The sequence below is a fragment of the Arachis hypogaea genome, chromosome 17 (genome assembly GCF_003086295.3).
Source record: "Arachis hypogaea cultivar Tifrunner chromosome 17, arahy.Tifrunner.gnm2.J5K5, whole genome shotgun sequence".
Classification (NCBI taxonomy): domain Eukaryota; kingdom Viridiplantae; phylum Streptophyta; class Magnoliopsida; order Fabales; family Fabaceae; genus Arachis; species Arachis hypogaea.
Genome location: NC_092052.1, coordinates 80900373 through 80972461, shown reverse-complemented (window position 1 = coordinate 80972461; position 72089 = coordinate 80900373). Strand labels below are relative to the sequence as shown.

Here is a 72089-nt window from a genome sequence, read left to right as displayed (position 1 = left end):
GAATGCATAAGAGAATAGAATCAGACATATTGAAAAAGAAACAGCAATATTATTAATCTATGAGAGTCAGTAGAGCTCCTAACCCTAACTTAGGAGCTTTAGTTGCTCATAGCTTACAAAAAATAGTACCGTAATTCGAAAATAGTATGGAATATATTCTAACATTTGTGATCTTCTCCTTTAAATACTAATCTAATAACTAGAGATTACATAAATAAGATAGATTGGACTCTTAGTATGAAAACCACTTCTTGGGCCCACTTGAGGAGTGTTTGGGCTAAACTTTGGGTGAATCCACGTGCTTAGACTCCTCTTGGGGCATTGGATGCCAGGCTTGCTTCCTTTTGGGCGTCCAAACACCATCTTGGTCCTTCTGGGGCGTCCAAACGCCAGGCAAGGGGTCAGTAGGGCATTCAACACCCGTTTTGGGCCATCATTTCGAAAGATAAGTATGGACTACTATACATTTCTGCAAAGCCCTGGAAGTTAGCTTTCTAATGCCGTGTTGAGCACATCATTTAGACCTCTATAGCTCCAAATAGGTTTGTTTGAATGCATGCGGGTCAGAATCAGACAGCATCTGCAGTCCTTTCTTTGTCTCTAAATCAGGCTTTTCCAAAACATGCCAGAATCACCCAAAAATTACCTAAAAATGTATGAAAAACACAAAAACTCAAAGTGGCATCCAAAAAGTGATTTTTGCACTAAAACCTACTAAAACTTGATAAAACTTAACAAAACATAACCAAAAACACTAAGAAAACAATACTAAATAGTGTATAAAATATCCACTCATCAGTGGAGTTGGCAACGCCCACTTATAGTGGCGTTATCCTCAAACAACGCCCAAGAACAATAAGAAGAGTAAAGGGGCGTTGGCAATGCCAAGTTCAAGGGGCATTATTCTGGAACAACGCCAAGCGAACCCTGGAGAGTGTTCTTAGCATTGGCGACACCAAGATTCAAAGGAGTTATCTCCTAACAATACCAAGCAGCCCCTGGCATTTGCAATGCCCAACTCAACTGGTGTTACCTTCAAATAACACCTGCGATGATTTTTTAGGTTGCAATCTTCAGTGGTCATGCGTACGTGTGACCCACGTGTACGCGTGAGGAGGAAATTTGCTCCTGAAAGAATGACTTTAGGCGTTGGCAACGCCAGGATATAACTGGCGCCCCCCAGGATATAATTGGCGCCCCCTCAAATTCAAACCTAACTACCCATTATTCACTTTTTCACACACTAATGCATTCTCTTCAATTCGGATTCCATATGCATTATTCTTATTAGTTTACTTTGGGGTTAACATTTGTTCCCTTTTTATTGCTTTCAATATCTCTTTTTCTTTTCCTTCTTTTTAATTTTTCTTTTTCTTTCCTTTTTTTCTTCTTCTTTTTCTTATCAAAATAAAATATATACAAAAGTATCAATGTATATGGCTTAAACTTTTAATGCCTGAGTAAGTACCCAATTCCCAAGATCTTCAACAAAAAATACAAAGAAATACTTTTGTCTCTACCAATGTTTCTAAACTTTCCCATACTTGAACGATACACACTCTCACTAGCCTAAGCTAATCAAAGATTCAAATGAAGGACATTTATTATTTTTCACTTAGAGGTAGTGATGTACTAAAATAAGGAATAAAAGGGGATTAAAATAGGCTCAAATTTGGTTAACAAAGGAAGATAAAAGGGTAGGCTATTTTGGTAAGTGAGCTATTTGAAATAAAGGCCTCAATCATATAAATGCATATATACATCAAACAATAGACATAAAGAATCAAACAAATCAAAGATTGTAATCATAGAAAGAGAATAAAAGTGGTTAATATGATACAACCACACAATTAGGCTCAAAACTCACATGCTTGTGTATTCTTAGCTCAAAAAAAGCATGTTCCACAATATATTTCAAGCAAGTTTCAATGAAACAAATATCAACTCAAATCAATTACGGTATCAATGCCCTATTAAGAATGTTTTTCTTGGAAAATTTCACTATTTTAACTAAGCTTATTATATATGTAAAAGGAGATGCAATAAACTAAAAAAATGTAATTAAAGCTCTAAGATATATACAAACTAAAAAAAATAAAATGTGAAAGTGTTTGGAATTAGAATGATTCCTCCAAGATTGTCGATCAGTGGTGACCTTCCCACACTTAAAGGTTTGCACCATCCTCGATGCAATCAGAGATGAGCAAGGGGGTATGGCGACTTCTCGAATTGCCACCATCAGCTGGTGGATCAATCAGCTGCTGCATGTTCTTCTCCTGCTTCCCTTGTTGCTTATGGTGAATCATCCATGAAGAATAGAAAATAGCACCATAAGATGAGAAAATGCAAAAGCAAGGAAGTATAGATTGTTGGAATGAGGTATGAATCACTAAAATGAGTGAGTGAATTAGTTTGTGACATGAAGGAAACAAGTGTGTCAATTCTAAGTCGCGCGGTTTAGAACACACAGACTAGTAAAGAAAACTATGTCACAATTACAAAAAAGAAGTATGCACTTCACCCATTCTAGTGTGCTTGAGATACTTTTAAAGAAACTTGTAGGTTAAGATAAACTAACAAGTAATAAAAGAGCATAAAAGTATTGAAGCAAGAATCAAGCAATTGTGAAAGGATAATGAACCATCTAATTGACAAGAAGTGAAAAACATGGTTGCTATGCAACGCAGGAAAAGAGAGATATGAGATCAATCACATAGCAAGCATAGTCCACAAAGCTTAAAAAGCTAAAAAAAATTCATTAGATAAGCTTATGATCCAATTTCAGAATTCCTCAATTTTAATGCATCAACTAGGTGACGTAAATAAAAATCAATCATAAACAAGCATCACCTAAGAAAAAATGCATCAACCACATACAATTGCCTAATAATAGATAATGAATTAAAATTACATTGTGGCTAGCTACAACATGCAATTTAGAAATCCAACAATATTCATGAAGGCAATGGCATAAGTACTTGGTATGCGCAAAATTAAGCATAAAAAGTTCAATACCAGGTAACAAATTATGACCTCAATAAAGATATCCAACAATATTCAGCAAAAACAATATCAATAATCCAATACTTATCACAAAAATCAAACCTATATTAACAACATAATATATTAAAACAAAAAATTAGACTCACTACTAATAAATAGAGATGGTGGTGGATGATGGTTGAAGGAAGGAAAGAAGAAAGGAGAAGATATGGAAAAACAAGAATAGAGAAGGAATAAGAAGAAAAGAAATGAGATTGTGGTAAAAAAAGCAATTATGCGTATGCACACAGTTCTCTGCATTCGCACAAAAGGTGTGAAATGGGGGTGTGCGCACGCACAAGTATGTGCGAGCGCTCCGGGCAGAAGGTGAAAATCAGTTTGTGCGTACACACATTAGGAGTTTTTTTTTTCAAAGAAACAAAGGATCATGTGTATGTGTGCACATCGGCGTGCGTACGCATAGAGAGGGTAAAAGTCTGGGGTGCGAATGCAAATGGATGTGCGAACACTCCCGGCAGAGGCTGTGCAAACGAGTGTGCGTATGCACAGCTGGGTGTGTCTGCACACACATGCTCTGTTCTTGCAAATATTTTTTAGAGCTCTAAAGCATCAAACATGACATCCAAAATAGCTTTTCAAACCCCAAAACTAATTTTTCCTAAAAACACAAGATCAACACAAAAATTCTTCCAATCTAAGCTAACCAAAAGAATAAAAAATTCAACAATCAAATGCAAAAAGAGGAGAAGAGTTAGAAAGATGTCACCATCGTGGGGTGTCTCCCACCTAGCACATTAGTTTAACGTCCTTAAGTAGGACAATTGGGAGAGCCCTTGCTATGGTGGCTGATGTGTATTTTCGGAAAACGACTTCCAAACACACAAAACTCACTGGCAAGTGCATCAGGTCGCATCAAGTAATAAAACTCACGGGAGTGAGGTCGATCCCACAGGGATTGAAGGATTGAGCAATTTTAGTTTAGTGGTTGATTTAGTCAAGCGAATCAAGATTTGGTTGAGTGATTTGTGATTAACAGAATTTAAATTGCATGGAAAGTAAAGGGAATGGGTAAATTGCATGAAATTAAAGAGAACAGAAAATAAAGTGCTGAATCTTAAAGAACAAGAAATTAAATGGCAGAAACTTAGAACGCAAGAAATGTAAATTGCAGAATCTTAAAGTGCAAGAAATGTAAATGGCTTGAATTGTAAAGGGAATTGGGAGTTGGATTTGTAGAAATTAAACAAGGAAAAGAAAAATTCACCAAACAGGAATGTAAAAGATGAATTCAATTAAACCAGATCTTAACTGAAAATGAGAATAAGCTTGGAGTGACAACGAAACAAGGAAATTGAAATTGAAAGCTAGAGATCTCAAGACTCAAGAGACTAGATAGCCAAGTCTAGATCTCACTGCTTTCCTAGATCCAGCAAGAACAATTGCAAAGGAAATAAAGAAATGTAAATTGCAGAAGAGTAGAAGCCGAAGCAGTTAACAGAAATGGAAATTCAATTATGCAGAAAATTAAACGAGATCTCAAGGTGAGATTGAAACAGAAGTTCTTCAATTCTCCACCCAAGATCCGAAACAAGAAAAGTAAAAAGTGCTCAAACAAGAACAAGGAAGAAGAGATATCAATTCTCCTCCCTAATTCTCTTGAATTCTAAAAACAACAATGCCAGAATGTCAAAGTGCTCTCCATTGTAAGTGTTCTGAAAATTCTCTCCCGAAAAAGCTCCTCTAAAACTTAAATCCTAAGCTATTTATACAATTTCTTCAAATGGTCTTCAAGCCTTGAATTGGGCCTTTGCTCTTGATGGAATTGGGTTGATAAAGGCCTTGGTTGATTGCTCTTGGAGTTGGAGAAAGATCCATTGTTGAACCGGGTTGAAATCATAAAAGTTTGAGTAAAAGTTTGAGGCAAACTTTTACTCAAACTTTTTATACCAGATGGCTTCACTTGCTGCTACCAACGTTTGGGCTAAAGTTTGAGGTCAAACTTTTACTCAAATGTTGGCCCCCTTGTGTATATGTGTGGCGCCAACGTTTGCCAAAAAGCTTGAGGCAAACGTTGGCGCAAGCTTTTCTCCTCCAGGGTGTGCAAATGTGGCGCCAACGTTTGCCAAAAAGTTTGAGGCAAACGTTGGCGCAAGCTTTTCTCCTCCAGGGTGTTGGTTTTGTGATGCCAACGTTTGCCAAAAAGTTTGAGGCAAACATTGGCTCAAACTTTTTGTTCTCTCTTGCTCCTAGCCATTCCTTCTTCCTTCAACCTTCTTCAAAACTCTTTCCACCTATCATCAATCAATCAAAACAGTCAAAGCTATGCCCCAAATCATGAGATTGTGTTTCTTTCATAATATATGACAATTATAGCATAAAATCTCATGAAAGTGCATGAATTCATACATGGTTGATTGAATCAAAGGGAACATGGAAATCTACCCAATTGGCTTGCTTATGGCTTAAGAAAGTGCATAAAATCAATTGAAAACAAAAGAAAAAGGCTAGTGAAACTAGGCTAAGATGACTTGTCATCACAAGACCAAACTTAAAGCTTGCTTGTCCCCAAGCAAGAAAAGAATTATTGAGAAGAAAGAATGAAATGGAAGAGGATGTTCATGCTAGCAGAGTATTATTGGTAGTTCATGGGGTTTTATGTGGATATGTAAACACTCACTTCTTATTGACTTTTAGGCCTAGAAAGTCTCCTTCAAGCATCAAGCAACACACTGCTATGACCTCTCATTATTCCTTTGTCCTTGACTATTGTTTTTCTCTATAAGCTTTAGTTCAGTGTCATGTGTAACAAGTTTTTTTCTTTCTTTATACTTGACACATTATTCACTATAGACACTTGGCTCACATTCCTTCTTAGAACATTGATGCCCAGCACCTCTTTGGGTAACTAAATGCCTTGTATTTAGGTTGCTCTTGATAGTGGACTTTCAGCTGATGATCCCGGGTTAGTTAACCCAAGTCACCGAGTGTTGATGCACTCCAAAGAACTTAATAATCCAAGCAGATCCTAGTACAGAGACACCACAAGCACTATTGCCAATTTTTGGCTTTTTCTTTTCTCTGTTTATTTTTCTTTTTGACCAAGGACTTTTATTTGATTGAGATTCATAGACAGTAGGCCACTTTCTACTTAGAAGGAGACATCCTAATTCTCTTATTCACTAAAAGTGAGCTATCATACAATCACACATACATACCACCACTTACTTTTATTGTACTTCTATCTAACAAAGAACTATCTCACTTCACATTCAAACATTTCTTTTATTGAATTAAAGATGCAGGGGACAAAGCATGCTTTTTGTTAAGTGAAAGTAAACACACAAGCACACACTTAGACTAGCTTTCTTATTTTAAGGGAAACAAACATAATGCAAAGACTATTTAAAACAGATAAGATGCATGCTCTCTCTTTTTTTTTTTTTTAGTGATGAACAAGGAGCAAGTCCACCTTTCATTTGTCATGCTTTTTCTTTCTTCTTTCATACACTTGGTTGTTGGTGTTCTCTGTGTCCATGTCTGTTGTTTGTTGACCCCGCCAGAACCCAGCTTTATTCATCGGCTCCTCTACTCTATCTTCAAGTTTCATAGCATTGCTCACTTCTATCTCACTTCTCCCTTTGAAGAATTCATCGAAAGTTGGAAATGCTGGATCCATGTTGTGCAGATGCTCTCCAATATAGTTCAGTTTGATTTGACTATTTATGTTGTAGTCGGCTTGGACTTCATATCTTGCATCTTGGAGGGTTGTGAACTCTTTGAGAGCCCTCAAATTTTCGGCTTGCATTTGTGCCATCTTTCCAAATGATTCGTGAGATTGAAAGGCATGCTCCTCTTGCATTGCGAAGAATTTTGACTCAAACTCACTTTGTCTGTTTGTCATTCTTAGCTGTCGTTCCTCTTGCTCTTGTTGGTTTTTCATGTACAGTGAATAGTATTCCTCTTGCCTTTCTTGAATTCTCATGTACTGTTGTGACAATCTTCCAATTGCTTCCTGCATCTGAGTCATATCCAGAGTGTTATGTGGTGGAATGTGTTGCTATTCCTCTTCCTCTTGTGGCTCTTCCCCCTCTTGTAATTCTTCTTCCTCCATTTGTTCTTCTCTTTGCCTTCTTCCGTGTGGTCTTCGGCTCTGCTGCCCTTCAGTAACCATCATCATTCTTTCAATGGTTATAGGCATGCCCGGGTTCAACCATGTTGGGTTATCTTCCTCCATTGGTACTTTAGCTCTTGCGCACAACCTCAAAATGGTGCTTGGGTAGTATAACCAAGACCCAGCCGAGTTCTTCTCTGCTAGTTTTTGAATATCCTTTGCAAGGATTTCATGCACCTTCACCTCTCCTCCTACCATGATGCAATGCAACATAACAGCTCTTTTCCTGTTGACTTCTGAGGTGTTTACCATGCCCAGAATTGATCTTTTCAATAGCTCATACCATCCCTTTGCTTCCGGGGAAAGGTTTCCTCTCCTCAGATACTTGTATTTGTTTTTGGTATCTCCTTCCCATTCTGAGTTCACCATGCAAATATCTCTCGAAATTCTATCATAATCCCAATCTCCATTTACCCTTTGGTGGTATCCCGGTTCACCAAAGCGGACTGATTTTAGTCCCAAGACTTTCTTGATGGCATCTGAACTAAAGTCTACTTCCATCTCCCGTACATAGCTCTTGTACGTTGGGGCTTCACCTGTGTTAAGTCTTGGGATATTGGCATAAAACTCTCTTATGATATTTGCATTGACCCGAGTGATAGGTGAGACGAGTTCTTCCCATTTTCTTTTTCTAATCTTGTCCTTCATTTCTTGGCACCCTTCATCTGGTAGCAAGAGTGGAACCTCTGGATATATCTTCTTCTCATTCATCCATTGAAGTTGTAATTGGTGGTACCAAGATCTAAATCTCCATCGGTCATATTCAGGTGTACTCTCCTCCACCATGGGATCTTTTCCTTTTCTTCGTTTGGTTCTTGAGGAAGAGGCCATGATTACTTGGTTGGTTGATCTCCTTGGGGTTAAAGGGAGTGTGAAGAAAGTTGGAGATTTTGATAAGAAAAGTAATTGAGGCTGAGCTTATATGATGAAGAATGATGATGGGAATGGAGTTTGAATGGTTAGAGTGTAGGGAGTGTGCAACTCTTCGGTTATGTGCATGGCTTGACGGTGGTGTGTTATTTAAATGAACAATGGAAGGCTAGGATGCAATTGAATACCACGTGAATCAAAGGTGTGCATGTGATGGTGAATGAAGACAAAACTTGCTTCTTCAATGGTCTTTAACGTGATCATTCCAAGGAGTGGCAGATTCACGTTTTGAGACATGTGATGGGATTTTGTCCTCATGCTATGCTCTCCCTTTGTCTTGTCTCTTTCATTGAGTGTTCTTTGACCACCTAGTCATCACAACAAGACATCAAAGATCAACATTATCAAACCGTGGCAAGAATGCTTCCTTTATTCACAACTATATGAACTCTCATTCCTTATATCCATTCTAACTGTGACTTTTCTTGGAGGACACCAAACTTAATGTTTGGTCATATAGTTTAAAAATGTTTCTTCCTCCAACTAGTGTTCTTGAAATCCCAATGTCACTCTTGGTTAATTGTTTATAAGAAATGTTTTCATCATAATTTTCCTTTTTCTTTTTTTTTTCATGAAGGATCAATTGTGTCCCTTAATCAGTGCATCAAGGTTTGATGAACACCAAACTTGTCTCTTGTTAAGGGGTAAATGTGAGATGCCAGTAGTTAATCACAATTGATGCCTTCATCACAGAATATGATTTCTTTTTAATTGAAAAGTCTCAGAAAGAGACAACGTATGATCATTGATGCATGATTTTTAATTTTCATGAGAAGAAAAACACCAAACTTAGTGTTTGGTCATATGCTTCATCAGGATAACTAAGCATATAGTATGAAAATATTTGTAACACTAGTTTGGTGTGCTTGAAGGCACACCAAACTTTAGAAGTCTTAGCATATGTTTCAAAAAAATTTGCATGCATTCATTAAGTACGTTCATGAAGAGGAAAAATCATGCTCAGGTGATCATAGCTTATTGAATTTAAAATGACATAAATCTTAAATCATGGGTTGCCTCCCATGGAGCGCTCTTTTTTTGTCACTAGCTTGACACTGGGGCTTTCTTTTATGGTGGTTGATGATTGTAGTGCCTCAACTTGTCTCCCCTGACTGTGATCCTCCTCTTTGTTCCTTGGTTTTCAATTTCAGCATGCTCTAATGAGAGTATATTGCTGACAGTGTAGTAATCCTCAGTCTGTTGGCTTGCTCCTAGTTGTTGATAAAACAATTGCACTTTATCACCTTTGGAAAGCCCTTCTGTTGGAATCTTTATGTTCTTCCAACCTCTTTTTGTTTTGTTTCTGTGTTTCTTCCTTTCTTTTGTTGATCTTTCTTCTCTGGCCGTAGGCTTACTTTGGAGATCTTTCTTCTTAGTGGCTAATATTCCAACATCCTCTTGAACATCTTCATCCTTCTGCACAATCTTTTGCCTTGGGATGTTGCTGTGAATCACCTTGTTGCTTTCTTCCTTGTCGAGTTCCATATAGTCTTTCTTCTCATCACTGAACTGCGCTTCTGGTAATACTTTCAGAGTGACACTCTTATCATGCATTCTGAGAGTTAATTCTCCTTGCTCTACGTCTATGATAGCCCTGGCAGTGGCCAAGAATGGTCTCCCAAGTATGATGGAGTCACTTTCATCCTCATCTGAATCTAGAACCACAAAATCTTCAGGGTATATGAATCTGTCCACCTTGACTAGAAAGTTTTCAATTACACCCCTGGGGTATACCATTGACTTATCTACCAGCTCTAGAGACATCTGTATCGGTTTAACTTCCTCTATACGCAGTTTTTTCACCAAAGAGGAGGGGATTAAGTTAATACTTGCTCCTAGATCGCACATTGCCTTAGTGATGGTTAATTCCCCAATGGTGCAAGGCAGCAAAAAGCTCCCAGGGTCTTCAAGCTTAGGAGGAAGCCCTTTTTGAATCAAAGCTCTGCATTCCTCAGTAAGTAGTATGGTCTCTTTCTCATCCCAACTTCTTTTCTTGTTGATAAGCTCCTTCAAAAACTTGGCATACAGAGGCATTTGCTCAAGTGCTTCAGCCAAGGGAATATTGATTTCCAGATTTTTGAAAGTCTCAAGGAACTTATGAAAATGTTGGTCCTTAGTCGCTTTGCTGAATCTCTGGGGATATGGCAGTGGAGGTGTGATGCTCTTTCCTACTTGCTGCTGTCCCTAAATCACTTCTTTTGAACTGTGTGGTTGGTTGTTCTTCTCTTTGAGTTTCTCAGTTCTCTTGTTTGGCATCACAACTTGATCCTTGGCTTCATTTGCCTTTGTTTGTTTTTCATCTTCTATTGGCCTTCTGCTGCTCTCTGCTTGCTTCTTTGTAGTGTCATTGTTGCTCATCAATGTTCTCCCACTCCTTAATTGTATCGCCTTGCATTCTTCCGTAGGAGTTGGGATTGTTTCACTCGGCAGTGAGCTTGAAGGTCTCTCAACAGAAATCTGCTTGGAGATTTGCCCAATTTGCCTCTCTAGGCTCTTCATGGAGGCTTCATGGTTCTTGGTTGTCATTTTCTGGTGTTTCCACATTTTGTCTATCAAGGTTTCTAAGTTGGTGAGTCTTTGAGATTCAGGTGATGCTTGTGGTGGGTTGTGAGATGTGGATGGTGGATGGTGGGCATTTTGGTTGGTGGGTTGGTTATTGGATTGGTAATGGTTGGGATTGGGGTAGTTATTTTGAGGTTTTCTGTAAGGGTTTTGGTTAGTTTGCTGCTGGTTGTGGTTTTGATTGTTTCTTGAAGTGTTTTGGTTTGAGTTCCTCTGCCATGGTCGATGGTTCTGGTTGTGATTATCTCCCCATCTGAGGTTTGGGTGGTTCTTCCACTATGGATTGTATGTGTCACCATACACTTCATTCTGTCCAGAATTTTGGTTGTGCATGTACTGGACTTGTTCTTGCTGTTGCTCCTCTTGAGTTTCTTCATTTTGCCCCCATGTGGATGATGGTTGGCCTGTGTTAACTGCTGCAACTTGGAGGCTATCAATCCTCTTGGCCATTTGCTCAAATTGTTGTTGAATTTGCTGCTGCATCATCTTGTTTTGAGCCAAGATTGAGTCTACTCCTTCTAGCTCCATTACTCCTCTCCTTTGTGATGGTTGGCGGTTTCTTTGATGAGCAAAGAAATATTGATTGTTGGCCACCATGTCCACAAGATTCTGGGCTTCCTCAGCAGTTTTCATCAGTTGTAGTGAACCTCCAACAGAATGATCTAATGCCTCTTGAGATTTCAATGTCAGGCCTTCATAGAAATTTTGCAGCACGTCCCATTCATTGAACATCTCTGGAGGACACTTTCTGATTAAGGCTTTGTACCTCTCCCATGCTTCATACAAGGATTCGGCATCTAATTATGTGAATGTCTGCACCTCAGTTTTCAGCCTGATGACTCTTTGGGGTGGATAGAATTTGGCTAGAAATTTAGTCACCAAGTCATCCCAACTAGTGATACTTCCTTGGGGAAAAGTTTCAAGCCATTGTGCGGCCTTGTCCCTTAATGAGAACGGGAACAGCAGAAGCTTGTAGGTTTCAGGATTCACGCCATTGGATTTGACAGTGTCACAAATCCTTAAGAAGGTAGATAGATGTTGATTTGGATCCTCCAATGGTCCTCCCCCAAACGAGCAGTTGTTTTGGACCAATGTGATGAGTTGTGGCTTCAGTTCAAAGTTATTTGCATTGACATTAGGGGTGAGAATGCTGCTTCCATAATGTCTAGCATTTGCAAAGGTATAGGAGGCCAGTACTCTCCTCTGTTGTGGGTTGTTGTTAACCCCTCCTCCTGGATTAGATGGATCTCCTTCCATCTCGTGATATTCTTCCTCAGATTCTTCCTCACCAACAATGTTTTTCCCTCTCTCAGCTCTTCTTAACCTTCTAAGAGTTCTCTGGTCAGTTTCAGATAAAACAGGAATGGATCTCCCTGTACCTGACATACAAACAAAACAAAAGAAACACCACCAGTAACACTTCAATCTATTGCTAGAACGAAGTTTAGTCTAAGCAAAATTTCAAACAGTTAGTGTGTCAGTCAAAAATTAGAGAAACAGAAAAGAAAAAGTGCTTGATCTAGATCTCCACTTCACGTAATCATTGTCAATCTATTTCAATCCCCGGCAACGGCACCAAAAACTTGATGTGTATTTTCGGAAAACGACTTCCAAACACACAAAACTCACCAGCAAGTGCACCGGGTCGCATCAAGTAATAAAACTCACGGGAGTGAGGTCGATCCCACAGGGATTGAAGGATTGAGCAATTTTAGTTTAGTGGTTGATTTAGTCAAGCGAATCAAGATTTGGTTGAGTGATTTGTGATTAACAGAATTTAAATTGCATGGAAAGTAAAGGGAATGGGTAAATTGCATGAAATTAAAGAGAACAGAAAATAAAGTGATGAATCTTAAAGAACAAGAAATTAAATGGCAGAAACTTAGAACGCAAGAAATGTAAATTGCAGAATCTTAAAGTGCAAGAAATGTAAATGGCTTGAATTGTAAAGGGAATTGGGAATTGGATTTGCAGAAATTAAACAAGCAAAAGAAAAATTCACCAAACAGGAATGTAAAAGATGAATTCAATTAAACCAGATCTTAACTGAAAGTGAGAATAAGCTTGGAGTGACAACAAAACAAGAAAATTGAAATTGAAAGCTAGAGATTTCAGGACTCAAGAGACTAGATAGCCAAGTCTAGATCTCACTGCCTTCCTAGATCCAGCAAGAACAATTGCAAAGGAAATAAAGAAATGTAAATTGCAGAAGAGTAGAAGCCGAAGCAGTTAACAGAAATGGAAATTCAATTATGCAGAAAATTAAACGAGATCTCAAGGTGAGATTGAAACAGAAGTTCTTCAATTCTCCACCCAAGATCCGAAACAAGAAAAGTAAAAAGTGCTCAAACAAGAACAAGGAAGAAGAGAGATCAATTTTCCTCTCTAATTCTCTTGAATTCTAAAAACAACAATGCCAAAATGTCAAAATGCTCTCCACTGTAAGTGTTCTGAAAATTCTCTCCCGAAAAAGCTCCTCTAAAACTTAAATCCTAAGCTATTTATACACTTTCTTCAAATGGTCTTCAAGCCTTGAATTGGGCCTTTGCTCTTGATGGAATTGGGTTGATAAAGGCCTTGGTTGATTGCTCTTGGAGTTGGAGAAAGATCCATTGTTGAACCGGGTTGAAATCATAAAAGTTTTGAGTAAAAGTTTGAGGCAAACTTTTACTCAAACTTTTTATACCAGATGGCTTCACTTGCTGCTACCAACGTTTGGGCTAAAGTTTGAGGTCAAACTTTTTCTCAAACGTTGGCCCCCTTGTGTATATGTGTGGCGCCAATGTTTGCCAAAAAGCTTGAGGCAAACATTGGCGCAAGCTTTTCTCCTCCAGGGTGTGCAAGTGTGGCGCCAACGTTTGCCAAAATGTTTGAGGCAAACGTTGGCGCAAGCTTTTCTCCTCCAGGGTGTTGGTTTTGTGATGCCAACGTTTGCCAAAAAGTTTGAGGCAAACGTTGGCTCAAGCTTTTCTCCCAAAAGTTTGAGCTAAAGTTTGAGGCAAACTTTGGCTCAAGCTTTTTTTCCTCTGGAGTGTTTTCAATTCTTCCAAAAGTTTGAGCTAAAGTTTGAGGCAAACTTTGGCTCAAGCTTTTTTCCTCTGGAATGTTTTCAACTCTTCTAAAAGTTTGAGCTAAAGTTTGAGGCAAACTTTGACTCAAACTTTTTGTTCTCTCTTGCTCCTAGCCATTCCTTCTTCCTTCAACCTTCTTCAAAACTCTTTCCACCTATCATCAATCAATCAAAACAGTCAAAGCTATGCCCCAAATCATGAGATTGTGTTTCTTTCATAATATATGACAATTATAGCATAAAATCTCATGAAAGTGCATGATTTCATACATGGTTGATTGAATCAAAGGGAACATGGAAATCTACCCAATTGGCTTGCTTATGGCTTAAGAAAGTGCATAAAATCAATTGAAAACAAAAGAAAAAGGCTAGTGAAACTAGGCTAAGATGACTTGTCATCAGTGGCTTGTGCTTGAATTCTTCCTCGAAGCCCCACCAATTCTTGCGTTTCCAATAGCATCTGGAATCCCAAATCTTGTGCACCCAATCTTCTTGTTGACTCATGTGATTCCATCTGGGCGGCAAGCAATTAGAAATCTCACTTAAACACCCAAACATCCTCCGAGATCCATCCAATTGAAAATTACACCAACCATTGAAATCCATCTTTAAAGGTTCAACCTCAATGAACCTAGGATCATGTTTCCAACCACTACCTAACTCCCTTTTACATTCCAATCCACAAAGATTCCTAAGTTGTCTATCATTTTCAATCAAACCATATTCAAGTGGGATAATGAAGCTTAAGGTTAAGGATTTTACTCACATAAACGATGGAGTGGATGGTACTTCTTGTATGATCTCCACCTCTTGGAAAGCTTCCTCAAGCTTGTTTCCTTGTTCAACTTCTTCAAACTCTTCAACCACTTCTTTTAATTCCTTGATCCCAACCTCCTCCACTTGCAACTCATGCTTCAACTCCTCTTCTTTCCCTTGAAATTCCAAGCTCTCTTCCACTCCACATGCTTCAATTGGAGTTGATTCTTCACTTTCATCCATGGAAGTGCTTGAATTATTGGAAGAGTGTAGTGAGGCTAGGTGAGATAGAGCTACGGCTAAGGTAGCCATGATGTTTTCTTGCCTTCTTTGGAACTCTTCTTGCTCTTGAAGGAAAACTTGGAGTGCTTCCTCCGTTGAAGGTTTTGGGGAAAACGAAGGTTCGTTGAAGGTCCGCATATGTTGAAAGTGGTTGGTATTGGTGAGAGTGTGGAGGTGGTGTGGAGTATTGGTGTTGAAATTGTGGTGGTTCTAAGTGTGGTTCATAAGGTTGTTCATGAGGCAGATAAGGTTGATGGTATGGTGGGTGTTCATACCTTGGGTCGAGCTATTCGACCCGGGCTGAGTCGACCGACCTCTTCATTTTAGAACTACCCAACCTCTTCTCAAAGAGTTCGGGCAATCACCAGGAAAGCCCAAAAAAAGGCCCAAACAGAGAAACATGACCCAAGTCCAAAGGCAGCTCAGGCCTAGAGAGATAAGGACGGTTCCCTTAAAGATAAAGATAACTCCACTCAAAGATAAGATAAGATAACTATCTTATCTCCAGGAAAGATCATTCTACAACATTATAAATACACTGGAGCACCCAGGTATAACTCATACTCTGATTCTACTAAAAACCTGCTTAATACCCTTGCTAACTTAAGCATCGGAGTCCTTTGCAGGTACCACCACCCTCCGGTGACAAAGGATCAGCACCACACCCCGTCCAACAAAGTCGGCCACGACAGCTACGGTCGCCACCCACAAATCGAACAAGTTAGCTTCGACTAGCACAGAAGATCTCGTCTAAGATCGATCCACAGTTTCAGGTAACCCTCGGAACATTGGCACCGTTGCCGGGGAACCTGGAAGTCATCCCATCACTATGGCAGACAACCTCGACAACGACCACGACTCTGGATTGGAGGAGAGAACCCCGCATAAGAACATGGATAACACACCAAAGGATGCATCTCAACCAAACAAACACAAAAATTCGCCAAACACGGAAATCATGGAGGCCCTACAAGCTCAACAAGATTGCCTCAAACAACCCGAAAAAGACGTCGAACATCAACGGGATGCTGAAAGGAACCTCCAGAGAGAAACTAGGCGATGCCGAGAGTTGGAGGATAAACTCCTAAAACTCGAAGCCTACCTAAAAACCAAGACTACACAATCCAGTCATAAAGATAACCCTCACAAAGATCAAGACCCATTCACTAAAGAGATTATGAAAGCCAAAGTCCCAAAGGACTTCAAAGCTCCCCACATGACTCCATATGACGGCACATCAGATCCAAGCCATGATCTCAATAATTTCAGAAGCAGAATGTACCTCACCGACGCATCGGATGCTATTCAATGCAAAGCCTTCCCAACAACCCTAACAAAAACAGCAATTAAGTGGTTCGACAGTCTGCCCCCGAGATCCATCACAAGTTTCGATGACTTAGCCAACAAATTTCTTGCTAGATTCTCCATCCAGAAGGACAAAACCAAGCACACCCCAAGCTTATTAGGGATCAAGCAAGGAGATTGGGAAAGTCTTTGCAACTATATGGAAAGATTCAACAAAGCATGTTTGGACATACAAAGTCTGCCAACAGAAGCAGCTATTATGGGCCTCATCAATGGCCTACAAGAGGGACCTTTTAGTCACTCCATATCAAAGAAACATCCCACATCTCTAAATGAAGTGCAAGAACGAGCAGAGAAGTACATCAACATGGAGGAAAACTCTCGAACAGAAGAGTCATCAAAATCCGGATTCTCCTACTCCTCTCGAGATAAGGATAAAGAGTCCAAGAAAAAAGAAGACCAGCATGGAGAGAAGGTTAAGAAATACCACAATTACACCCCCCCTTCGGGTGTCTCTCGTGGAGGTTTACCGAGAAGTATGCTACACCGAGAAGATTCCACCACCTCGAGCAATTAAAAGTAAAAAAGGAGGAGGAAATCAGACAGAATATTGCGAATACCATCGAATCTATGGACATCCCACCAACGAGTGCTTCGACTTGAAGAATGTCATAGAAAAATTGGTGAGAGAAGGAAGACTAGATCGGTACTTAGCCAGCAAAATAGTTGAGCCTAGAAAAAGAAGAAGAGACGAAGAGGTCGGACGAACTGAACAGCCACTTCGTACCACAGAGAGACATGTCCACATGATACACGGAGGATTTGCGGAAGGAGGAATCTCCAAATCTTCTCGTAAAAGACACCTTAAAGAAGTATATCACATTGAGGGAAGAGAAGAAGCACCCGACCTCCCTACTTTTACTTTCACTAAAGAGGATGCGGCTGGCATCATCTTGGGACATGACGATCCCATGGTCATCAGTATCATATTGGCCAACGCTAACCTCCACCGCACAGTGGTGGACTAAGGAAGCTTGGCTAATATCTTGTTTAAAACCACTTTCGACAAATTTGGCTTAGAGGAAAAAGAGCTCAGAGCATACCCGAACAACTTATTTGGACTAGGAGACACTCCAATCCAACCACTTGGATACGTCTCACTACACACAACCTTTGGAAAAGCAAACCGGTCAAGGACATTCAATATAGACTACATCGTGGTCGACATAAGTTCAGCCTACAATGCCCTAATAAGTCAGACAACGCTAAATCAGCTCGCCGTAGTAGTCACAACTCCGAATCTATGCAGAAAATTCCCAACTACAGAATGGATCGCTACGATAAAAGGAGACCAGAAAATAGCATGCCGCTGTTACAACGAAAGTCTGAACCTCAGAGGCAAAGGAGAAGAAATCCACACCATCGAACTTGGGGGAATTCAAGGTCAGGAAGAACTTCGTCCACAACCTAAAGGCGAGATAGAAAAAGTCCAGATCGAAGATGTCCCAGATAAAATAACCAATATTGGCACAATCCTAAAAAGAGATGTAAAGGAGTCCCTGATATAGTCCTTAAAAGATAATGTCGACCTCTTCGCATGGAAGGCTGCGGACATGCCGGGCATAGACCCCAAACTAATGTGCCACAAACTTGCAGTATATCCAGGAGCTTGGCCAGTACAGCAGAGGCATAGAAAGCTCGGACCAGAAAGATCCCAAGCTGTGGAAGAACAGGTACAAGCTCTACTAGAGGCAAGATTCATAAGAGAAGTCAAGTACCCACTATGGCTAGCCAACATCGTCCTGGTGAAAAAATCAAATGGGAAGTGGTGGATGTGCACCGACTACACCAATCTCAACAAAGCTTGCCCAAAAGATCCCTATCCACTCCCAAGTATCGACGCCCTGGTGGATGCCTCCTCAGGATATAAATACCTCTCGTTTATGGATGCTTATTCGGGATACAATCAAATCCCGGTGTATCCACCTGATCAAGAAAAAACCTCATTCTTAACCCCAAAAGCAAATTACTGCTATGTCGTCATGCAATTCGGACTCAAAAACGCAGGAGCCACGTATCAAAGATTAATGAATAAGGTCTTCGCAGACCATATCGGGAAACTTATGGAGGTATATGTGGACAACATGTTAGTAAAAACATGTAGCGAGGAGTCATTACTGTTCGACCTCGCCCAAGTATTCAATACCGTAAGAAAGTATGGCATGCGACTTAACCCTACAAAATGCACCTTCGCAGTAGAAGCTGGCAAATTCCTGGGTTTCATGCTCACACAAAGAGGAATCGAAGCAAACCCGGACAAGTGCTGGGCCATACTCGAAATGAAAAGCCCGAACTGTGTCAAAGTGGTGCAACAACTCAACGGACGACTGGCAGCCTTGTCCAGATTTCTAGCCGGATCAGCCATAAGATCTCTCCCCTTCTACGCCATACTAAGGAAGGGAAAGAAGTTTGAATGGACACCGGAGTACGAACAAGCCTTCCAGGAATTTAAAAAATTCCTGGGACAACCATCCATTCTCACCCGACCACGGGAAGGAGAAGCACTCATACTATACCTTACAGTAGGAAGTCAGGCAGTAGCTTCAGCACTAGTCAGGGAGGATGAAAGTGGACAACAACCTGTATACTTTATCAGCAAAGCACTACAGGGATCCGAGCTGAACTATCAAAAGATAGAGAAGTTCGCCTATGCTCTCACACTAACTTCTCGACGACTTCGTCCATACTTTTAAGCTCACACCATCAAGGTTCGGACCAACTAACCCATGAAAAGCATTCTACAGAAAATAGGTTCATCAAGAAGAATCCTACAATGGGCATTCAAGTTGTCTGAATTCGACCTTCAATATGAAGCTCGGACAGCCATCAAATCTCAATATCTGGCCAATTTCATCGCAGAGTATACTGACACCCTAGAAATCCTTACAAATTGGAATCTTTACATGGACGGCTCTTCAAATAAAACTGGGAGTGGAGCAGGTGTGATAATCGAAAGCAATCAGGGAACCCAAATCGAACTCTCCCTGAAATTTGAGTTCCCTGCTTCCAATAACCAGGCGGAGTACGAGGCGTTATTGGCTGGTTTGAAGCTGGCTAAAGAGGTGGGAGCCCAAAAACTTGTCATCTTCAATGATTCACAAGTCGTCACCTCGCAAATAGCAGGGACCTACCAAGCTAAAGACCCTGCCATGAAAAAGTACCTGAACAAAACCAAAGAACAACTCGGACAATTCAAGGAATATGAGATCCGACATATCCCTCGGGAACAGAATGCCCGAGCTGACGCTGGTGTGGGAAATTGTGATTCACACTTTTCACTACTCTGCACAACTAACCAGCAAGTGAAATGGGTCGTCCAAGTAATACCTTACGTGAGTAAGGGTTGATCCCACGGAGACTGTCGGCTTGAAGCAAGCTATGGACATCTTGTAAATCTCAGTCAGGCAGATTTAAATGGTTATAAGGTTTTGATAATTAAAAGATAAATAAAACATAAAATAAAATAAAGGTACTTATGTAATTCATTGGTGGGAATTTCAGATAAGCATTTGGAGATGCTTTGTTGCTTCTGAACTTCTGCTTTTCTATTGCCTTCTTCCAATCATGCATGCTCGCTTCCATGGCAAGCTGTATGAACCTCTCAGATGAAAAATACCAGGTACGATATCTGCACGGCTAATCAACTGTCGGATTTCTCGTCTCGGATGAAAAATACCAGGTACAGGTACCGCACGGCTAATCATCTGTCAATTCTCACTAGCATCATAATAGGATCTCTCTATCCTTTTGCACACTATCACTGCGCCCAACATTCGCAAGTTTGAAGCTCTTCACAGTCATCCCTTCCCAGATCCTACTTGGAATACCACAGACAAGGTTTAGACATTCCGGATCTCAAGAATGCTGCCAATGGTTCTAGCCTATACCACGAAGGTTCTAACCTCCGAACTCGGTACGTGGATTAGAGACCAAAGATAATATACTCCGGCTATCGTCCAATGACTACGTTGAACATCATGTAGACAGCATGTGGTTGTCAGGCATGCGGATCTTGGCTAAGCGAGTAATGAAGATAGTGGGTGATTGTCACGGGTCACCCTAAGTACAAGAGTATATCTTGGAGAAGAAGTAAGCATGAATTGAATGAAAAACAATAGTACATGCATTAATTCATGAAGAACAGCAGAGCTCCACACCTTAATCTATGGGGTGTAGAAACTTCATCGTAGAAAATACATAAGTTAAAAGAGGTCTAGGCATGGCCGAATGGCCAGCCTCTCCAAAGAGGTTCAAAGTATGATAGTCTATGATCGCCTCCCAAATACAATAGTAAAAAGTGCTATTTATATTAAACTAGTTACTAGGGTTTACATAAAGTAAGTAACTAAGTGCAGATAGTGCAGAAATCCACTTCCGGGGCCCACTTGGTGTGTGCTTGGGCTGAGCATTGAAGCTTTCACGTGCATAGGCTGTTATTGGAGTGAAACGCCAGCTTGGGTGCCAGTTTGGGCGTTTAACTCTAGTTTTGGTGCCCGTTCTGGGGTTTTACGCCATAAAGTTTTTGGCTGGCTTTTAGCGCCAGTTTGGGCCATCAAATCTCAGAAAACGTATAAACTATTATATATTGCTGGAAAGCCCAAGATGTCTACTTTCCAACGCAATTAAGAGCGCACAAATTGGGCTTCTCTAGCTCCAGAAAATCCACTTCGAGTGCAGGAGGGTCAAAATCCAACAGCATCTGCAGTCCTTTTTCAGCCTCTGAATCATATTTTTGCTCAGGTCCCTCAATTTCAGCCAGAAAATACCTGAAATTACAAAAAAATACACAAACTCATAGAAAAGTCCAGAAATGTGATTTTTAAATAAAAACTAATAAACATATAATAAAAAGTAACTAAATCATACTAAAAACTATGTAAAAATAATGCCAAAAAGGGTATAAATTATTCGCTCATCACAACCCCAAACTTAAATTGTTGCTTGTCCCCAAGAAACTAAAAACAAAATAGGATAAAAAGAAGAGAAAATACAATAAATTTCAAATATCAATGAAGCTCATTTCCAATTAGATGAGCGGGACTAGTGGCCTTTTTGCATCTGAATAGTTTTGGCATCTCACTTTATCCTTTTGAAGTTTAGAATGATTGGCATCCATAGGAACTCAGAATTCAGATAGTGTTATTGATTCTCCTAGTTCAGTATGTTGATTCTTGAACACAACTACTTTATGAGTCTTGGCCGTGACCTTAAGCATTTTGTTTTCCAGTATTACCACCGGATACATAAATGCCACAAACACATAACTGGGTGAACCTTTTCAGATTGTGACTCAGCTTTGCTAGAGTCCCCAGTTAGAGGTGCCCAGAGCTCTTAAGCACACTTTTTTTGCTTTGGACCACGACTTTAACCGCTCAGTCTCAAGCTTTTCACTTGACACCTTCACGCCACAAGCACATTCCAGCTTGGTTTAGTCGCTTAGGCCAGGATTTTATTCCTTTGGACCCTCCTATCCATTAATTCTCAAAGCCTTCGATCCTTTTTACCCTTGCTTTTTGGTTTAAAGGGTTATTGGCTTTTTCTGCTTGCTTTTTCTTTTTCTTTCTTTTTTTTTTTTTTGGCAAGCTTTGTGTTCTTCACTGCTTTTTCTTGCTTCAAGAATCAATTTTATGATTTTTCAGATTATCAGTAACATTTCTCCTTTTTCATTATTCTTTTAAGAGCCAACAATTTTAACATTCATAAACTTCACTATAAAAAATATGCACTGTTCAAGCATTCATTCAGAAAACAAAAAGTATTGCCACCACATCAAAATAATTAGATTATTTTCAAGATAGAATTCGAAATTCATGTACTTCTTTTTCTTCTTCAGAAAACATTTTTCATTTAAAAAAGGTGAAGGATTCATGGACATTCATAGCTTTAAGACATAGACACTAGACACTAATGATCATGTAATAAAGACATAAACATAGATAAAACATAAAGCATAAAAATTGAAAAACAGAAAAATATGAACAAGGAAATTAAAGAACGGGTCCACCTTAGTGAAGGCGGCTAGTTCTTCCTCTTGAAGATCTTATGGAGTGCTTTAGCTCCTCAATATCTCTTCCTTGCCTTTGTTGCTCCTCTCTTATGGCCTTTTGGTCCTCTCTGATTTCATGGAGGATGACGGAGTGCTCTTGGTGCTCCATTCTTAGTTGTTCCATGTTGGAACTCAATTCTCCTAAAGAGGTGTTAAGTTGCCCCTAATAGTGGTGTGGAGGAAAATGCATCCCCTGAGGCATCTCAAAGATTTCTTGATGAGGAACTTCCTCATGCTCTTGTTGAGGTCCATGAGTGGGCTCTCTTGTTTGCTCTATCCTTTTCTTAGTGATGGGTTTGTCCTCTTCAATAAGGATGTCTTCCTCTATGACAACTCCAGCTGAATTGCATAGGTGATAGATGAGATGAGGGAAGGTTAACCTTGCCAAAGTGGAGGGCTTGTCAGCCACCTTGTATAGTTCTAGAGATATGATCTCATGTACTTCTACTTCCTCTCCAATCATGATACTATGGATCATGATGACCCGGTCCATAGTAACTTCAGACCGGTTGCTAGTAGGAATGTAGAGCGTTGGATGAACTCCAACCATCCCCTAGCCACGGGTTTGAGGTCAGGCTTTCTCAATTGAACTGGCTTGCCTCTTGAGTCTCTCTTCCATTGAGCTCCTTCCACACAGATGTCCATGAGAACTTGGTCCAACCTCTGATCAAAGTTGACTCTTCTAGTGAAAGGATGAGAATCTCCTCTCATTATTGGCAAGTTTAATGCCAACCTTACAATTTTCGGACTAAAATCCAAGTTTTTCCCCCGAACCATTGTGAGCCAATTCTTTGGGTTCGGGTTCACACTTTGGTCATGGTTTCTAGTGATCTATGCATTAGCATAGAACTCTTGAACCATTAAGATTCTGACTTGTTGGATGGGGTTGGTGAGAGCTTTTCAACCACTTCTTCGAATCTCACGTCGGATCTCCAGATATTCACTCTTTTTGGGCATGAAGGGGACTTCGAGGATCACCCTTTTCTTGGCCACAACTTCATAGAAGGGGTCTTGATGGACTTTTGAGATGAATCTCTCCATCTCCCAGACTCGGAGGTGGAAGCAATTGCCTTCCCTTTCCTCTTTCTAGAGGTTTTTCCGACCTTGGGTGCCATTGATGGTTATAAAAAAACAAAAAGCAAAGCTTTTTCCACACCATACTTAAAATGTTTGCTCGTCCTCAAGTAAAAGAAGAAAGATAGGAGGAGAAGAAGAAGAAATGAAGGAGATGGAGGTGTGTGTTGGATTCTTGGTGCGCAGAAATTGTGATTACACTTTGATTATGTAAAATTCATCGTTCTTTCTTTCCCTGGTAATGGCGCCAAAAACATGATGCCAATACCCTGGTTCACAACTTCGCACAACTAACCAGCAAGTGCACTGGGTCGTCCAAGTAATACCTTACGTGAGTAAGGGTCGAATCCCACGGAGATTGTTGGTATGAAGCAAGCTATGGTCACCTTGCAAATCTCAGTCAGGCGGATATAAAATAGTAATGGTGTTTTCGAAAATAATTAATAAAATAAGGATAGAAATACTTATGTAAATCATTGGTGAGAATTTCAGATAAGAGAATAGAGATGCTTTCGTTCCTCTGAACCTCTGCTTTCCTGCTATCTTCATCCAATCAGTCTTACTCCTTTCCATGGCTGGCTTTATGTGATACATCACCATTGTCAATGGCTACTTTCGGTCTTCTCTCGGGAAAATGATCCAAATGCCCTGTCACGGCACGGCTAATCGTTTGGAGGCATCACCCTTGTCAATGGTTTCATCTTATCCTCTCAGTGAAAATGGTCAACGCACCCTGTCACGGCACGGCTATTCATCTGTCGGTTCTCGATCATGCTGGAATAGGATTTACTATCCTTTTGTGTCTGTCACTACGCCCAGCAATCGCGAGTTTGAAGCTCGTCACAGTCATTCAATCATTGAATCCTACTCGGAATACCATAGACAAGGTTTAGACCTTCCGGATTCTCTTGAATGCCGCCATCATTCTAGCTTACACCACGAAGATTCTGATTAAGAGATCTAAGAGATACTCATTCAATCGAAGGTAGAACGGAAGTGGTTGTCAGGCACACGTTCATAGGGAATGATGATGATTGTCATGTTCATCACATTCAGGTTGAAGTGCGAATGAATATCTTAGAAGCGAAATAAGATGAATTGAATAGAAAACAGTAGTACTTTGCATTGATCTTTGAGGAACAGCAGAGCTCCACACCTTAATCTATGGAGTGTAGAAACTCTACCGTTAAAAATACATAAGTGAAAATTCCAGGCATGGCCGAATGGCCAGCCCCTCTGAGCTAAGAACCAGGTGTCCAAAGATGATCAAAGGATCAAAAGATAATCCAAAGATGATCAAATACAATAGTAAAAGGTCCTATTTATAATAAACTAGTCACTAAGGTTTACAGAAATAAGTAATTGATGCATAAATCCACTTCCGGGGCCCACTTGGTGTGTGCTTGGGCTGAGCTTGAGTACTGCACATGTAGAGGTCTTTCTTGGAGTTGAATGCCAGTTTTTCTGCCAGTTTGGGCGTTCAACTCTGGTTTTGGATCCTTTTCTGGCGCTGGACGCCAGAATTGGGCAGAGATCTGGCGTTGAATGCCAATTTGCGTCATCTATTCTTGGCCAAAGTATGGACTATTATATATTGCTGGAAAGCCCTAGATGTCTACTTTCCAACGCAATTAGAAGCGCGCCATTTCAAGTTCTGTAGCTCCAGAAAATCCACTTTGAGTGCAGGGAGGTCAGAATCCAACAGCATCAGCAGTCCTTCTTCAACCTCTGAATCTGATTTTTGCTCAAGTCCCTCAATTTCAGCCAGAAAATACCTGAAATCACAGAAAAACACACAAACTCATAGTAAAGTCCAGAAATGTGAGTTTAACATAAAAACTAATGAAAACAACCCTAAAAGTAACTAGATCCTACTAAAAACATACTAAAAATAATGCCAAAAAGCGTATAAATTATCCGCTCATCACAACACCAAACTTAAATTGTTGCTTGTCCCCAAGCAACTAAAAATCAAATAGGATAAAAAGAAGAGAATATACTATAAATTCTAAACTATCAATGAAACATAGCTTCAATCATATGAGCGGGACTTATAGCTTTTTGCCTCTTGAATAGTTTTGGCATCTCACTTTATCCATGGAGGTTCATAATGATTGGCATCTATAGAAACTCAGAGTTCAGATAATGTTATTGACTCTCCTAGTTCAGTATGATGATTCTTGAACACAGCTATTTCATGAGTCTTGACCGTGGCCCTAAGCACTTTGTTTTCCAGTATTACCACCGGATACATAAATGCCACACACACATAATTGGGTGAACCTTTTCAGATTGTGACTCAGCTTTGCTAAAGTCCCCAATTAGAGGTGTCCAGGGTTCTTAAGCACACTCTTTTTTTTTTTTTTTTGCTTTGGACCTTGACTTTAACCGCTCAGTCTCGAGTTTTCACTTGACACCTACACGCCACAAGCACATGGTTAGGGACAGCTTGGTTTAGCTGCTTAGGCCAGGATTTTATTCCTTTAGGCCCTCCTATCCACTGATGCTCAAAGCCTTGGGATCCTTTTTATTTACCCTTGCCTTTTGGTTTTAAGGGTTACTGGCTTTTTGCTCTTGCCTCTTGGTTTTAAGAGCTTTTGGCTTTTTCTGTTTGCTTTTTCTTTCTATTTTTTTTTTGCCTATTTTATTATTTTTTTTTCTGCAAGCTTTGTTCTTTGCTGCTTTTTCTTGCTTCAAGAATCATTTTTTATGATTTTTCAGATTATCAAATAACATGTCTCCTAGTCATCATTCTTTCAAGAGCCAACATATTTAACATTCTTAAACAACAACTTCAAAAGACATATGCACTGTTCAAGCATACATTCAGAAAACAAGAAGCATTATCACCACATCAATATAATTAAACTAACTTCAAGGATAAATTCGAAACTCATGTACTTCTTGTTCTTTTGAATTAAAACATTTTTCATTTAAGAGAGGTGATGGATTCATAGGACATTCATAACTTTAAGACAGAGTTACTAACTACTAATGATCATGTAATGAAGACACAAACATAGATAAACACTTAACATAGAAAACAAAAAAACAGAAGAAATAAGAGCAAGGAATGAATCCACCTTAGTGATGGTGGCATTTCCTTCTTGAGGAACCAATGATGTCCTTGAGCTCTTCTATGTCTCTTCCTTGTCTTTGTTGCTCCTCCCTCATTGCTTTTTGATCTTCTCTTATTTCATGAAGGATGATAGAGTGCTCTTGATATTCCACCCTTAGTTGCTTCCAATAATTGTTTGGAAGAAAATGTAAACCCTGAGGTATCTCAGGGATCTCTTGATTTACCGTCAAATATTTTACCACTAAGTTATAGACCCTTGATGGAAGCTTTTGTCTTCTCTTTCCTCTTTCTAGAGGTTTCTCTGGCCTTAGGTGCCATCAATGGTTATGGAAAAAACAAAAAAGCTAGGCTTTTACCACACCAAACTTAGAATGTTGCTCACCCTCGAGCAAAAGAAGAAGGAATAGAAGAAGAAGAAGAAGATATGGATGAGATGGAGGGAGGTGTGTATTCAGCCATATGGGTGGGATTGGGTGGGAAAGAGATGTTGAAATTTGAAGGTAAGTGGGTGTATGGATGTGAGTGGTAAAGGGTTAATAGGGAAGAGTGTTTATTGGGAATAGAGGATGATTGAGAAGAGAGAAGAGAGTGAGTGGAGGTAGGTGGGGATCCTGTGGGGTCCACAGATCCTGAGGTGATCCTGTGGGGTCCACAGATCTTGAGGTGTCAAGGCATTTACATCCCTGCACCAATTTAGGCATGCAAAATGCCTTTGCACACAACTCTGGGCGTTCAGCGCCAGGTTGGTGCCCATTTTGGGCGTTCAATGCCCATTTGTTGCCATTTCTGGCGTTGAACGCCAGAACCATGCTTGCTCTGGGCGTTCAGCCCCAGGATGCTGCCCATTTTGGGCATTCAGCGCCAGAACCATGCTCTGTTCTGGCGTTGAACGCCAGACAGATGCTCCTCCAGGGTGTGATTTTTCTTCTGCTATTTTTGATTCCGTTTTTGATTTTTTTGTTTATTTTGTGACTCCACATGATCATGAACCTATAAAGACATATAACTAAGAAAAATATAGTTAGATAAATAAAAATTGGGTTGCCTCCCAACAAGCACTTCTTTAATGTCAATAGCTTGACAGTGGGCTCTCATGGAGCCTCACAGATGTTCAGAGCATTGTTTAGACTCTCCAACACCAAACTTAGAGTTTGGATATGGGAGTTCAACACCAAACTTAGAGTTTGGTTGTGGCCTCCCAACACCAAACTTAGAGTTTGACTGTGGGGGCTTTGGTTGACTCTGCTTTGAGAGAAGCTTTTTCTGCTTCCTCTCCATGGATGCAGAGAGAGATCCTTGAGTTGTAAACACAAGGTTGTCCTTATTTAATTGAAGGATCAATTCTCCTCTGTCCACATCAATCACAGCTCTTGCTGTGGCTAGGAAAGGTCTTCCTAGGATGATGGATTCATCCTCTTCCTTTCCAGTATCCAGGACTATGAAATCAGTAGGGATGTAAAGGCCTTCAACCTTTACTAACACATCCTCTACTTTACCATAAGCCTGTTTTCTTGAATTGTCTGCCATCTCTAATGAGATTTTAGCAGCTTGCACCCCATAGATTCCCAGTTTCTCTATTACAGAGAGGGGCATGAGGTTTATTCCTGAACCAAGGTCACACAGAGCCTTAAAGATCATGGTGCCTATGGTACAAGGTATTATGAACTTTCCAGGATCCTGTCTCTTCTGAGGCAGTGTCAGTTGATCCAGATCACTTAGTTCATTGGTGAACAAGGGAGGTTCATCTTCCCAAGTTTCAATGCCAAATAATTTGGCATTTAGCTTCATGATTGCACCAAGAAACTTGGCAGTTTGCTCTTCAGTAACATCCTTATTCTCTTCAGAAGAGGAATACTCATCAGAGCTCATGAATGGCATAAGGAGGTTTAATGGGATCTCTATGGTCTCTAGATGAGCATTAGAGTCCTTTGGTTCCTCTGAGGGAAGCTCCTTATTGATCACTGGACGTCCCAGGAGGTCTTCCTCCTTGGGATTCACGTCCTCCTCTCCCTCATTGGGTTTGGCCATTTTGGTTATGTCAATGGCCTTGCACTCTCCTTTTGGATTCTCTTCTGTATTGCTTGGGAGAGTACTAGGAGGGATTTCAGTGATCCTTTTACTCAGCTGGCCCACTTGTGCTTCCAAATTTCTAATGGAAGACCTTGTTTCTTTCATGAAACTTACAGTGGCCTTAGATAGATCAGAGACTAAGTTTGCTAAGCTAGATGAATTCTGCTCAGAATTCTCTGTCTGTTGCTGAGTGGATGATTGAAAAGGCTTGCTATTGCTAAACCTGTATCTTCCACCATTATTAAAGCCTTGTTGAGGCTTTTGTTGATCCTTCCATGAGAGATTTGGATGATTTCTCCATGATGGATTATAGGTGTTTCCATAAGGTTCACCTAAGTAATTCACCTCTGCTATTGCAGGGTTTTCAGGATCATAGGCCTCTTCTTCAGAAGGTGCCTCTTGAGTACTGTTGGATGCAGCTTGCATTCCATTCAGACTCTGAGAAATCATATTGACTTGCTGAGTCAATATTTTGTTCTGAGCCAATATGGCATTCAGAGTATCAACTTCAAGAACTCCTTTCTTTATAGGCGTCCCATTATTCACAGGATTCCTCTAAGAAGTGTACATAAACTGGTTATTAGCAACCATGTCAATGAGTTCTTGAGCTTCAGCAGGCGTTTTCTTTAGGTGAATGGATCCAACTGCAGAAGTATCCAATGACATCTTTGATAACTCAGACAGACCATCATAGAATATATCCAAGATGGTCCATTCTGAAAGCATGTTAGAAGGACACTTTTTGGTCAGTCCTTTGTATCTCTCCCAAGCTTCAAAGAGGGATTCACCTTCTTTCTGTCTGAAGGTTTGAACATCCACTCTAAGCTTGCTCAGCTTTTGAGGAGGAAAGAACTTGGCTAGGAAAGCCTTGACCAGCTTATCCCAAGAGTTCAGGCTATCCTTAGGTTGAGAGTCCAACCATACTCTAGCTCTGTCTCTTACAGCAAAAGGGAAAAGCATGAGCCTGTAGACTTCAGGATCTACTCCATTAATCTTAATAGTATCACATATCTGCAAGAATTCAGTTAAGAACTGAAAAGGATCTTCAGATGGAAGTCCATAAAACTTGCAGTTCTGCTGCATCAGAGAAACTAATTGAGGTTTCAGCTCAAAGTTGTTTGCTCCAATGGCAGGAATGGAGATGCTTCTTCCATGTAAATTGGAATTTGGTGCAGTAAATTCACCAAGCATCCTCCTTGCATTATTATTATTTTCGGCTGCCATCTCCTCTTCCTGTTCGAAAATTTCTGAAAGATTATCTCTGGATTGTTGTATTTTAGCTTCTCTTAGTTTTCTCTTCAAAGTCCTTTCAGGTTCTGGATCTGCTTCAACAAGAATATTCTTGTCCTTGCTCCTGCTCATATGAAAAAGAGAGAACAGAAAAATAATAATAATAGGGGTCCTTTTTACCACAGTATAGAGGTCCCAGTGTGAGTTAGAAGAAAAGAGGAAGAAGAAATTCAAACACAGATGGAAGAGGGGGTTCGAATTTGGGTGAGATGAAGTGTTAGTAGATGAATAAATAAATAGAGGGAGATGAGAGAGAAGGGGAATTTTCAAAAATAATTTTTGAAAAAGAGTTAGTGATTTTCGAAAATAGTTTTTGAAAAATGTTAGTAATTTTTTCGAAAATTTTAAAATCAAAAGTTAAAATAATTAGTTAATTAAAAAGAAATTTTTGAAAAAGGGGGAAGATATTTTCGAAAATTAGAGAGAGAGAGAGTTAGTTAGGTAGTTTTGAAAAAGATAAGAAACAAACAAAAAGTTAGTTAGTTAGTTGAAACAAATTTTGAAAAGATAAGAAGATAGGAAGTTAGAAAAGATATTTTGAAAATCAAATTTTTGAAAAAGGTAAGATAAGAAGATATTTTTGAAAACATATGATTGAAATTAGTTTTGAAAAAGATTTGATTTTTAAAATCACAATTAATGACTTGATTCACAAGGAATCACAAAATATGATTCTAAAACTCAAAGTTTAAATCTTTCTTAACAAGCAAGTAACAAACTTGAAATTTTTGAATCAAAACATTAATTGTTATTGTTATTTTCGAAAATTATGAGATAAAATAAAAAAAGATTTTTGAAAAATATTTTTGGAATTTTCGAAAATAACTAAGAAATTTGAAAAAGATTTGATTTTTCTGAAAAAGATTTTAAAAAAGATAAGATTTTCAAATTGAAAATTTGATGTTACTCATAAGAAACAACTTGATTTTAAAAATTTTTGAAAAAGTCAACTCAAATTTTCGAATTTGATGAGAGAAAAAGGGAAAGATATTTTTTTTTATTTTTGAATTTTTATGATGCAAGAGAAAAACAAGAAAAATGATGCAATGCATGAAATTTTTAGATCAAAACAATGAATGCATGCAAGAATGCTATGAATGTCGAGATGAACACCAAGAACACTATGAAGATCATGATGAACATCAAGAACACATTTTTGAAAAATTTTTAATGCAAAGAAAACATGCAAGACACCAAACTTAGAATTCTTTAATTCTTAGACACTAAGAATTCAAGAATGCATATGAAAAACAAGAAAAGACACAAAACATGCAAATTCAAAGATCAAACAAGAAGACTTACCAAGAACAACTTGAAGATCATGAAGAACACTATGAATGCATGATTTTTTTCGAAAAATGCAAGATGCACATGCAATTGACACCAAACTTATAACATGACACATGACTTAAACAAGAAACACAAAAAATATTTTTGATTTTTTATGATTTTCTAATTTTTTTGGATTTTTATTTTATATTTTTTGAAAATTATTTAGAAAAGAGAAAAATAAGGATTCAAAATTTTTAATATCAATTCCAGGAATCTTATGCTCTAAAGCTCCAATCAAAGGGTCAGGCATGGCTTAATAGCCAGCCAAGCTTTAGTATGTAACTCAGAGATGACACGTCTAACATGCCCTACAGTCGTATTAGACATGGCTTTACAGCCAGCCATGCTTCATGAAACACTAGAATTCATTCTTAAAAATTCTGAAGAAAAATTATATTTTTGAAAACATTTTTAAAAAATTTTTTTTTTTCGAAAACAAAGGAGAAAATTTTGAAAGATTTTTGAAAAAAATTTTGAAAATAAAAGGAAAAGAAAATTACCTGATCTGAGCAACAAGATGAACCGTCAGTTGTCCAAACTCGAACAATCCCCGGCAACGGCGCCAAAAACTTGGTGCGCAGAAATTGTGATTACACTTTGATTATGTAAAAATTCATCGCTCTTTCTTTCCCTGGTAATGGCGCCAAAAACATGATGCCAATACCCTGGTTCACAACTTCGCACAACTAACCAGCAAGTGCACTGGGTCATCCAAGTAATACCTTACGTGAGTAAGGGTCGAATCCCACGGAGATTGTTGGTATGAAGCAAGCTATGGTCACCTAGCAAATCTCAGTCAGGCGGATATAAAATAGTAATGGTGTTTTCGAAAATAATTAATAAAATAAGGATAGAAATACTTATGTAAATCATTGGTGAGAATTTCAGATAAGCAAATAGAGATGCTTTCGTTCCTCTGAACCTCTGCTTTCCTGCTATCTTCATCCAATCAGTCTTACTCCTTTCCATGGCTGGCTTTATGTGATACATCACCATTGTCAATGGCTACTTTCGGTCTTCTCTCGGGAAAATGATCCAAATGCCCTGTCACGGCACGGCTAATCGTCTGGAGGCATCACCCTTGTCAATGGTTTCATCTTATCCTCTCAGTGAAAATGGTCAACGCACCCTGTCACGGCACGACTATTCATCTGTCGGTTCTCGATCATGCTGGAATAGGATTTACTATCCTTTTGCGTCTGTCACTACGCCCAGCAATCGCGAGTTTGAAGCTCGTCACAGTCATTCAATCATTGAATCCTACTCGAAATACCACAGACAAGGTTTAGACCTTCCGGATTCTCTTGAATGCCGCCATCATTCTAGCTTACACCACGAAGATTCCGATTAAGAGATCTAAGAGATACTCATTCAATCGAAGGTAGAACGGAAGTAGTTGTCAGGCACACGATCATAGGGAATGATGATGATTGTCACGTTCATCACATTCAGGTTGAAGTGCGAATGAATATCTTAGAAGCGAAATAAGATGAATTGAATAGAAAACAGTAGTACTTTGCATTGATCTTTGAGGAACAGCAGAGCTCCACACCTTAATCTATGGAGTGTAGAAACTCTACCGTTAAAAATACATAAGTGAAAGGTCCAGGCATGGACGAATGGCCAGCCCCTCTGATCTAAGAACCAGGCGTCCAAAGATGATCAAAGGATCAAAAGATAATCCAAAGATGATCAAATACAATAGTAAAAGGTCCTATTTATAATAAACTAGTCACTAGGGTTTACAGAAATAAGTAATTGATGCATAAATCCACTTCCGGGGCTCACTTGGTGTGTGCTTGGGCTGAGCTTGAGTGCTGCACGTGTAGAGGTCTTTCTTGGAGTTGAACGCCAGTTTTTCTGCTAGTTTGGGCGTTCAACTCTGGTTTTGGATCCTTTTCTGGCGCTGGACGCCAGAATTGGGCAGAGAGCTGGTGTTGAATGCCAATTTGCGTCGTCTATTCTTGACCAAAGTATGGACTATTATATATTGCTGGAAAGCCCTGGATGTCTACTTTCCAACGCAATTAGAAGCGCGCCATTTCAAGTTCTGTAGCTCCAGAAAATCCACTTTGAGTGCAGGGAGGTCAGAATCCAACAGCATCAGCAGTCCTTCTTCAACCTCTGAATCTGATTTTTGCTCAAGTCCCTCAATTTCAGCCAGAAAATACCTGAAATCACAGAAAAACACACAAACTCATAGTAAAGTCCAGAAATGTGAATTTAACATAAAAACTAATGAAAACATCCCTAAAAGTAACTAGATCCTACTAAAAATATACTAAAAACAATGCCAAAAAGCATATAAATTATCCGCTCATCAATTCTGCCAAGGGGATAGGAGTGTGCATGATGTGTGAAGAGGTGTTGATGTGATTGGTCTAGGGTATTTGGGGAAGAGTATTATGGAGAGGTGTGAAGAGGTGAGAGAGTGAGTTAGGATAGGTGGGATCCTGTGGGGTCCACAGATCCTGAGGTGTCAAGGAATTCTACTCTCTGCACCTTTTTGGCGTTTAAACGCCCTATGTGTGCCATTTATGGTGTTTAACACCAACTCTGCTACCTTTTCTGGCATTAAACGCCAGGCTGATGCCCCTTTCTGGCATTTAACGCCCATCAGACACCCTTTTCTGGCGTTAAACGTAGTCTGTCTGCCAATTCTGGCGTTTAACACCAGCTAGATGCCAGACACCCTTTTCTGGTGTTAAACGCCAGTCTGGCTGTCAATTTTGGCGTTTAACACCCAGAATGCTGCCAGATTGGGCGTGAAACACCCATTCTACTATCCTTACTGGTGTTTAAACGCCAGTAAGCCTGTCCTCCAGGGTGCACTATTTTTAATGCTGTTTTTGATTCTGCTTTAATTCTGCAGTTGTTTTTATTACTTAATATGATCATCAACCTAAAAAAAACATAAAATAACAATGGAAAACAAATAAATATAATTAAATAACTTTGGGTTGCCTCCCAATAAGCACTTCTTTAATGTTAATAGCTTGACAGTGAACCTTTAGAGAGCTTCACAGAGACTCAAAGCTTAATGGTGGCCTCCCAACACCAAACTTAGAAGTTAAGTGTGGGGGCTCTGTTTGACTTTGTATTGAGAGAAGCTTTTCATTGCATCTCCACCATTGTTATTAGGTTCGGCCATGTCCTCTTCTTTTTCGAAAATTTTTGTAAGGTCCTCTATAGAGTGTTGTGATTTAGCTTCTCTTAGCTTCCTCTTCAGAGTCCTTTCAGGTTCAGGATCAGCTTCAACAAGATTGTCTTTATCCTTGTTCCTGCTCATATGAAAAAGGAAGAGAACAGAAAAGAAGAGGAATCCTCTATGTCACAGTATAGAGATTTCTTTATGTAAGTAGAAGAAATAGAAGAATGAGGTAGAAAGAGAATAAGAAGAATTCGAACACAGAGATTCGAATTATGAGTAGAAGAGAAGTGTTAGTAAATAAATAAAATAAATAGAAAGAGATGAGGGAGAGAGAGTATTCGAATATTAAAAAGAGGGAAAAGGAAATTTTTTTTTATTTAATTAATTAAGATAGAATTCGAAATTAAAAAAAATAAACTAAAATTAGAATTTAAAACAATTAGTTAATTAAAAATAATTTTGAAAAAGTGGTTAGTGATTTTCGAAATTAATGAGAGAGAGAAGTAGTTAGGTAGTTTTGAAAAAGATAAGAAATAGTAAACTATTTAAAATTAAAACAAACAAGTCATGTGGTTAATTGAAAAAGATTTGAAAATCAATTTTGAAAGGATAAGAAGTTAGAAAAAGATTTTTGAAATTAAATTTTGAAAAAGATATGATTGAAATTTATATTGAAAAAGATTTGAAAAGGAAATTAAAAAGATTTAATTTTTAAAATTAAAATTGATGACTTGACTAACAAGAAACTAAAAGATATGATTCTAAAAATTAAAGATTGAACCTTTCTTAATAGGCAAGTAACAACTTGAAATTTTTTTGAATAAAAATAATAAATGCTAGCAAAGATTTCGAAAATTATGAAATAAAATTGAGAAAAAGATTTTGAAATTTTGTTTAAAGATTTTTGAAAACATTAAAGGAAAAATGAAAAAGATTTTGAAAATTTTAAGCTATTCAAAAATATGAAAGAAAAATAAAAAAAGAAAGATTTCAAAAGATGGAATTTTTAAATTGAAATTTTGGCTTGATTAACAAGAAACAACTAAATTTTAAAAATTTTTGACCAAATCAAACCAAATTTTCGAAATTTATTAGTAAAATAAGGGAAAGATATTATTTTTGATTTTTTTGATTTAATGAAGGAAGAGAAAAACTATAGAATGACACAAAACATGAAAATTTAAGATCAAAACAAATAATGCATGCAAGAACACTTTGAATGTCAGGATGAACAACAAGAACACTTTGAAGATCATGATGAACATCAAGAACATATTTTTGAAAATTTTTTTAGAAAAGAAAGACATGCAAGACACCAAACTTAGAAATTTTTAATGTTTAGACACTATGAATTCGAAAATATACAAGAAAAACAAGAAAAGACACAAAACAAGAAAATTTAAAGATCAAACAAGGAAAATCATCAAGAACGAACAACTTGAAGATCATGAAAAACATATGATGAATTTTCGAAAACTTTAAGAAAATTTAAAAAGATGCAATTGACACCAAACTTAAAATTTGACATAAGACTCAAACAAGAAGCACAAATTTTTTGGTTTTTAAGGTTTTATTAATTTTTTGGTATTTTTTTCGAAATTATTTTGGGAAAAGAAAATAAAGAAATTCAAAATTTTTAATAAGAATTCCAGGATTCATGCAATGTTAGTCTAAAGCTTCAGTCCAAACATGTACAATCCCCGGCAACGGTGCCAAAAACTTGGTGTGGGAAATTGTGATTCACACTTTTCACTACTCCGCACAACTAACCAGCAAGTGCACTGGGTCGTTGAAGTAATACCTTACGTGAGTAAGGGTCGATCCCACGGAGACTGTCGGCTTGAAGCAGGCTATGGTCATCTTGTAAATCTCAGTCAGGCGGATTCAAATGGTTATAAGGTTTTGATAATTAAAAGATAAATAAAACATAAAATAAAATAAAGGTACTTATGTAATTCATTGGTGGGAATTTCAGATAAGCGTTTGGAGATGCTTTGTTACTTCTAAACTTCTGCTTTCCTATTGCCTTCTTCCAATCATGCGTGCTCCCTTCCATGGCAAGCTGTATGATCCTCTAGGATGAAAAATAATAGGTACGATATCTGCACGGCTAATCAATTGTCGAATTTATCGTCTCGAATGAAAAATACCAGGTACAGGTATCGCACGGCTAATCATCTGTCGGTTCTCACTAGCATCGGAATAGGATCTCTCTATCCCTTTGCACACTGTCACTGCGCCCAACATTCACAAGTTTGAAGCTCTTCACAGTCATCCCTTCCCAGATCCCACTCGGAATACCACAGACAAGGTTTAGACTTTCCAGATCTTAGGAATGCTGCCACTGGTTCTAGCCTATACCATGAAGGATCTAACCGCCAGACTCGGTTCATGGATTAGACACCCAAGAGAATATACCCCGGCTGTCGTCCAATGACTACATTGAACATCATGTAGACCGCTTGTAGTTGTCAGGCACGCGGATCTTGGCTAAGCAAGTAATGAAGATAGTGGGTGATTGTCATGGGTCACCCCTTCATTCTGACTTAACTAAATTAAGTACAAGAGTATATCTTGGAGAAGAAGTAAGCGTGACCTGAAAGGAAAATAATAGTACATGCATTAATTCATGAAGAACAGCAGAGCTCCACACCTTAATCTATGGGATGTAGAAACTTCACCGTAGAAAATACATAAGTGAAAAGAGGTCTAGGCATGGCCAAATGGCTAGCCTTTCCAAAGAGGTTCAAAGTATGATAGTCTATGATCGCCTCCCAAATACAATAGTAAAAAGTGCTATTTATATTAAAGTAGTTACTAGGGTATACAGAAAGTAAGTAACTAAGTACATATAGTGTAGAAATCTACTTTCGGGGCCCACTTGGTGTGTGCTTGGACTGAGAATTGAAGCTTTCATGTGCATAGGCTGCTCTTGGAGCAAAACGCCAGCTTGGGTGCCAGTTTGGGCGTTTAAATCCAGTTTTGGTGCCAGTTCTGGCGTTTTACGCCAGAAATTTTTGACTGGCTTTTAGCGCCAATTTGAGCCATCAAATCTCGGGCAAAGCATAGACTATTAAATATTACTGGAAAGCCCAAGATGGCTAATTTCCAACGCAACTGAGAGCGCACCAATTGGGCTTCTGTAGCTCTAGAAAATCTACTTCGAGTGCAGGAGTGTCAGAATCCAATAGCATCTGCAGTCCTTTTTCAGCATCTGAATCAGATTTTTGCTCAGGTCCCTCAATTTCAGCCAGAAAATACCTGAAATTATAGAAAAACACATAAACTCATAGTAAAGTCCAGAAATGTGATTTTTGAATAAAAACTAATAAAAATATAATAAAAAGTAACTAAATCATACTAAAAACTATGTAAAAACAATGCCAAAAAGGGTATAAATTATCCACTCATCAGACGCAGTCTCAAAATTAGCCAGCAGCAAACCAGGGGCCAATAATAGAAGCCTCATCCAGAAAAAACTGCAAAACCCGTCAATCTTAGAAGAAGAAAAAGTCCTAGCCATATCAGGTCAGGATCAAGGATGGATGACTCCCAAAACCAGCTACCTCAAATCAGAGATACTCCCTACAGAAAAAAAAGAGGTTAAGAGCTTAAAGCGGGAGGCACAGTATTACACCATCATAAACAACATCCTATATAAGAGAGGATTTCGACGTCCCTACTAAAATGTGTACCAACCACTAACACAGAAGAGGTCTTGGAAGAGATACACAGTGGCACATGTGGCAATCATCTCGGAGCTCGAGCTCTTGCCAAGAAAGTACTCCGAGCTGGATTCTTTTGGCCAACTTTGCAAAAACATGCTAACTTCCACATCGCCCCACCAGAGGAGCTCATTAGCATAACCTCACCTTGGCCATTTGCAAAGTGGGGACTCGACCTCCTCGGGCCCTTCCCTCAAGGATGGGGACAGGTCAAGTTCCTCATCGTAGGGGTAGATTATTTTACAAAATGGATTGAAGCAGAGCCCCTAGCCAATGCCACTGCACAAAGAAGTCGGAAATTTTTATATAGAAACATTGTCACAAGGTTTGGGGTTCCTTCCCCATTACCACGGACAATGGCACTCAATTTACAGACACATGCTTTAGAATGTTGGTAGCTGACTTAAAAATAAAGCACCAATTCACATCCGTAGAACACCCACGAGCTAATGGACAAGCAGAAGCAGCTAACAAAGTCATATTGGCTGGGTTAAAACAGAGATTACAGGATGCAAAGGGAGCCTGGGCTGAAGAGCTCCCACAAGTCCTATGGGCATATCGGACAACTCCACATTCCACCATAAAGGAATCACCTTTTTGATTGGCTTATGGAGTAGAGGCAATGATCCCAGTAGAAATCGAAGAAGGATCCCCCAGAATGATCTACTACAATAAAGAGGCCAACTCCCAACTCCAGAGGGAAAAGCTCGACCTATTTCCAGAAATCTGAGAAAGAACTCGGATCAGGGAGGAGGCATTAAAATGTCGAATGGCCTCAAGATACAATCGGAAGGTAGTACAGTAAAGCTTTGACAACAACGACCTCATCCTAATCCGAAATGATATCGGAACAAGTCGACCAGGAGAGGGGAAGCTAGTAGCTAACTGGAAAGGATCCTACCGAGTCACAGAGGTACTGGGAAAAGGCTACTACAAAATGTCCAAACTCGAAGGGCGAGAACTACCAAGGTCATGGCACGCCTGCAACCTAAGAAGGTGTTACAGTTAGGAAATTATAAAAGATCTTAGGACAAGGCGCACTCTTTACCTGAAAAGGTTTTTTAACGAGGTGCCAAGACTAGATCTGCAAACTTACCTGACTTAGAAGGGTAAGCACCCACATGTATATATATTTTTTGTCTACATGTCTATTTTTCTACTTGAATAAAGCTTTTCAGATTCTCTACAAAATCTCGCTATCAAAAACACATTAATCTGAATGCAAAAAAAAAAAGGACATCGCCCAGCTACAGGTCGGCAAGGTAAAACCCAAATTCACTGCCCGATCATGATGAAGAACGAATTCATCGTCCGATTTCGACAAAGGTCAGCAAGGCAAACACACCGCACGATTTCTACAAAATCGACAAGATGAAAATGCGATAAAAAATAGCTTAATGCCAAAAGTTATAAAAAGTAACCCATAAAAAGGGATTACTAAAAATAACTCGGACCGAGTGATAAACCCATATTTTATGACATATTTTGTGCTTAGTTTGAGTGATTTATTCAATCCTTCACCCACTTATTCATGTTAATTGCATGGTTTTACTTTCCCTTCCTTATTATGTGATGTATGTGAAAAACATGTTTCCTATGCTTTTTAATTAATTATTTTAATCACCTTTAATTCCATTCGATGTCGTGATTAGTGTGTTGAGTAGTTTCAGATCTTCTAAGGCAGGAATAACTTAAAGGATGGAAAGAAAAGATACAAAAATGGAAGGAAAGCACAAAACGGAGTTTCTGAAGAAATTGGCATCCACGCGATCGCATGGGCGACGCGGACGCGTGCCAAGCGCGAATCAACAGCGATGCGGCCGCATGACTGACGTGACCGCGCGCCTTAAGCAGAACGCACATGACGCGGTCGCATGACTGTCGTGACCGCATGGCAAGAAAAGCTCCGAATGACGCGACCGCGTGACACACGCAGACGCGTGATAGAGGCCACGCACCAGAAATTGTAGAAAACGCTCCCAGCGATTTTTGAAGCCCTTTTTGGCCCAAATCCAAGTCCAGAAGGCATAGACCAGAGGTTATGAAGTGAGGGAATGCCTCCATTCAGAGAGAGCTCGCTAAATTTTACTTTCCATAATTTAGATTTAGTTTAGAGAGAGATTCTCTTTCTATTTAGGATTAGGATTTAGGACTTCTCACTTTAGGAGTAACTTTCGATCCCAGGTTTTAATATTCCTTTACTTTAAGCTTCCCTTTTACTTTTATTCATTGCTTTAGTTAATTGTTTACTTTTATAATTGAATTTATGAATACTCCCATGTTACAGATTACTATTTTGAATTTATGTTATTTGAGGTATTTCAGTTTAATATCGCTTTCTTTTATTTATGTTACTGTCATTCCTAATATGAAGGCATTTTTATTTCGATAGATTTATCAAACTCCAACATGCTTGTCAATTGTTATCTTTGTTAATTTGAGCTTCAATAATCCCAATCTTTTCTTAGGAAATAAATAGGATTCGAAAATCAATTAATTAATCCCTTGACCTTCCTTTACTTTAGTAAAGGTTAACAAAGCGGAATTAAGATTCAGTTATCATCATCTTTGATAAGGATAGCTAGGATAGGACCTTTAATTTATCATACCTTGCCAAAAGCTTATTTATAGTCATTTATTTATTTACTTGCTATTTAAATTACTTGTTCTTCATTTACTTTATTTGTCATTTAAATCACTTGCTTCTCATCCTCTAAACCCCGATTTACAATCTTTATAGCCAATAATAAGAACATACTTCCCTGCAGTTTCTTGGGAAGACGACCCGAGGTTTGAATACTTCGGTTAACAATTTAAAAAGGGGTTTGTTACTTGTGACACCCAAAACATTTGTACGAAGGGATTTCTGTTGGCCTAGAAACTATATCTACAACGCGACTATTTTTTACAAATTCTTTACTAGCAAAAATCACGTTCGTCAAAATGGCGCCGTTGCCGGGGAACTGCAATCGTGTGCCTTATTATTGGTTATTGTAAATATTTTTCTTTTTACTTGTTTAGTTGTCTTTCTTTTTCCCCTCTTTATTTCTTTTAGCTACTATGAATTCTCACCCCTTTCGCTTTGAGTTTGGTTCTAATGTTGTTGAAAGGAATGAAAGTTACAGCACGAATATGCATCAAAGTCAGACCAATCAAGAATGGATGGAGCCAGGAGGATCTAATCAACCCTTCAGGCAACAACACCCTCCAAGATATCATGGACAACGACCATTCTACACTACAAACCCAGCCGATAGATATGGTGGACAACCTTGTAACTACCAACAAGCCCCACCCCGTGCCTATAGACCATTGGTGCACGAAATTGTGATCTCCAGGCTCGAACAATCCCTGGTAATGGCTCCAAAGCTTGGTGCTTTGATCTTAATTCATAATTGTCACAACTTCGATACAACTAACCAGCAAGTGCACTGGGTCGTCCAAGTAATACCTTACGTGAGTAAGGGTCGAATCCCACGGAGATTGTTGGTATGAAGCAAGCTATGGTCACCTTGTAAATCTCAGTCAGGCAGATATAAAGTGATAATGGAGTTTTCGAATATTATAAAATAAAATAGGGATAGAGATACTTATGTAATTCATTGGTAGGAATTTCAGATAAGCGAATGGAGATGCTTTTCGTTCCTCTGAACCTCTGCTTTCCTGCTATCTTCATCCAATCGGTCTTACTCCTTTCCATGGCTGGCTGTATGCAAGGGCATCACCGTTGTCAGTGGCTACATCCCCTCCTCTCAGTGAATAATATGCTCACACACCCTGTCACGGCACGGCTATTCATCTGTCGGTTCTCGATCATGCTGGAATAGGATTCACCCTCCTTTTGCGTCTGTCACTAACGCCCAACAATCGCGAGTTTGAAGCTCGTCACAGTCATTCAATCATTGAATCCTACTCAGAATACCACAGACAAGGTTTAGACCTTCCGAATTCTCTTGAATGCCGCCATCATTCTAGCTTACGCCACGAAGATTCTGGTTAGGAGATCTAAGAGATACTCATTCTAGCTTAATTCATGTAGAATAGAAGTGTTTGTCAGGCACGCATTCATAAGGGAGAAGGATGATGAGCGTCACACATAATCATCACCTTCATCACGTTCTTGGGTGTGAATGGATATCTTAGAAGCGAAATAAGATGAATTGAATAGAAAACAGTAGTACTTTGCATTAATCTTTGAGGAACAGCAGAGCTCCACACCTTAATCTATGGAGTGTAGAAACTCTACCGTTGAAAATACATAAGTGAAAGGTCCAGGCATGGCCGAGATGGCCAGCCCCCTAAAACGTGATCAAAGGATCATAAGGTGATCAAAAGATGCCTAATACAATAGTAAGAGGTCCTATTTATAATAAACTAGCTACTAGGGTTTACATGAGTAGTAATTGATGCATAAATCCACTTCCGGGGCCCACTTGGTGTGTGCTTGGGCTTGGGCTTGAGTGTTACACGTGCAGAGGCCATTTGTGGAGTTGAACGCCAGTTTCTGTGCCAGTTTGGGCGTTCAACTCTGGTTTTGGATCCTTTTCTGGCGCTGGACGCCAGATTTGGGCAGAAGGCTGGCGTTGAACGCCAGTTTACGTCGTCAATGCTTGGCTAAAGTATGGACTATTATATATTGCTGGAAAGCCCTGGATGTCTACTTTCCAACGCAATTGGAAGCGAGCCATTTCGAGTTATGTAGCTCCAGAAAATCCACTTTGAGTGCAGGGAGGTCAGAATCCAACAGCATCAGCAGTCCTTTTTCAACCTCTGAATCTGATTTCTGCTCAAGTCCCTCAATTTCAGCCAGAAAATACCTGAAATCACAGAAAAACACACAAACTCATAGTAAAGTCCAGAAATGTGAATTTAACACAAAATCTATTAAAAACATCCCTAAAAGTAACTAGATCCTACTAAAAACATACTAAAAACAATGTCAAAAAGCGTATAAATTATCCGCTCATCACAACACCAAACTTAAATTGTTTCTTATCCTCAAGCAACTAAAAATCAAAATAGGATAAAAAGAATAGAATATACTATAAATTCCAAACTATCAATGAAACAGAGCTTCAATCATATGAGCGGGACTTATAGCTTTTTGCCTCTTGAATAGTTTTGGCATCTCACTTTATCCATTGAGGTTCAGAATGATTGGCATCTATAGGAACTCAGATTTCAGATAGTGTTATTGACTCTCCTAGTTCAGTATGATGATTCTTGAACACAGCTTCCTTATGAGTCTTGGCCGTGGCCCTAAGCACTTTGTTTTCCAGTATTACCACCGGATACATAAATGCCACAGACACATAATTGGGTGAACCTTTTCAGATTGTGACTCAGCTTTGCTTAGAGTCCCCAATTAGAGGTGTCCAGGGTTCTTAAGCACACTCTTTGTTTTTGCTTTGGACCTTGACTTTAACCGCTCAGTCTCAAGTTTTCACTTGACACCTACACGCCACAAACACATGGTTAGGGACAGCTTGGTTTAGCCGCTTAGACCAGGATTTTATTCCTTTAGGCCCTCCTATCCACTGATGCTCAAAGCCTTGGGATCCTTTTTAGTTGCCCTTGCCTTTTGGTTTTAAGGGTTATTGGCTTTTTCTGCTTGCTTTTTCTTTTTCTTTCTATTTTTTTTTCGCCTATTTTTTTTTTCTTTTTTTTTTTCTGCAAGCTTTGTTCTTTGCTGCTTTTTCTTGCTTCAAGAATCATTTTTATGATTTTTCAGATTATCAAATAACATGTCTCCTAGTCATCATTCTTTCAAGAGCCAACATATTTAACATTCTTAAACAACAACTTCAAAAGACATATGCACTGTTCAAGCATACATTCAGAAAACAAGAAGCATTGTCACCACATCAATATAATTAAACTAAGTTCAAGGATAAATTCGAAACTCATGTACTTCTTGTTCTTTTGAATTAAAACATTTTTCTTTTAAGAGGGGTGATGGATTCATAGGACATTCATATCTTTAAGACAGAGTTACTAACTACTAATGATCATGTAATGAAGACACAAACACAGATAAGCACATAGAAAATGAAAAAACAGAGAAAGTAAGAACAAGGAATGAGTCCACCTTGGTGATGTCCTTGAGCTCTTCTATGTCTCTTCCTTGTCTTTACTGCTCCTCCTTCATTGCTTTTAGATCTTCTCTGATTTCATGAAGGATGATGGAGTGCTCTTGATGTTCCACCCTTAGTTGCTTCCAATAATTGTGTGGAAGAAAATGTATCCCCTGAGGTATCTCAGGGATCTCTTGATTTGCAGTCAAATGTTCTACCACTGAGCTATAGACCCTTGATGGAAGCTTTTGTCTTCCCTTTCCTCTTTCTAGAGGCCTCTCTGGCCTTAGGTGCCATCAATGGTTATGGAGAAAAACAAAAAAGCTATGCTTTTCACCACACCAAACTTAAAATGTTGCTCGCCCTCGAGCAAAAGAAGAAAGAATAGAAGAATAAGAAGATATGGAGGAGATGGATGGGAGTGTGTATTCGGCCATATGGGTGGGATTGGGTGGGAGAGAGATGTTGAATTTTGAAGGTAGTGGGTGTATGGATGTGAGTGGTAAATGGATAACAGAAGGGATGATCATGAATGGAAAGAGAGATGATGAGGTAGGTGGGGATCCTGTGGGGTCCACAGATCCTGAGGTGTCAAGGCATTTACATCCCTGCACCAAATTAGGCATGTAAAATGCCTTTGCACACAACTCTGGGCGTTCAGCGCCAGGTTGGTGCCTATTTTGGGCGTTCAACGCCCATTTGCTGCCATTTCTGGCGTTGAACGCCAGAACCATGCTTGTTCTGGGCGTTCAGTGCCAGGATGCTCCCATTCTGGGCGTTCAGCGCCAGAACTATGCTCTGTTCTGGCGTTTGAACGCCAGAAAGATGCTCCTCCAGGGTGTGATTTTTCTTCTGCTGTTTTTGATTCCGTTTTTAATTTTTTTGTTTATTTTGTGACTCCACATGATCATGAACCTAAGAAAACATGAAAAACAATAAAAATAAGAATTAGATACACATTGGGTTGCCTCCCAACAAGCGCTTCTTTAATGTCAATAGCTTGACAGAGGGCTCTCATGGAGCCTCACAGATGTGCAGAGCTTTGTTGAGACTCTCCAACACCAAACTTAGAGTTTGGATATGGGAGTTCAACACCAAACTTAGAGTTTGGTTGTGGCCTCCCAACACCAAACTTAGAGTTTGACTGTGGGGGCTCTGGTTGACTCTGCTTGGAGAGAAGCTTTTCCTGCTTCCTCTCCATGGTTGCAGAGGGAGATCCTTGAGTTTTAAACACAAGGGAGTTCTCATTCCATTGAAGGACTATTTCACCTCTGTCAACATCAATCACAGCTCTTGCTGTGGCCAAGAAAGGTCTTCCTAGGATGATGGATTCATCCTCTTCCTTTCCAGTATCCAAGACTATGAAATCAGTAGGTATGTAAAGGCCCTCAACCTTTACTAATACATCTTCTACTTGTCCATAAGCCTGTTTTCTTGAGCTGTCTGCCATCTCTAGTGAGATTTTAGCATCTTGCACCTCATAGATTCCCAGTTTCTCTATTACAGAGAGGGGCATGAGGTTTATACCTGAACCAAGGTCACACAGAGCCTTAAAGATCATGGTGCCTATGGTACAAGGTATTATGAACTTTCCAGGATCCTGTCTCTTCTGAGGCAATGTCAGTTGATCCAGATCACTTAGTTCATTGATGAACAAGGGAGGTTCAACTTCCCAAGCATCAATGCCAAATAATTTGGCATTCAGCTTCATGATTGCACCAAGAAACTTGGCAGTTTGCTCTTCAGTGACATCCTCATTCTCTTCAGAAGAGGAATACTCATCAGGGCTCATGAAGGGTATAAGGAGGTTCAATGGAATCTCTATGGTCTCTATATGAGCCTCAGAGTCCTTTAGTTCCCCAGAGGGAAGCTCCTTATTGATCACTGGACGTCCCAGGAGGTCTTCCTCCTTGGGATTCACGTCCTCTCCTTCCCTTACGAGTTCGGCCATGGCGCTTATGTCAATGGCGTTGCACTCTCCTTTTGGGTTCTCTTCTGTATTGCTTGGGAGAGTACTAGGAGGGATTTCAGTGATCCTTTTACTCAGCTGGCCCACTTGTGCTTCCAGATTTCTAATGGAAGATCTTGTTTCATTCATGAAACTTACAGTGGCCTTAGATAGATCAGAGACTAGATTTGCTAAATTAGAAGCATTTTGCTCAGAGTTCTCTGTCTGTTGCTGAGTTGATGATGGAAAAGGCTTGCTATTGCTAAACCTGTTTCTTCCACCATTATTAAGGCCTTGTTGGGGCTTTTGATCCTTCCATGAGAAATTTGGATGATTTCTCCATGTTGAGTTATAGGTGTTTCCATAAGGTTCACCTAAGTAATTTACCTCTGCTATTGCAGGGTTCTCAGGATCATAGGCTTCTTCTTCAGAAGATGCCTCTTGAGTACTGTTGGATGCAGCTTGCATTCCATGCAGACTCTGAGAAATCATATTGACTTGCTGAGTCAATATTTTGTTCTGAGCCAATATGGCATTCAGAGTATCAACTTCAAGAACTCCCTTCTTCATAGGCGTCCCATTACTCACAGGATTCCTTTCAGAAGTGTACATGAACTGGTTATTAGCAACCATGTCAATGAGTTCTTGAGCTTCTGCAGGCGTTTTCTTTAGGTGAATGGATCCACCTGTAGAAGTGTCCAATGACATCTTTGATAGCTCAGATAAACCATCATAGAATATATCCAGGATGGTCCATTCTGAAAGCATGTCAGAAGGACACTTTTTGGTCAACTGTTTGTATCTTTCCCAAGCTTCATAGAGAGATTCACCTTCTTTCTGTCTGAAGGTTTGAACATCAGCTCTAAGCTTGCTCAGCTTTTGAGGAGGAAAGTACTTAGCTAAGAAAGCCGTGACCAGCTTATCCCAAGAGTTCAGGCTGTCTTTAGGTTGAGAATCCAACCATAATCTAGCTCTGTCTCTTACAGCAAAAGGGAAAAGCATGAGCTTGTAGACTTCAGGATCTACTCCATTAGTCTTAACAGTATCATATATCTGCAAGAATTCAGTTAAGAACTGAAAAGGATCTTCAGATGGAAGTCCATGAAACTTGCAGTTCTGCTGCATCAGAGAAACTAATTGAGGTTTCAGCTCAAAGTTGTTTGCTCCAATGGCAGGAATGGAGATGCTTCTTCCATGTAAATTGGAATTAGGTGCAGTAAAGTCACCAAGCATCCTCCTTTCATTATTATTATTTTCGGCTGCCATCTCCTCTGCCTGTTCGAAAATTTCTGAAAGGTTATCTCTGGATTGTTGTATTTTAGCTTCTCTTAATTTTCTCTTCAGAGTCCTTTCAGGTTCTGGATCTGCTTCCACAAGAATGTTCTTATCCTTGCTCCTGCTCATATGACAAGGAAGAATGGCCAGAAAAATGATAATAATAATAGAGATCCTTTATACCACAGTATAGGGATCCCTTTGTAAGTAGAAGAAGAGGGGGAGATAAAGGATGTGATGTAAAGGAAGAAACACAACTGTGAGGATTGGAATGTGAGATGGGATGTTAGGACATGAATGAATAAATAGAATGAGATGGGGGAGGAATAATTTTCGAAAATTATTTTGAAAAAGAGTTAGTGATTTTTGAAAATTGTTTTTTGAAAATTGTTAGTATTTTTTTTCGAAATTTTTTTTTTATATTGAAATAATTAATAAATTAAAAAGAAATCTTGAAAAAGGGGAGAGATATTTTTGAAAATGAGAGAGAGAGAGTTAGTTAGGTGGTTTTGAAAAAGTTAAGAAACAAACAAAAAAATAGTTAGTTAGTTGAAACAAATTTTGAAAAGATAGGAAGTTAGGAAGTTAGAAAAGATATTTTGAAAAGATATTTTTTTGAAAAAGAAGGAAGATATTTTCGAAAGTGAGAGAGAGAGAGAGTTAGTTAGGAGGTTTTGAAAAAGTTAAGAAACAAACAAAAAGTTAGTTAGTTAGTTGAAACAAATTTTGAAAAGATAAGAAGTTAGGAAGTTAGAAAAGATATTTTGAAAAGATATTTTTGAAAAAGATAAGATAAGAAGATATTTTTGAAAAGATATGATTGGAATTAGTTTTGAAAAAGATTTGATTTTTAAAATCTCAATTAATGACTTGATTCATAAGAAATCATAAGATATGATTCTAGAACTTAAAGTTTGAATCTTTCTTAACAAGCAAGTAACAAACTTCAAATTTTTGAATCAAAACATTAATTGTTTATGTTATTTTCGAAAATTTGATTAAAAATAAGAAAAAGATTTTTGAAAAATATTTTTTTTTTGAAATTTTCGAAAATAACTAAGAATTTTGAAAAAGATTTGATTTTTGAAAAAGATTTTGAAAAAGATAAGATTTTCAAATTGAAAATTTGATTTGACTTATGAGAAACAATTTGATTTTCAAAATTTTTGAAAAAGTCAACTCAAATTTTCGAATTTGATGAGAGAAAAAAGGAAAGATATTTTTTTGATTTTTGAAATTTTTATGAAAAACGTGAAAATTATGCAATGCATGAAATTTTTAGATCAAAACAATGAATGCATGCAATAATGCTATGAATGTCAAGATGAACACCAAGAACATTATGAAGATCATGATGAACATCAAGAACACATTTTTGAAAAATTTTTAATGCAAAGAAAACATGCAAGACACCAAACTTAGAATTCTTTAATGCTTAGACACTAAGAATTCAAGAATGCATATGATAAACATGAAAAGACACAAAACACAAAAATCATCAAGATCAAACAAGAAGACTTACCAAGAACAACTTGAAGATCATGAAGAACACTATGAATGCATGATATTTTCGAAAAATGCTAGATGCATATGCAAGTGACACCAAACTTATAATGTGACTCAAGACTCAAACAAGGAACAGAAAATATTTTTGATTTTTATGATTTTCTAATTTTTTTGGATTTTTATTTTATTTATTCGAAAATATTTGGGAAAAAGGAAGCAAAAATTCATAGTCCTCAATCAAAATCCTGGGAATTAGACATGGCTTAATAGCCAGCCAAGCTAAAACATGTTATATGGGACACTAGAATCCATTCTCAAAAATTTTGAAGAAAAATATATTTTTGAAAACATTTTTATTTTTTTTTTTTCGAAAACAGATGAGAGATTTTTGAAAATATTTTTGAAAGATTTTTGAAAACAAAACGAAAAGAAAATTACCTAATCTGAGCAACAAGATGAACCGTCAGTTGTCCAAACACAAACAATCCCCGGCAACGGTGCCAAAAACTTGGTGGACGAAATTGTGATCCTCAAAGTTAGTCTCTTTGTATTTGTATGAAATCAAAAATACCCCAAAGAGATCATGGTGTAATGAATTGGGATCTTAATAATCCCTGGTAATGGCATTTGAATTCACAACTCCATTCAACTAACCAGCAAGTGCACTGGGTCGTCCAAGTAATACCTTACGTGAGTAAGGGTCGAATCCCACGGAGATTGTTGGTATGAAGCAAGCTATGGTCACCTTGTAAATCTCAGTCAGGCAGATATAAAGTGATAATGGAGTTTTCGAATATTATAAAATAAAATAGGGATAGAGATACTTATGTAATTCATTGGTAGGAATTTCAGATAAGCGAATGGAGATGCTTTTCGTTCCTCTGAACCTCTGCTTTCCTGCTATCTTCATCCAATCGGTCTTACTCCTTTCCATGGCTGGCTGTATGCAAGGGCATCACCGTTGTCAGTGGCTACATCCCCTCCTCTCAGTGAATAATATGCTCACGCACCCTGTCACGGCACGGCTATTCATCTGTCGGTTCTCGATCATGCTGGAATAGGATTCACCCTCCTTTTGCGTCTGTCACTAACGCCCAACAATCGCGAGTTTGAAGCTCGTCACAGTCATTCAATCATTGAATCCTACTCAGAATACCACAGACAAGGTTTAGACCTTCCGGATTCTCTTGAATGCCGCCATCATTCTAGCTTACGCCACGAAGATTCTGGTTAGGAGATCTAAGAGATACTCATTCTAGCTTAATTCATGTAGAACAGAAGTGTTTGTCAGGCACGCATTCATAAGGGAGAAGGATGATGAGCGTCACACATAATCATCACCTTCATCACGTTCTTGGGTGCGAATGGATATCTTAGAAGCGAAATAAGATGAATTGAATAGAAAACAGTAGTACTTTGCATTAATCTTTGAGGAACAGCAGAGCTCCACACCTTAATCTATGGAGTGTAGAAACTCTACCGTTGAAAATACATAAGTGAAAGGTCCAGGCATGGCCAAGATGGCCAGCCCCCTAAAACGTGATCAAAGGATCATAAGGTGATCAAAAGATGCCTAATACATTAGTAAGAGGTCCTATTTATAATAAACTAGCTACTAGGGTTTAAATGAGTAGTAATTGATGCATAAATCCACTTCCGGGGCCCACTTGGTGTGTGCTTGGGCTTGGGCTTGAGTGTTACACGTGCAGAGGCCATTTGTGGAGTTGAACGCCAGTTTCTGTGCCAGTTTGGGCGTTCAACTCTGGTTTTGGATCCTTTTCTGGCGCTGGACGCCAGATTTGGGCAGAAGGCTGGCGTTGAACGCCGGTTTACGTCGTCAATTCTTGGCTAAAGTATGGACTATTATATATTGCTGGAAAGCCCTGGATGTCTACTTTCCAACGCAATTGGAAGCGCGCCATTTGGAGTTCTGTAGCTCCAGAAAATCCACTTTGAGTGCAGGGAGGTCAGAATCCAACAACATCAGCAGTCCTTTTTCAACCTCTGAATCTGATTTCTGCTCAAGTCCCTCAATTTCAGCCAGAAAATACCTGAAATCACAGAAAAACACACAAACTCATAGTAAAGTCCAGAAATGTGAATTTAACACAAAATCTATTAAAAACATCCCTAAAAGTAACTAGATCCTACTAAAAACATACTAAAAACAATGTCAAAAAGCGTATAAATTATCCGCTCATCAACCATCCTCTCAACATAACCTCGAACCACCACACTCACAAGCTTCTCTTCACCATTCGCCACCATACGATCCTTTCCTACCCCAGTTCCAATCCAATCACCCTCAGGCACCACCACTTCCCTATATTTCATGTCCAAATCCATCACCCCGGGAATCAGAGGTTCGCCTCAAGGCAACAATAAATAGACTTCAAACATCCATTCGACAACTGGAGCAAGCAGTAATTCAATTAGCTTCTAGACGCGCGAACATTCAAGGACCGACCACAGCCCCATGTGGACAGTCTAATGAAGAGCGTAGCATGAAGGAGACACTAGAAACTCCAGTGGACAAGACAGAGAATGAGTTCGTATTAGAACAAGTAGAAGAAGCTGTCATTATACAAGAAGAAGAGTTGGTTGAAGATCTAGGAGATCCTGAACCTCCATGGGAATCCAGAGTTGAAGAGAAATCCGTCAAGGACATTACAGTTAATGCTATGGAGGATAGCGCACAATCCCCAAGGCAAATCGTTTATAAAGAATCAGACGGAATAACAAGAAGCAAATTCTCTTGATGATGATAGTCACAAGTCAAGTTTTCTTAGTGATGAACTTGCATCCGCAAGTGAATTCTCTGAGATCGAAGTATCTTCCCCAAGTGAATACAAAGATGATGCGGAGAAAGATTTCTCTCAACCTCCAATCTATGACTCGAGTGATGAGAAAGACATAGAAGACTTTGACCAGGGTGATGATGCATTTGAAGACCCTTGCAAAGAAGTGGAGGAATTCACAGAAGATTACCAGGGAGCAGAACTTACAGAACCACTGGAAACACCTATCCCAAGGCCATTACCACCTAATACAAGCTTCAAGTGGGTACAATCCTTAACCTTTAACTTTACTTTTTCACTTGAATATGGTTTGCTTGAAACAGATGGCCAGCTTAGAGCTCTCTGCGGCTTTAAGAGTAAGAGGGAAATAGCTCGTGCTCAGAGCTGGTGCACAAGGTTCAATAAGGTTCCACGCTTCAACTTGAAGTGCACGAATTGGTATCATGTTCAATCGAATGGATCATGGAAAACGTTTGGTTACCATGGTGAGAATCTACTTTCTAAACCGCCCGGATGGAAACATGTAGATCAAGACGGAGGCGGATCTAAAAACAAGGCTTGGGATCCTGGAATCTATTTTGACATTCGTCACCCCGGGAGCCTGACAATCTGTTTGAAGCTGTTCAGAAGCTTTACATGCCTAGTTTGGGACCCCGGAGGCTATTGGCATTCCAAGCATTAGTGGAGATTTCTAGATGAATTTAAACACAAGCCACTATAACAGGAAGCCCTTTCAATGTCCAACTTAAGGACTTTAACTAAAAGTGCTAGGTGGGAGACAACCCACCATGGTATGATCGTTCCTTTTACACTTTTAATTTTATTTAGTTTTGTTTTTGAGTTTTATTTTATTTTATTAAACCTAGGATCATGCATAGCATTCACATTAATCATTAAATTCTGCATTTTTCATGCGTAAAAAAAAAGGGTGCGCGATTCGACCGCATCACCCATGCGATCGCGTCAAATGGCGAACTACACTTCCCACGCGACCGCGTCATCCACGCGGCCGCGTGCCCTGGAGATTGGCGTAAACATCCAACGTCCAGAAAGTTAGGCTGGAATCATGCGGTCACTGTGCGTTTCGCACAAATGGCCCACGCGATCGCGTCACTCACACAATACCAATCCCACGCGACCGCATCGCATGGATTGCACGAACACCCCAAAAGAGACAGAGAGTTGCGTTGAAACGATGCTGGATTCGTACGTTTAGCACAAATTCCAGCGACGCGATCGCATGCCCCATGCGATCGCGTCATTTACTCTTTTTGCCCTCCGCGCGATCGCGTCATCCACGCGATCGCGTCAACCACCTTTTTCGCTCCAGCCACGCGACTGCATGCCCCACGCGGCCGCGTGGATTCAAATTATAACCCCCCAGGTCACGCAAAACCCTATTCTCGCACCCCCCTGAACCCCACCCCCTTCCTTCTCTCCTCCTCCAAACCACAACCACCACCCAGCCACCACCGCGCCACCACCCAGATGCCGCCGCCACCCACACCCCTCCCTCCTTCCCCCTTCTTTCTTCCTCTTTCTTCTTTCTCCCTCCTCCTCCGCCACTGCTCCCCTCCGCGCCACCACCCACCGCCGCCAACCGTCCCAACGGCAACCCCCCTTCCACCAGCAACACCACCCCTTTCCCACCTCCCTTCCCCTACCCCCATTACCCTGTCTTCCCCCTGCCCCGAATAGCCGCGCCGCCGTGCCCACCACCCCCAGCCACCTTTCTGCCTATTCTCCTTATTCGGCCTTCCAGGTTCCGCAACACGCAATCCCTTTTATCCATTCGTAGTTATTCTTATTTTTCCATTTATATTCATGTTTAGGCTAGTTAGATATGCATGTTGTAGTGGATTTAGGTTGCTAGGTAGCCTAGGATGTGGTTAGTGGATTTAGGTCTGTTTACTTGCACTATTCATGTTTCTATTTTATCAAATTTGCAAATCTGTTGTTGCTGTGATCTTGTTCGTATGCTGTATTTCTTGTATATTGCTGCTCTTTACACTGAATTTTCATGTTTATATTCATTATATGTAACTGCAGCTTGATTTTTTTTAATTCATATGAACTGTTTGATTGCTGTTTATTTTCTAGGAAAATCCAATTTTAGCCGGAATGCTGCCCAAATTTCTGTAAACTATTTTTGACTTTCATTTATGTTTTGGTTTTGGAATTTTTAACTTTGTTCTCCACTGCTTTAACCAAACCATTCCATGAATGCCAAGGCAGGCTTTCTTATCCCTTTTGATTTCCTGGTTCCTAAACTGCAATCTTGATGTTTGATTCCTATTTTTGCTTTCTCTATCTCTATTTGAATCATCATCAAACTGTTTTACTTGTTTGGATATGAGTTACTTATAGCTTCTACCTGTGATTACTTGTTACTTGGACTATTTTTATTATGCCTCTCACTTTAACCCATTTTTCTCTAACTCACTAATTTTAACTCTAACCAACCTAACCTTTTCAAAACTTCTTTTTTTGGCTTTTCTTTCACTTTCTTTTAACATTCTAACTAAGGCATGATGTTAATCTTTCTATTTAACATGCATTCAATTACATTTTGGATTGTGAACACTTCTTTTCCGATTTTTCACTCCTATACAATCTTAAATACACATCTACTTAACTCATATTCATTATCCTATTGCTCCTTTGCCATTTTGTGTTTTCTTGTGATTATTTTCCTATTTGCTTTCCTATTTTTATATATCATGGTTTTCTGCTTTACAGAATGTCTGCCAACCATAGAAAAGGGAAAAGGCAAGGCCACTACTGACAAAAGGAAAAGAGGAGAAGCCTCCATGTCTATCATAGATCTCATGCATGACGCCTTCTTGCGGGAGAAAGCCTTTACCCCGCAGGAGAAGGCTGACCAACTACTTCCCGCTAATGACCCAGTAAAGTTTGCAAACCGATACTGTGAGCTGAAGTATCCGGTGTTTGCAAACTCCAGGAACCTATACCTGGAGCGAACTTTGAAGATCCCAGAAGAACTCCAGCAATTTACCTCTGATCAAATCAAACAAAGAGGCTGGTTCTTTCTGGAGAGACCTCTGACTGAGGTTAATACATCTTGGGTTAGAGAATTCTACTGCAACTACTTTAAAACTTCCCTAGATGCAGTGAACCTCAGAGGGAAGCAGATTCTGGTTACTGAGGAGGCAATAGAAGAAGTTCTGAAGCTTCTGCCTCGGACTGATCAGACAGATGGCTATCAAAAAACTGAGGAGGATATGCGCTTTATGCGTTTTGACTGGGATGCAGTCAAGGCCCAGATCGCCCTTGACCCGTCAGTTCCTTGGATCATGGGTCAGAACACCACCATGCCCAAGGGGATCAAGCGGATTTACCCGAATGATGAGGCTCGGCTATGGCATCAGATATTCAGCAACTACATTATGCCGAGTACTCACGAGACTGAGATACCAGCCGCTATGAACACCCTCCTATGGTGTGTGATGGAGGGTAAGGACCTGTACCTGCCACGCTTTATCCGGCACTATATGGCCAGGGTCCACATCCGAGGCACTCTTCCCTTTCCCTATCTGGTTGCCCAGCTGGGCCATCGAGCTGACGTGCCATGGGAGGATGCTGATGAGAGGCCACCTGCTGCAGAATGCAAGAAGATTATCCCGCACAGCAGGAACTTTCTGGCCCTGGGCTACAGACCTCCATTCCTTACTGCCACTGCTGACACAGCCACACCATCCGCCGGCCCCTCCTCCTCTACCGCTGCACCATCCACCCCTGCCACCACCACTGCACCTCCACCTGCCACAGAGCCTGTCTATCATCTGGTGCACCGCTTGTTTCGACGACTTGACCAGATGGAGCGTCGCAACAAGGAACGCTATGAGCACCTGAAGCTGATGATACGATCCGGCGACATCCCCTCCGAGCCTGACACACCATCTGAGGCCTCTGAGGAGGAGGCGGATGCACCCGAGGCAGAGATCCATCCCTAGGGAGAGGCAAAGCAGGCAGACACCGAGCAGGCTGCACCACAGGCAGAGGTCCCACATCAGATCTAGGCTGTAGACCCTGAGATCCCCATTCAGACAGCCCCTCCTCTACAGCAGCCAGACCTTCAGCCAGTCACCACCACAGAAACCCCAGCTACCATCCCTTCCAGTGATGACACCCCTTCACACCCTGCTTGAGTGAGCATCAGGGACGATGCTTCATTTTAAGTGTGGGGAGGTCGCCATCTCTGGCGTATTATTTTGGTGAACCACTACAGACTCTTTTTCTTTTATTTTGGATATTTTTCTGTATTTTTCTTTTTATTTTTATTCTTATTTTCTCATACATTGTTATTTGTATGTATTTTTACTATGTTTTCTGCATTTTGCATTTTAGTTCATATTTTTAGTGATTTAGTTTAGTTGCAATTCTAACTTAGTAGTTATAGAAAATTGTGGATTAATTAGTATAGTTTACCCTTTTTAGCATAAGATAGCTTAGTTTAAATTAAAAATATAAAAAGGAAGTAAACTAGAAACTTGAACTTAATAGAAACAATCCACACACCATGTATATATAGAATTACATGTTAGTTAGTTAACAACATTTCATCAAGGAGGAACACTAGAACTTTAAAGCCACCTTAAGTTTTACATTGAGAATAATGGGAATTTTTAACTAAACCTGCATGACATACATAACTGATAAATGATTTTCGAGCTAGAGAACATATAGCCTGTGAGTTTTGAGCTTAATTGTATGGTTATATTTAAACCATAATTTTTATTCCTGTGTGTTCTGCCCTTCTTATTTTTTCTGGTGTTCTTTACTTTGTTTTAATCTATATGTCCAATTATAGAATATAGAATATAGAATATAGATATGCATACTAAAAGAGTGATTGAGGCCGTCATTTGATTTTAGCTCACTTACCCCAAATTAACCTACCTTTCACGTCACCCTTGTTAGCCCCCTTGAGCCTGTAAAATCCCTTTTATTCTATTTAGCCACACTACTAGCCTTAAGCAGAAAAACAAAATAAAATCCTAAGTTGAATCCTTAGTTAGCTTAAGATAGCAAATTATGAATAGTTTAAATATGGGAAACCTATTGGGAACATGGATGATAAAAACAAGAGGTAGAAAAATTGAAAAGAATAAAATAACTCAAAATAAGAAATTTTGGGAAGCATGCTCATGAGAAATCAAAGTGATTAAATTACCATGTGCATTAAAAAAAAAGTTAAAAGTTATTTTTCAGTATTTAATAAAGGGGATACAAAAGAATTCTCCAAATGAAAAAAAAAGCAATGCACATGGGATAAAAATAAAAATTGAAACATGAGCATGTAACATCAAAAGTGGGAAAATATGGGAAAATAGGTAAAGAAGTTTTGTTTTACTAAGTATGTATGTTAGGTGAGATCGTAGTCTAATTAAGGATTCACTTATTAGCTCACTTAGCCTTATACATATATTCTTACCTTTACCTTGGCCCCATTACAACCTTAATTAAAGACCTCATGATTTTTGGTATGACTGTATTCTATAATTGTTGATTGGTTAGATGAAGAAAAAAGTTATAGAAAGGAAGAATAAAAAGAGGAATAGAGTGATTAACCCAATAAACATTGAGTGACTAGAGAGTAAACACAAATCCATCGAGGGTTCAATAGCTCATTAATAATTATCTCTGTTTGAATTATCTAATTGTCTTGCAAGTTCATAAAATGCTTTTTCTCCCATCTCAATTGTAAAGTGTTTATTTATTATCTAAGGCTTGGCTATATATACATATATGACTCATTGGGAATGTGAATTAATTTAACTACCTGTAAGCTTTATATACAAGTGAGTGAATAAAAATTAGAATTGCATGATGCATTTAGGTAGTTGCATTTAGATTTGATTGCATTGCATGACATTCCATCACTTTAACCTTACTTATTACCTTGGATTTAGCATGAGGACATGCTATTGTTTAAGTGTGGGGAGGTTGATAAACCCATATTTTATGATATATTTTGTGCTTAGTTTGAGTGATTTATTCAATCCTTCACCCACTTATTCATGTTAATTGCATGGTTTTACTTTCCTTTCCTTATTATGTGATGTATGTGAAAAACATGTTTCCTATGCTTTTAAATTAATTATTTTAATCACCTTTAATTCCATTCGATGCCGTGATTAGTGTGTTGAGTAGTTTCAGATCTTCTAAGGCAGGAATGACTTAAAGGATGGAAAGGAAACATACAAAAATGGAAGGAAAGCACAAAACGGAGTTTCTGAAGAAATTGGCATCCACGCGATCGCATGGGCGACGCGAACGCGTGCCAAGCGCGAATCAACAGCGACGCGGCCGCATGACTGACGCGACCGTGTGGCAAGAAAAGCTCCGAATGACGCGACCGCGTGACCCACGCGGACGCGTGACAGAGGCCACGCACCAGAAATTGCAGAAAATGCTCCCAGCAATTTCTGAAGCTCTTTTTAGCCCAAATCCAAGTCAAGAAGGCATAGACCAGAGGTTATGAAGTGAGGGAATGCATCCATTCAGAGAGAGATCGCTAATTTTTACTTTCCATGATTTAGATTTAGTTTAGAGAGAGATTCTCTCTCTCTTTAGGATTAGGATTTAGGACTTCTCTCTTTAGGAGTAACTCTCGATCCCAGGTTTTAATATTCCTTTACTTTAAGCTTCCCTTTTACTTTTATTCATTGCTTTAGTTGCTTGTTTACTTTTATAATTGAATTTATGAATACTCCCATGTTACAGATTACTATTTTGAATTAATGTTATTTGAGGTATTTCAGTTTAATATCGCTTTCTTTTATTTATGTTACTGTCATTCCCAATCTGAAGGCATTTTTATTTTGATAGATTTATTTTTCCCCCTTTTAGTCTTGGTTAAGAAATCAGTAACTCAGGAGCTATCAAACTCAAACATGCTTGTCAATTGTTATCTTTGTTAATTTGAGCTTCAATAATCCCAATCTTTTCTTAGGAAATAAATAGGATTCGAAGATCAATTAATTAATCCCTTGACCTTCCTTTACTTTAGTAAAGGTTAACAAAGCAGAATTAAGATTCAATTATCATCATCTTTGATAAGGATAGCTAGGATAGGACCTCTAATTTCTCATACCTTGCCAAAATCTTATTTACAGTCATTTATTTAATTTACTTGCTATTTAAATTACTTGTTCTTCATTTACTTTATTTGTCATTTAAATCACTTGCTTCTCATCCTTTAAACCCCGATTTACAATCTTTATAGCCAATAATAAGAACATATTTCCCTGCAGTTCCTTGAGAAGACGACCCGAGGTTTGAATACTTCGGTTAACAATTTAAAAAGGGGTTTGTTACTTGTGACACCCAAAATGTTTGTACGAAGGGATTTCTGTTGGTTTAGAAACTATATCTACAACGCGACTATTTTTTACAAATTCTTTACTAGCAAAAATCACGTTAGTCACCGAGCCGACATGAAAAAGTCGGACAAAAACCACAAAAGTTATAAGAAAGTGATCCATAGAAAGATACCTGACGATGTCTTAGAAAAAGTTGATTGCTAAAAATAACTTAGGATGGACCGACATAAAGAAGTGGGACCAGCCTGATCAAAGCAACCAAAAGTTATAAAGTAAGCCATAGAAAAGAGGCCTGGCCAGCCCTGAAAATGGATTACTAGAAATAACTTAGAAGGGACCGACATGAAGAAGTCGGCCCAAGCCAACCAAAGCTACAAGGATATAAAAGGTAATCCATAAAAAGAGACCTGGCAAGGTCCAACTAAAAATGGATTACTAGAAATAACTTAGAAGGGACCGACATGAAGAAGTAGGCCCAAGCCAACTAAAGCTACAAGGTTATAAAAGGTAATCCATAAAAAGAGACCTGGCAAGGTCCAACTAAAAATGGATCACTAGAAATAACTTAGAAGGGACCGACAAAAAGAAGTCGGACCAAACTAATTAAAGCAATAGAGTTATAAAAAGTACATTCCAAGGGATTACTAAAAATAATTCGCAAAGACTAAACAAGAGAAGTTGACCGGCAGAAGGCGTGCGCTAGAAGGGACACATCTCGACCCAAAGAAAGCCACGACCTCACCAAAATCAATCTACAAGTATTCTATAAGAAAGAACATTCGAGCAAGGCTAGCCTCAAAAATCATTTCAACCAAAGCAGAAAATAAACCAACACTAAGGAAATCAAAAAAGAGGTCGGACAATAAAAAGCTCCAACACTCTTAAAAGATTCTTGGAAGTTCCAAGAATTGCAAACAATCATGAGGAAATAAAGCTACTATAATCAAAAGGCCACCCGAAAAGGTGACCTCCAGAGTTGAAAGGCATTTTTTTTTCTAAATAAAGTTGCTAAGAAAAGCAACTAAAATATCCAGGTCAAACAAAACACAAGTTATAGAAATAAGAGTTCAAAAGCTCACAGACTGGGCTGTACAAAATACACCAAAAGAAAACTACAAAGGATTCAAAGACTCCCCAGTGGTGGCATCTCGGGGTGAAGGAGGACGAGTCTGGAGGGGGACAGCGTCGACAGTCCCATCAGGTCGGTTCAGGATCTGAACATCAAGATCCGACTCAGGGTGGCTGACCTCAGCTGCAGGCGTTGGAGAAGTCGGGGCAACAGAAGCCTTGGTGGATGGCACAGGAGGTGGATCTACATCATCATCATCCTCATCCGGGGCAGGGACGATCTTCCCATTTTCTACGATATTATCCAAACTGATAAGGGACAGGTCGAGCTCGGGAGCAAGAACTCGGACCTGATCCTTCAAATTCTCATAAGCAGAAGTCACACTGCCCACAAGATGGCCCTGAAGCTCGGCATAATCAGCTCGAGCAGATCCCAACCTCTCCCTGAGCTCTATAATCTCACCATAAGTCCGGACATAGCTGTCCTTATGCTGCTGCGCCATCTCCTCAGCCAGATTTGCAGAAGCCACAGTCGCAATAGCCCGAGCCTTCTCATTCTCCAAGTCAAGCTCCAACTTGATCACTCTGGCATCCAGCTCATCCTTCAACCCATTGATTATGTCGAATTTCAACTTGGCCTCCTCCATAAAAGTCTTCGTCACATGAACAGGAAGATCCTAGGCAGTTTGAAATAAGGCTACTCCCATATGTTCCATCTTAATGCTACTTCGGGTAATGAAGTCCAGATGACGAAGAATAGATACGTCATCAGTAGGAACAACACTATAAGGAGCAATTTGATGATTGACAAACCCCACAACATCAAAATCAGGGGCGTCCAAATTAAAAGGCTCAACAATCCTCTGTCTTTTCGGAGGAGGGCCAGTAGTGGGAGAAGAGGTAGCAGCAGAAGTTTGGGGAGGATAAACCAAATGGTCCTGAGGAGTAGGAATCACCCTCCTCAGCTCAGAAGTGCTCAACGGCAGGTTTTTAGGAGGGACCTGAGAAGATCCTTCCCCATGCTGAGATATTCTGGGCAACTATAGCTTTCCTCGCCTTCTTAAAGGCCTTCATGAAGTCATTATTGTTAACCATCTCTGAAAAAACACAGCAAAAACAAGTTACAAAACTAGAAGAAATAGAAATAAAAAGCAAGTAAATAAAGCAAAAAGAAGTCGACCACTACCCAGCTCAGCTCGGACAAGGGAATGATCTCCTAAGAATTCCTTTGTGTCGAGATGGGAAGGTTGCCCCTAAATCCCCTCCAACACATTCACAAAATCCTGCTCAACCTCTTCAAGCATCTTCCACGTATATCTAGACACCATAACATTCTTTTGCCAACATAAGGGGAAGGCAGGTTCATTATTCGAATCTAAAAAAATGGTCGAGCTCGCTCAACAGCTTGGACCTTAAAAAAGTAGTTCTTAAAATCCCTGAAAGGCTCATCGTACATAGAAAACACTTTGTGTCCTTGGACAAACCAGAAAGAAATCCAAGAACCTTTCTTTTTCGTAGTCCCAGGTTTGGTCAAGACAAAGAGGTAAGAAAGAGAGTTTGAGAAGGCTTGACATCCAATTCTTGGCAAAGCAACTGAAGATCTTGATAAAGCCCCAGGAGTTCGTATGGAGCTGGGATGGAGCTACATTACACAACCACAACAAATCGGTCTCGAAGGAGGTAAAAGGAAGGGTAATGTTCATTTGGCTGAAAAAATAGTCATAAGCACAAAAGAAGGGGTGCTCCCCCTAGGTCAGAGAAGGGAAGCAAACCCTTTCATCGGAGTCAGGCGCTATTAACTCGTAGTTCTTCTCCTGATCCCTACTACTACAGATCCGGTGATGTTTTCTAAGCTCCATGTAGTACTCAGAATTAACTACTGAATCACACATCAGGACGAGGGAGTCCAGCTAGTCAGACATTCCCTCGGGGACTTTGGAGGAGGTCTCGACAATATTCTTTCGAGAAGACATGGTCAACTAGTCCTACAAGCAAGAAAAAGAAAAAGGGGTTACTATCCAAACAGGTCAGGCAAATCAAGAAATCAGCTCGGACAAAGATGGATACAACTCATACAACAGCGAAAGGAAACCCCAGGACTCACACGAAGGTCCAGGGGCATCCTTTGGAGGCAGTAACAGAGCAAGGATTCAGGAAAATTCTACAAGTCTACGTCTCGACATCTCCTAGACAAAAAAGAAAAACCTTTTCAAAGGAACTTCGGAAAAAGAAAATAAACCACAAAATGTCAACAAAGTTACCATCTTTTTATAAAACCTATCAGCAAAGGGGACTATCAACATCAAACAGACTAAGTGGAAATCATCAAAGACGTAATCTTTTTCAGAATCAAAGGGTTCATTAATCCAGAAACTTCAAAATAAAAAATGGTAACAACATACAAAACCCTAAAAGCATAAACTATCAGGAAATACCCCAAGAACCGTACATAAGTCGAAGGAACTCCAAAAACATGCATCAGAGCAATAATCAAGCATAACGACAAAGAAAAAATTCAAGCTTTCTAACATGAATTTAAGCAAGATCAGAACTTTTCCAAAAAGCAGAACAATGCAAGCATGAAAAAGAGCAGCGAAGGAAGTAAAAGAAGAAAGAAAGAAGAAGAAAGAAAACCAACCTGTAAATAGGAGAACGAAGCGCCAACAATCACCTCCAAAAACAAGGAGAAGCACGAAGATGTGAAAAACTTGGGAGCAAGCGAAAATGAAGAGTCCCAGGTGAGCCAGAAAAATAAAAATAGAGTTTCAGGAAGCAAAGAGAGAAAACTGAAAGCAAAGTCTTTTGGTAATTCAAAATGAAAAGAGGGAAAATGGCAAAAAGAGGAGTTAATGGGTTATTAAAAATCCTCGCACGTTCCCAAAGCAAGAAACGCGCGTTTTCAAAGTTAAAGGAGTGACAAAAATGCTCCGCATTCAAAAGGAAGCTCTGCATAAAAAAGATCGACAATGCTCGAGCTTGGCTTCCAATGAGTGGATAATTTTACCCTATTTGGCATTGTTTTTACATAGTTTTTAGTATGTTTTGGTTACTTTTTATTATATTTTTATTAGTTTTTATTCAAAAATCACATTTTTGGAGTTTACTATGAGTTTGTGTTTTTTATAATTTCAGGTATTTTCTGGCTGAAATTGAGGGACCTGAGCAAAAATCTGATTCAGACGCTGAAAAAGGACTGCAGATGCTGTTGGATTCTGACCCTACTGTACTCGAAGTGGATTTTCTGGAATTACAGAAACCCAATTGGTGCACTCTCAATTGTGTTAGAAATTAGACATCTTGGGCGTTCCATCAATATATAATAGTCCATACTTTGCCCGAGATTTGATAGTCCAAACTGGCGCTAAAAGCCATCCAAAAACTTCCTGGCGTAAAACGCCAGAACTGGCACCAAAACTGGAGTTAAATGCCCAAACTGGCACCCAAGCTGGCGTTTAACTCCAAGAATGGCCTATGCACGTGAAAGCTTCAATGCTCAGCCCGAGTATACACCAAGTGAGCCTCGGAAGTGGATTTCTACACTATCTGAACTTAGTTACTTACTTTCTGTAAACCCTAGTAACTAGTTTAGTATAAATAGCACTTTTTACTATTGTATTCAGACTTTTATCATCTAGCTTATGCCATAGTTGACATTTGGAGGCTGGCCTCACGGCCATGCCTAACCCCTTTTCACTTACGTATTTTCTACGGTGGAGTTTCTACACCTCATAAATTAAGGTGCGGAGCTCTGCTGTTCTTCATGAATTAATGCAGGTACTATTGTTTTCCTTTCAATTCATGCCTACTTCTTCTCCAGGATATACTCTTGTACTTAATTCAGTTAAGTCAGAATGAAGGGGTGACCCGTGACAATCACCCACTATCTTTGTTACTAGCTTAGCTAAGATCTGCGTGCCTGACAACCACAAGCGGTCTACATGATGTTCAACGTAGTCATTGGATGACAGCCGGAGTATATTCTCTTGGGTCTCTAATCAATGATTCACATCGTCTCTCCTGACAACAGAGCATCTGAATCCGTGATTAGAACCTTCGTGGTATAGGCTAGAACCATTGGCAGCATTCCTGAGATCTAGAAAGTCTAAACCTTGTCTATGGTATTCCAAGTAGGATCTGGAAATGGATGACTGTGAAGAGCTTCAAACATACGAATATTGGGTGCAGTGACAGTGTGCAAAAGGATAGAGAGATCCTATTCCGACGCTAGTGGGAACCGACAGATGATTAGCCGTGCGGTAGCTGTGCCTGTATTTTTCATCCGAGACGAGAAATCTGACAATTGAATAGCCGTACAGAGATCGTACCTGGTATTTTTCATCCGAGAGGATCATACAGCTTGCCATGGAAGGGAGCACGCATGATTGGAAGAAGACAATAGGAAAGCAGAGGTTCAGAAGCAACAAAGAATCTCCAAACGCTTATCTGAAATTTCCACCAATGAATTACATATGTATCTCAATTTTATTTTATGTTTTATTTATCTTTTAATTATCAAAACCTTATAACAATTTAAATCCGCCTGACTGAGATTTACAAGATGACCACAGCTTGCTTCAAGCTGACAATCTCCATGGGATCGACCCTTACTCACGTAAGGTATTACTTGGACGACCCAGTGCACTTGCTGGTTAGTTGTGCGGAGTTGTGAAAAGTGTAATCACAATTTTCCACACCAAGTTTTTGGCACCATTGCCGGGGATTGTTCGAGTTTGGACAACTGATGGTTTATCTTGTTGCTTAGATTAGGTAATTTTATTTTATGTTTAAGCTTTTTATTTTTTATTTTTATTTTTGAAAAAAAATAAAAATTTCGAAAAAAATTTAATATATATAGAAAAACCAAAAAATTTTGTGTCCTTTGTTTGAGTCTAGTGTCAATTTTTAAGTTTGGTGTCAATTGTATGTTCTTTATGTTCTTTAAATTTTTGAAACATGCATGGTGTTCTTTCTTGGTCTTTAAGTTGTTCTTGCTTATTTTCTTTGTTTGATCTTTAATTTTTCAAGTTTTGTGTCTTTTTTTGTTTTTCTTGTGCATTTTCGAAAGTTAAGTGTCAAAAATTCAAAAATTTTGAAGTTTGGTGTCCTTTGTGTGTTTCTTTTCTTAAAAATTTTCAAAAATTTGTTCTTGATGTTCATCTTAATCTTTAAAGTGTTCTTGGTCTTTTTCTTTGTTTTGATCCAAAATTTTTAAGTCTTGTATCATTTAGTTGTTTTTCTCACTCCTCATTAATTCAAAAAAATCAAAAAAATATTTTCCTTTATTTTTTCATGCATTTTCGAAATCTTGCATTAAATTAGTAAAAAATTTTCAAAATCATATATTTTTTTAGTTAAGTCAAAAATTTTAATTTTAAAATTATTTATCTTTTCAAATCTTTTTCAAAATCAAATCTTTCTTTTTATTTTTCTTATTATTTTCGAAATTTTTCTAAAAAATTTTTCAAAATCTTTTTCTTATCTTTATTTCATAATTTCGAATTATTTACTAACAATTATTATTTTGATTCAAAAATTTCAAATTTGTTATTTTCTTGTTAAGAAAGTTTCAATCTTTAAATTCTAGAATCATATCTTTTGCTTTCTTGTTAGCCAAGTCATAACTTGAATTTCGAAAATCAAATCTTTTTAATTTCTTTTTCAAATATTTTTCAAATTAAAATTCAAATCACATCTTTTTCAAAATTTTATTTTAAAATCTTTTCTATCTTCATATCTTTTAAATTGATTTTCAAATCTTTTATCTTATCTTATTTTCAAATATTTCATAATTAATTACTTGTTTAGTTTGTTTTGACTTTAAAGGTTTAATATTTCTTTGAGTAAACTACCATTTCTACTCACGAAAGTTGAAAACACAGACATATTTATCCATAGAAAAAGGAAATTACCATTTGTACCCATGAAATATGGATTCCGCACAACAAAATTATTCAAACACTAAAAAATGACCTAAAATCCCTAAATTACCCTCATCTTCACCACCACACCACCCCCTTCACCCAGTCACCTTTCTAACCCTAACCCTCTTCACCTAGCCACCACCCCCTTTTCCTTTCTAATATCAAATTCCACCACCACTCCCTTCACCCAGCCACTTTCTAACCCTAACCTTCTTCACCCAACCACCACCCCCTTTCACTTTCTAATCTCAAATCCCACTACCACCCTCTTCACCCAACCACCTTTCTAACCCTAACCCTCTTCACCTAGCCACCACCTCCTTTCTCTCCAAAACTCACACACGGAGACATTACACACACACCCCCACCCGAGGAAGAAGAAGATAAGAGGAAGGGGAGGGAGACCGCACTGGCAATGTGGGGATTCACTGTCACTATCACATCATCGCTGCGGTTGTTGAGGGAGCCTGAAGAGGAGATGCGAGCCAGAACCAAGGAAGGGGGAGCTGTCGCCGTCGTCGCGCCCTTCTGCTGCCGACTCCGTCGCGTCTGTCGCCACCATTGATTGAGTCTGTCACTAGTCTAGAAGGAAGAGAGTGCGCAAGAGATTGGAGAAGGAGGAGAGGGCGACGACACTGGTGGGTGTCACTGCCACCATCGTCGTCGACGTTGTTCAGTGAGGGAGGAAGAACTGTTTTTTCTCTTTGGTTTTTCTATTGTTGTTGTTGTTGCTTTATGTAAAGAAGATGATGATGGAGGTATAGTGGTGGTGGTGGTGGTGATGATAGTGATAAAGAAAATGAGATGGGGGTGCCTTTGAATTCAGAGTTTGGCTCTGGCGAGGGCGAGACAGGAAAGGAGAGAATGAGAGGTGAATGATGCGGATGATGATAAGGGTAATTTGGGGATTTTATGTGATATTTTAGTGTTTGGATAATTTTGTTATATGGAACTCATGTTTTATGGGTACAAATGGTAATTTTCTTTTTCTATGGATAGATATGTCAGCGTTTTCAACTTTTGTAGGTAGAAATGGTAGTTTACTCTATTTCTTTTATCTTTTTCAAAACCTCCTAACTACATTTCTCCTTTACATTTTCGAAAACCAACTAACAATCTTTCAAAAATCTTTTCAATTAATTAATTATCTTAGTTTTTAATTTTCTTCTATTTTTTTCTTATTTTTGAATTCTAACTAAATAAATAAAATAAAAACAAAAATATTTTCCTTTTCTTCTCTTTTAAAATTCGAATACTCTCTCCCTTCTCTCTTCTTAGTTCTTTTATTTTATTGAATTACTAACACCTCTCTTCTTCTTATTAATTTGAACCTCTCTCCTCTCTGTTCGAATTACTCTTCTTCTTCCTCTATTCTCATTCTTCTATTCTTCTACTGACATAAAGGAATCTCTATACTGTGACATAGAGGATTCTTCTTCTTTTCTGTTCTCTTCTTTTTCATATGAGCAGGAACAGGGATAAAGACATTCTTGTTGAAGCTGATCCTGAACCTGAAAGGACTCTAAAGAGGAAGCTAAGAGAAGTTAAAGCATAACACACTGGAGAGGACCTTACAGAAATTTTCGAAAAAGAAGAAGACATGGCCGAACCCAATAACAATGGTGGAGATGCAAGGAAGATGCTTGGTGACTTTACTGCACCTACTTTTGACTTCTATGGAAGAAGCATCTCAATTCCTGCAGTTGGAGCAAATAACTTTGAGCTTAAGCCTCAATTAGTTTCTCTAATGCAGCAGAATTGCAAGTTTCATGGACTTCCATTGGAAGATCCTCATCAGTTCTTAGATGAATTCTTGTAAATCTGTGACACTGTTAAGACCAATGAGGTTGATCCCGAGGTCTACAGACTTATGCTTTTCCCTTTTGCTGTAAGAGACAGAGCTAGGATATGGTTAGACTCACAACCCAAAGAAAGCCTGAACTCTTGGGAAAAGTTGGTCAATTCTTTCTTGGCCAAATTCTTTCCACCTAAAAAGTTGAGCAAGCTTAGAGTAGAAGTCCAAACCTTCAGACAAAAGGAAGGTGAATCCCTCTATGAAGCTTGGGAAAGATACAAGCAATTGATCAGAAGGTGTCCTTCTGACATGCTTTCAAAATGGAGCATACTATGTATATTCTATGATGGTTTGTCTAAATTGTCCAAGATGTCATTAGATCACTCTGCTGGTGGATCTCTTCATCTGAAGAAGACGCCTACAGAAGCCCAGGAACTCATTGAAATGGTTGCAAATAACCAGTTCATGTACACTTCTGAAAGAAATCCTGTGAATAATGGGACAACTCAGAAGAAAGAAGTTCTTGAGATTGATACTCTGAATGCCATATTGGCTCAGAACAAAATATTGACTCAGCAAGTCAATATGATTTCTTAGTGTCTGACTGGAATGCAAGCTGCATCCGATAATACTAAAGAAGCTTCCTCTGAAGAAGAAGCTTATAACCCTGAGAATCCTGCAATGGAAGTGGTAAATTACATGGGAGAATCCTATGGAAACACTTACAATCCTTCATGGAGAAATCATCCAAATTTCTCATGGAAGGATCAACAGAAGCCTCAACAAGGCTTCAATAATAATAATAATGATAGGAGAATTTGGTTTAACAATAGCAAACCTTTTCCATCATCATCTCAGCAACAGACAGAGAGTTCTAGGCAGAGCCTTTCTGTCTTAGCAACCATAGTCTCTGATCTAACTAAGACCACTCACAGTTTCATGACTGAAACAAGGTCCTCCATTAGAAATCTAGAGGCACAAGTGGGTCAGTTGAGTAAAAGAGTCACTGAAACTCCTCCTAGTACTCTCCCAAGCAATACAGAAGAGAATCCAAAGAGATAGTGCAAGGCCATCAATATATCCAAAGTGGCCAAACCTATAGAGGAGGAGGAGGCAGTGATTTCCAGTGAGGAATACCTCAATGGACGTCCACTGACCACTAAGGAGCTCCCTAATGAGGACTACCTTTTATTTAAGGCTCAAGGATCTTCTTCTGTAACCATGGAGAGGAAGCATGAAAAGCTTCTCTCAATACAGAGTCAAACAGAGCCCCCACACTAAACTTCTAAGTTTGGTGTTGAGAGGCCACCATTAAGCTCTGAGTCTCTGTGAAGCTCTCTAAGAGCTCACTGACAAGCTATTGACATTAAAGAAGCGATTATTGGGAGGCAACCCAATGTTATTTAATTATATTTATTTGTTTTCCATTGACATGTTATATTTTTTTTAGGTTGATGATCATGTGGAGTCATAAAAACAGCTGCAGAATTAAAGCGAAATAAAAAATAGCATAAAAAATAGCACACCCTGGAGGACAGGCTTACTGGCATTTAAACGCCAGTAAAGATAGTAGAATGGGCGTTTAACGCCCATGTAGGCAACATTCTGGGCGTTTAACGCCAGAAATGGAAGCATTCTGGCCGTTAAAAAAAATGCACAGTAAAGAAGGATTCCTGGCATTTAACGCCAGCCAGGGTATCTGGCTGGGCGTTAAATGCCCAAAATGGCAGTCAAGTGGGCGTTAAACGCCAGAATGGATACCATTCTGGGCGTTTAACGCCAGGATGACACAAGGGAGGTAATTTTCTTTCCAATTCGATTTTTTTTTATTTTTCATGTTTTAATTCATAATTTTTTGCATCAAACATATTTCAAACGTTCATCTTTCAATTCTATTTTCAAAAATTAATAATCTTTCCAATTCTTTTTAATTCTTTTCCAATTCTCTTCAATTCCTTCCAAAACGTTTTCAAAACTTACACATCTTTTCAAATTTTTTTCAACTCTTTTTAATTTCTCTTGCATACAGTAATAAGTTTTCAAAATTAATTGCATCATTCTTTTCTACTCCCTTCTATCTTATTTTGCTCGAGGACGAGCAAACCTTCTAAGTTTGGTGTGGAAAAAGCTTTGCTTTTTGTTTTTCCATAACCATTAATGGCACATAAGGCCGGAGAAACCTCTAGGAAGAGGAAAGAGAAGGCAGTTGCTTCCAACTCTGAGTCATGGGAGATGGAGAGATTCATCTCAAAAGCCCATCACTAGAAAGAGGATGGAGCAAACAAGAGAGCCCACTCATGGACCTCAACAAGAGCCATGAGGGAAGAACAACAAAGGCAAGGAAGAGACATAGAGGAACTCAAGCATTCCATAGGATCTTCAAGAGGAAGAACTAGCCGCCGTCACTAAGGTGGACCCGTTCTTTAATTTCCTTGTTCTTATTTTTCTATTTTTCAATTTTTATGCTTCATGTTTTGTCTATGTTTTTGTCTTTACTACATGATCATTAGTGTCTAGTGTCTATGTCTTAAAGCCATGAATGTTCCATGAATCCTTCACCTTTCTTAAATAAAAAATGTTTTCTAAAAAAGAAAAAGAAGTACATGAATTTTGAATTCTATCTTGAAAATAATCTAATTATTTTGATGTGGTGGCAATACTTTTGGTTTTCTGAATGAATGCTTGAAAAATGCATATTTTTTATAGTGAAGTTTATGAATGTTAAAATTGTTGGCTCTTGAAAGAATAATGGAAAAAGAGAAATGTTATTGATAATCTGAAAAAACATAAAATTGATTCTTGAAGCAAGAAAAAGCAGTGAAAAACACAAAGCTTGGGAAAAAAAAACAGGAAAAAAGAAAAAGAAAGAAAAAGAAAAAGCAAGCAGAAAAAGCCAATAACCCTTTAAACCAAAAGGCAAGGGTAAAAAGGATCCAAGACTTTGAGCATTAGTGGATAGGATGGCCTAAAGGAATAAAATCCTGGCCTAAGCGGCTAAATCAAGCTGTCCCTAACCATGTGCTTGTGGCGTGAAGGTGTCAAGTGAAAAGCTTGAGACTGAGCGGTTAAAGTCATGGTCCAAAGCAAAAAGAGTGTGCTTAAGAGCTCTGGGCACCTCTAATTGGGGACTCTAGCAAAGCTAAGTCACAATCTAAAAAAGTTCACCCAGTTATGTGTCTGTGGTATTTATGTATCTAGTGGTAATACTGGAAAACAAAATTCTTAGGGTCACGGCCAAGACTCATAAAGTAGCTGCGTTCAAGAATCACCATACTGAACTAGGAGAATCAATAACACTAACTGAATTTTAAGTTCCTATGGATGCCAATCATTCTGAATTTCAAAGGACAAAGTGAGATGCCAAAACTGTTCAGAAGTAAGAAGCTACTAGTCCCGCTCATCTAATTGGAACTAAGCTTCATCGATATTTAAAATCTATTGTATACTCTCTTCTTTTTATCCTATTTTTTTTTAGTTTCTTGGGGACAAGCAACAATTTAAGTTTGGTGTTGTGATGAGCGGATAATTTATACCCTTTTTGGCATTGTTTTTAGTTAGTTTTTAGTATATTTTAGTTACTTTTTATTATATTTTTATTAGTTTTTATTCAAAAATCACATTTCTGGACTTTACTATGAGTTTGTGTTTTTTTCTGTAATTTCAGATATTTTCTAGCTGAAATTGAGGGACCTGAGCAAAAATCTGATTCAGAGGCTGAAAAAGGACTGCAGATGCTGATGGATTTTGACCCTCCTGCACTCGAAGTGGATTTTTTGGAGCTACAGAAGCCAAATTGGTGCGCTCTTAATTGTGTTAGAAAGTAGAATCTTGGACTTTCCAGCAATATATAATAGTCCATACTTTGCCCGATATTTGATGGCCCAAACTGGCGCTAAAAGCCAGCCAAAAACTTTCTGGCGTAAAACGCTAGAACTGGCACCAAAACTGTAGTTAAACGCCCAAACTAGAACCCAGGCTGGCGTTTAACTCCAAGAATGGCCTATGCACGTGAAATCTCCAATGCTCAGCCCAAGCACACACTAAGTGGGCCCCGTAAGTGGATTTCTACATTATCTGCACTTAGTTACTTACTTTCTGTAAACCCTAGTAACTAGTTTAGTATAAATAGCACTTTTTACTATTGTATTCTGACTTTTATCATCTAGCTTATGCCATTGTTCACGTTTGGGGGCTGGCTTCACGGCCATGCCTAACCCTTTTTCAATTATGTATTTTCTACGGTGAAGTTTCTACACATCATAGATTAAGGTGTAGAGCTCTACTGTTATTCATGAATTAATGCAATTACTATTGTTTTCCTTTCAATTCACGCCTACTTCTTCTCCAAGATATACTCTTGTACTTAATTCAGTTAAGTCAGAATGAAGGGGTGACCTGTGACAATCACCCACTATCTTCGTTACTCGCTTAGCCAAGATCCGCATGCCTGAC

The 72089-nt window shown here is 39.0% G+C and overlaps 3 non-coding genes across 3 annotated transcripts; 2 read left to right on the top strand and 1 right to left on the bottom strand.

The window, feature by feature from the left end:
* The first annotated feature begins 29128 nt into the window (after nucleotides 1-29128).
* On the top strand, nucleotides 29129-29236 carry LOC112768521 (small nucleolar RNA R71). The gene has a single exon (XR_003185938.1). It is a non-coding gene; the product is annotated as a small nucleolar RNA R71 (small nucleolar RNA).
* A 17454-nt stretch (nucleotides 29237-46690) lies between these two features.
* On the top strand, nucleotides 46691-46798 carry LOC112768292 (small nucleolar RNA R71). The gene has a single exon (XR_003185728.1). It is a non-coding gene; the product is annotated as a small nucleolar RNA R71 (small nucleolar RNA).
* Nucleotides 46799-67844: 21046 nt separating this feature from the next.
* On the bottom strand, nucleotides 67845-67952 carry LOC112768057 (small nucleolar RNA R71). Its single transcript, XR_003185497.1, has one exon. It is a non-coding gene; the product is annotated as a small nucleolar RNA R71 (small nucleolar RNA).
* Between the last annotated feature and the right edge of the window lie 4137 nt (nucleotides 67953-72089).